This window comes from Ctenopharyngodon idella, chromosome 20 (assembly GCF_019924925.1).
Source record: "Ctenopharyngodon idella isolate HZGC_01 chromosome 20, HZGC01, whole genome shotgun sequence".
NCBI lineage: Eukaryota > Metazoa > Chordata > Actinopteri > Cypriniformes > Xenocyprididae > Ctenopharyngodon > Ctenopharyngodon idella.
The window spans coordinates 15,277,344-15,341,291 of NC_067239.1; the positions used below are offsets into that span (position 1 = coordinate 15,277,344).

Consider the following 63,948-nt stretch of genomic DNA (forward strand, 5'->3'; position numbering starts at 1 on the left):
GCCCCATGTCATTCAAGATGTTCATGTGTTTCTTTCTTCAGTCGAAAACAAATTAATGTTTTTGAGGAAAACATTCCAGGATTCTTCTACATATAGTGGACTTCAGTGGTGGAAGGTTTAAATTGCACTGAAACTGCAATTTGGACCTTCAACCTGGTGAACCCCACTGAAGTCCACTATATGAAGAAGAATCCTGGAATGTTTTCCTCAAAAATCTTCTTTAGATATTCTACTAACTATTGCTAAGTAACTTTGCAACGACATTTCAACTAGAGTATTAGTAGACTGTCTGCTAACACTTTGTTTTGATGCTCTCCAACAGATGTTTAACTGACTATAATGTCAACTTATTCTGCTAACCGTAACCCTACAGTCTACTAATGAGAGTTAGTTGACACGTAGTTGCAAATTAATGAGAGTTCGATGACATGTAGTTGCAAAGTTACTTATAGTAAGTGGAATGTGGACTAAATAAAAATGTGGAATAAAGCAGACAGTATCGAAGTATAACCAAAACTGTTATGTTAATATTCAAATGTATATTTATTTCTATTATTGATTTGTGCAAATGTTTTCCCTTAAAAATATTATTTAAACTTAATAATGTGTAACAATGCATTACTGAAATGTGTGCAACCCTTTTTGAGTTATCAGTGCCAAACCATTGGCTTTTCATTCTTGAAATGCTACTCTTATGTTATTTGTATGTAACATTAATTGAACGTCCATTAATCAATCATTCAAAACACAACATTTTCATGATTTGTTATGACAACATTTTTTCTTTTGTCAAATCAACTTAGATAATTAATGTGGTTCAGATAACATAATATTTTGAGTTTCTGTTGATTAAACCAATCACCTTTATTGTATTAACTCAAATTTTTTAATTTCAATAAACTTAAAATTTTAAGGCAACCAGGTAACTCTCTACAGCACAGCGTTGCCCTCAGGCAATGGAAAGTTTTCTTAAGCCCAATGTTTAGTAAATTTTTCTTTAAATGATTACAACCAATTAGAAAGGTTGGGAAAGTACCAAAGAACAGTTCAGTAAGGTGTGGGAGTCACTATCAAGCACCATTTAAAGGTGGTATGTCCTGTTTTGACATATGGTCACAGGAGCACATGGTGTGGGAGAAAGGCAAGATTATTTGCTTTAGTAATCTTATTTAAAATGACATGAACTGTACATAAAAAATATGTGTGTGTGTATGAAGGTGTAGAGAAGCCTTTTGTCAGGTTTTATGAAGTTTTTTTATTTTGCATGTTCAGAAATTCAGTTTTTCTTTTCGTTGCCGCAGGGCAAAGTTGTGCGATAAGGGGTACTTTTCAAGGATGTTTTGGACAATACCTCACATTGGCAATAATGTGTTATAAGAAGGGAAGATGCAGGGTTCCTGGGTGTACAGTAACACCCAAAGTGATGTGAAAAAATTGTAACATACACCTCTATTTCACAGCAGAGAAGAAGTGCTTTTTGAAGTTTTGTACGGAGTGAAATCTTATTACATGAAATACATTATGACATGACACACTACATGATACAGACATGTATCAAATTCAATATATCTATGTCTTTCAAGTGTTTTTCACTTTTTACTTAATGATTTATTGACATTTTTTTTTTTTTATTTGATTTTGATGATAATTTTATCAATAAAATGTTCCCAAATGAACCAAAAAATGATGTGGAATATTATTTTTTTTTCATGTGCCATCAACATGTGTGCAGTAGAGGGTTAAGTTAAACCAACAATTCTTTTTTACAATGCAGACAGAAATATGAAAAAAGCACAGAAACAGTGAGACCTTTAAAAGAAATTTAAAAGTCATTTACATTGTTTTCAACCTTTAACAGCAACCTTGGCTCAGCCAGTTGGTTGAGTTTGAGGCGGAGCTATATTGTATTGTGTTTGGCTAACTATATATCTTGTGTTTGGCTAACCAATGGCAGACAAGGACATGTTCTGGAAACCTGTTTTCCTGTAGGTCATTATTTTTGTAATGTGCTTGCTTACACTAATGAGACATAAATTACACTCACTCATTTAAAAAACGATAATAACTGTCTTATTAAAAAAAAAAAAAAATTGGATGAATATTTGAGGAATCTGTATCAAAACTGCAATCAGCTATAATGTAGAAAAATATGAAAAACATAAAATCAGTGTCTGCTGACACAATTTACACATACAAATAATTTTTCTGAATTTTAAATTGGTGTACGCAAATGCCGAAAAAAAGATGCCCACGCTGAATAGATCTCTTGCAGCACAGGCTGAGTTTCCAGATAAAGTGGCAAATCACGCTCTTTGGATCATCTTAACTTACCTTGTACATTATTTAATAGTGCCGTAACACCTGATTCTCAACAAGTTCTTTATTTAGTAGAACCTATGTGCGTCATCATCAAAGGATCTGTCAGGACAAAGAAGTGCAGAAACAGGCCAAATTTTAGCCAATATCTCCCTGTAATCTATGAAAACACTACCAAACAAAGATATTTCAAATGATCTGCCCCCACCCCCAGAAATCCCCTGATTGAAGCTTGTCCATAAACAAATTTTGTTGGTTAGATGTTTATATTTCAATTGTGCAGTGTCAAAAGATTAATCAAATTCATGGCTCATTTAACCTGTCCTAAATAGCATTTTAATATGGAAACTTGTGAATAAATTACCTTAAATGAGAGGGCTGAATATGATGAAGCATGGCAGCACTTGTACACAGTTTTTGTGCATGAAAGCTTTCCAAGTGGTCTCTGGAGTTCCAGAGAGCATTCCTGACTGAATCCTTTAATAACATGGCCTCTCAGCGCTCAGAAAACAACTTCCTTTTTACCCACGTCTTATTGGAAACACCATGAAGGTGGATGCCCTCAGCAGAAAACTAATAAAGAAAGAATTCCCATGGACTCAACTAAAAGAAAAGAAAATATTTTTTAAGTTCATCGGAGGGGCAATTCTTAAAAGACACAAAAACAACTTCTGATGTGTATAATTAACTATAACACAGATTCAAGGAGTCACTTTGCAAAGAAAATGCAAAATAGTATCTAAGTAAACAAACATTAGTTCACTGGGTTTCTTTATAATGAGAGTGGGAAAAAACTCAATAGTGAACAAGACTGAACACACTGTGGCAAACTTATTGTTTAGCTGAATCCATGTTAACGACGAAACAATTGTCATTCTGGGGCCTAGAATAAGACACAAAGACAGGAAATATAAACAGTTAGAATTTGAAAACTTTTTCATTTGAAAAAGTACAGCAGAGTATAAAATGATTTTGTAATTCAGCATGTTTTTTTTCCCCCCTTTTGTTTGCCTAGACATATTTGCTGAGACTATTTCTCTGGACTAATTATTTGTTTTAAAGGGGTCATGTCATAAGGAATCAAAATTTCGTTCCTGGTTTTTTAATGTAATTTGAAAACATACTGTAACTTCCAGAATTTGCTCCCCAGTCTAAAAATAATTTAGTGATTTAGTAAAACCAAGCTGCAAAAATCACCCAATCAGAACTTCTGCAGCTATATGATGTCAGACAGATATTTGAAATGAGTGAATTATTATTATTTTTTTTTTTTTATATAATACACTGCTTAAAAAAAAAAAATAAAGAAACACTTTGAAAACACATCAGATCTCAATGGGGAAAAATATCATGCTGGATATCTATGCTGATATGGACTGGGTAATGTGTTAGGAACAAAAGGATGCCACGTCGTTTGATGGAAATGAAAATTATCAACCCACAGAGGACTGAATTCAAAGACACCCCGAAAATCAAAGTGAAAAAATGATGCAGCAGGCTAGTCCATTTTGCTGAAATTTCATTGCAGCAACTCAAAATGGTACTCAGTAGTTTGTATGGCCCCCACGTGCTTGTATGCATGCCTGACAATGTCGGGGCATGCTCCTAATGAGACGATGGATGGTGTCCTGAAGTATTGAGGTGCAACCTGGCGGCGTTGGATGGACTGAAACATAATGTCCCAGAGGTGTTCTACTGGATTTAGGTCAGGCGAGCGTGGGGGGCCATTCATTGGTATCAGTTCCTTCATCCTCCAGGAACTGCCTGCATACTCTCGCCACATGAGGCCGGGCATTGTCGTGCACCAGGAGGAACCCAGGACCCACTGCACCAGTGTAGGGTCTGACAGTGGGTCCAATGATTTCATCCCGATACCTAATGGCAGTCAAGGTGCCACTGTCTAACCTGTAGAGGTCTGTGTGTCCCTCCATGGATATGCCTCCCCAGACCATCACTGACCCATCACAAAACCGGTCAACGTTTTCCACGGCTTCTCCAGACCCTTTCACATCTGTCACATGTGCTTAGGGTGAACCTGCTCTCATCTGTGAAAAGCACAGGGCACCAGTGGTGGACGTGCCAATTCTGGTGTTCAATTGCAAATGCCAATCGAGCTCCACGGTGCCGGGCAGTGAGCACAGGGCCCACTAGAGGACGTCAGGCCCACAGGCCACCCTCATGAAGTCTGTTTCTGATTGCTTGGTCAGAGACATTCACACCAGTGAATCATTTTTTATAATAATTTTTTAGGGCTCTGGCAGTGCTCATCCTGTTCCTCCTTTCACAAAGGAGCAGTTACCGGTCCTGCTGATGGGTTCAGGACCTTCTACGACCCTGTCCAGCTCTCCTAGAGTAACTGCCGTCTCCTGGAATCTCCTCCATGCTCTTGAGACTGTGCTGGGAGACACAGCAAACCTTCTGGCAATGGCACGTATTGATGTGCCATCCTGGAGGAGTTAGACTGCCTGTCCAACCTCTGTAGGGTCCAGGCATCGCCTCATGCTACCAGTAGTGACACTGACCTTAGCCATTCCTGTTTTGGGGGTCGTCTCATTGTTGCCCATCTAATGCACCTGTTGTTAATTTTATTAACACCAAAGCAGCTGAAACTGATTAACAACCCCCTCTGCTACTTAACTGACCAGATCAATATACCAGGAGTTTGACTTGATGCTATTCTCTGATTAAAAAGTGTTCCTTTAATTTTTTTGAGCAGTGCATTTTATATATATATATATATATATATATATATATATATATATTATTTTTTTTTTATCAGCCTGAATTGTTTTATGCATCTGTCACAATGTGACACATTTGTCATTGATGTATGGGGCAGTTAAAAGTAGCCTGTGCTTTTTAGCTTCTGTATGAAAGCTGAAATGAGAATGTGCTCTTCACATTTCACATATGAGCAATACATTTCTTAAAGGCATAGCAGAGTTTAATTCTAAGGGCCTGGAAAAGAGAGAAAAATAGTGTGACAGTATAAGTATTAAATGTATTTATAGTGAAAATGTATTTTTATGTAGTAACTTGATAAGACTCTGGAGAGAGGTACATTCAGTCAAGCTTAAATCTGAAAAAAAAAAAAAAAATGAATACATTACAAATTAAGCACATTACAAACACAAAAAGACTGACAAACTGAATGATGGTAATAACTAGAATGGCTTCAACAACTGAATTCAATTAGGTGAAGTACAATGAGACTAATGTGATTGAAAGGCTAAATGACAGAATACTGAAACTCATTGTATCTTATACATTCTGTAATCTTTTTGATGTCTTGTAAAACAACTCTACTAAATATTATATTGACAAGTTAAGAAAGGGTTCAGTCTGAAGAAAATAATGGAGCTTTCAGTTAACAAAGGACACATAGGGTCTGTAATTTTTCTTCATTTTCTGTGCTTGTGACATACTCACAAGTACAGAAAATGAAGCACAAACACAGTCTTTGGAAAACTCTGTTTTTACTGAGCTTTTGCTATGCATGCCCCATTAGAAAACAATGTAGAACCATACAGGTACTCTGACACTCGCCATTATCTACCCCTCCAGTTCGTCCCTATCCATTTGCACAGATCTTATAATAGTAGCCTGTCTTTGAGCTATGTGATATCTTGTGTAAACCTGCATGCAATTGATCATCACTTTGTTTTAAATAGCAGGAAATGTGGCACCTGTGTGGATTTAACAAGGTGTTAAAGACTCTGTTGATTTTGAGGGCATTCTTACAGCCAGTTCCTGTCAGCATGGTGATCATTTCCACTGACATGCCACAAAAAGATATACATCCTCATGCATGAATACAGTCTGACCTGTCTGAGAGTTTGCTTTGTTCTGATTAAATAAGTTTTGTAGTGAGACATAAAGCTTATAGTGGTGACCTGCATTCTATCAGCGTGTGGAACCATAGGAACCCTAAATCTCAGCGTATGCTTGGTGCTGTTTTTGTCCTGCATGATGGAGGTCATGATGGGCATACCCTTACCATGCCTCCACCCAGACACCATCTGTGCAAAGAATGGGAGCCCAGATGGGAGAAAATGTTTGTGTCCATCACACTGTAAGAACACATGCTGATGGCACATCTAAAGCATTTTTTTTTCTCTCCCCTCATTCATGCATCACAATCAGGGTTGTGCATCTGAGCAAGATAAATGTTGTGCAAGAGTAATTTGTCATACATTATGTTTATTTACACATGCTTCATGGATTGATTGATTTCTTTCTATTTATTGATCCCCGAGGGGAATTTCTGGCACTTGATAATTATGCGGCAAAGGCCTGGAATAAACTTAGAGAATGTTGTAATATTCCTTTAAACATCTGGTAGGTGATGTAAACATGATTACCCTTATATGTAGTGCTGATAGCCTCATCCCCCCTTTTGCTAAATGTAGTTTTTCCAGTGTTGTTGACTGAGGCACAGAATATTTAACTAGTGTAGTCTTGTACAAGTGACGCAAGTGTCAGCGGCTGGTCAAACACAAGACAGCAGAACAAAGGAAATGGACGAGGACAACAAAAATGAAACCTAATATGGTGTCCTTTGTGACCCCTCACACCTCTGTTGCATATTTAATGCGCAGATAGCTGATAGTCCCACACCCGGAATGTTCCGGGACCGAGTGCTTGTCTGTTACACTAAGATTCCAGTGTGCTGAGCATCCAGCCTTTTGTTTAGGATGGTGAAATATTCATGCAGGAGAGTAAAGGAGTGATTAGATGCTGAATGAGCACATATAAAGTGGGATCTTGAGGCTAAACCTTTTTTGTGTGTCTGGCTTATTCCTACAGCATATCGTTTGATTTCCGTAATGGTGCAGCTTGTTGTACGCAGTGCTCTGAAACAGTATACTTTTGTAACCAGTGGGTTCAATGCATCATTACAACACTAACGTTCAAAATCTGTCTGAGCTCTTGTGTAATGCTTTCTGTGCTATAATAGCCTTTCTACAACTAAACATGATTCACAAATATATGTGACCTGTGCTGGCAAAATGAGTCAGAATGCACACAGGCTAATTTCGAGCTTATAGGCAAAACAAGTGAAAAATATCAATTTTGGTCGAAATTGAGGTTTTCACAAAAATGAGTTCATTAAGCCCTTGTCTATAGATCCTAATGCTCTAAATAGCAATTAAACATCTAAAAGTATCTTTATTTGTACGTTTTCTGAATGGAGTACCTTTCCTTTGACCATGAAAAATGCAGTTTTTCTCTGCTCTTTTCTCGACTACTGGCGCTTCCCTCAGAACAAGTTTGGTATCGTTGTAAAGTGCAGCATTCCAACTTTGTGTATATTCATAGCGAATTCTCGATGGCATGAGTCCGAAACAATGAAATGTGATTTTCAAACTCATGCTGATGTACTGAGTTTGACTGACAGATCTGAAGCGTGCGCACAAAGACGCCTCAGACAACGCGCGGTCCCGATATACACATTTACACAGAATTACAGTATTTCAAAAAATCTGTCTTGGTGAGTATTCATGCAAACATTATCTGATATGTCTTAAGTGAACGTTTGATTAACTGTTGGGGAAAAACATATAATGTGTAACATTATATTAGATCTGTTTGGTACAGTAGGTTTTATTATGGCTGTCTGTTTCATTAATAGAGTACCTCAGGGATGACGTGTTTTTGTAGGCAAAACCCAGAAGCGAGTTAGCATTTTAGGACTTCTGGTTCCATCGCTCCGAAATCAATGGGTTTTTTGAATGGGTTTTTGCTAAATTGCCTGAAATAAGGTCTGTGGTTAACAAAGCCTCTAAATATTTTCACGTTTTGATCTATGACATAAAACACACCAGTAATAACCTGCTTGTGATTTTTTTTAAACCTTTATTGTGTCTTAAAAATGGCGGTTGCTAACAAATTGCTAAAATGGACTACTTCCTTTGGCGGGGACTTTAGACGTCATCATGACAAACAGGACATTTGGACAGCATTTCTCATGAAAAAAGTGGATAAGTATTCATACACAGCACAGATCATAATCAGCGAGCATGTTTGTAAATAAAGTTGTGTTCTAAATAAAGTTTGAGGAAGCTTGGTGGTGGTGACGTTGATCCGCGACCATGGTGTGCTGTAGTCCGTTTATAGCCTACTGTTAGCTTTTTATATCTGTCGACTTTATTTAGGCTTCAAAATGTATAAATGTTGTGTTAACTTGTAAAGATTATCATGATAGACAAAACATGTAAGTGTCACAACCCTTTGTTAAACACAGAGCTTATTTTTTGCAATTTTCCAAAAGTCTATGGGAAAAATGCATTGGCTTTCGATCGAGGGAACTTGTGCACTGCTAACTTCCAGGTTGGCCCATAAAACACGTCATCCCTGAGGTACTCTATGTTAATCAAAAAATAGTGGAATCATGGGAAAAAAGGTGAATATATATATATATTTTATTTATTTATTTTTTTCTATAGATATGGGTTTTGACTTGGTTTGTGCCAGATTTTGTGGTATTACCAGGGATTTAAAGGTTTGGTGGCTAGGTGATTTTGTTTTGGAACCATCAGAACTTGATTTTTCTCAAAATTGACTTTGCTGACTCTATCGACTTCAAACAGGTGTAGCTTAGTCACTTTGTGTCGGATTTAAACAAATTTTTAATAGAGAATGTAAGAACAACAAAAGCTCATTTTTGAAAATTTGCTCATTGTGACTTATTTTGCCAGCACAGGTCACATATGATAAAAATCATCATTCACCCACTCTAAAAATGTAAATGTAAAAAATAGGTAAATGAGCATGCACTCATTATATCAAATTTTCCAATCTTGGCCAATACCGATAAATTTAAAAATCTCTAATAATGACCAAAAACTGATATGATACTGATATACTGTGCATCCCAAAAACGAACATAATACAGCAAATAATGGAATTAATAGAACAGAATGAGAGTGACATTCCCTTAATACCACCTGCAACTGTCTTGTAAGTAAAAAAAAAAAAAAAAAAGGTGTGTTGTAACTAAAGCCTATTGGCTACCTTTCGATATATACCGTCCAATCGTCCTGCTTTCATAAAAAATAAATCAATATAAGCAATATCAAAGTCAAAGAGTCAAAGTTCATTCAAGGCTATGGTGTGAAGTCAGACAAAGGTGAAGTTATTGACATCACACCATCACTTCCTGCCTATCGTTCGGTTTATCTTTTGCTGAGATGAGTGTCATAAAGGAGCAGACTAATAGCCACATGTAGTCAGTTCTGTGGTTAAAAGTTCACTTCAGAATTCAAATTTCCTGATGATTTACTCAGCCCCATGTCATCCAAGATTTTTATGTCTTTCTTTCTTCAGTCGAAAAGAAATTAAGGTTTTTGAGTAAAACATTCCAGGATTTTTCTCCATATAGTGGACTTCAGTGGGGTACAACAGGTTGAAGGTCCAAACTGCAGTTTCAGTGCAGCTTCAAAGGGCTCACATGATCCCAGCTGAGGAATAAGGGTCTTATCTAGCGAAACGATCTGTCATTTTCTAAAAATATATAAAAATGTATATACTTTTTAACCACAAATGCTCATCTTCTACTGCTCTGTGATGTGCCACGCATTACGTAATCACGTTAGAAAGGTCACAAGTGACGTAGGCGGCTATACCGCGGTAGGGCAAAAAACATCGACTGGGATTGTGTAGAGCCTTTTGAAGCTGCATTTAAACTGCAATTTGGACCTTCAACCTGTTGTACCCCAGTGAAGACCACTATATGGAGAAAAATCCTGGAATGTTTTCCTTAAAAACCTTAATTTCTTTTCGACTGAAGAAAGAAAGACTTAAACATCTTGGATGACATGGGGGTGAGTAAATTATCAGGAAATTTGAATTCTGAAGTGAACTAATCCTGTAACCGAATTGAATTGTTACGAGCTCTGAGCAAGTATATTCTTAGAAGAGGAATAAGAGAATTTGTGTGTGTATGTCTGTTGTGTAAATGTGGACATGTATCCTTACCTCTGTTATTACCACACCACCGTGGTGGTGTTAGAGGAAGTTAACTGTATCAGAGATAAACCCAGCACACATTTCCCCACTCCACCTCATCTATCTCTCCATCCTTTTCACCTCTCTGCTGTGGTTTCTCAGCCAAGTATATATGTGTGTGTGTCATTGCTTAAAGTTGTTTGTGTGTGTGTGTGATTGTCACTGTGGTGTGTGGGTTGTGGTGTTGTCCTGGACTGGCTTCATGGTGGCTCTTGTGGTAGATATGCTCCTCAGTATATATACACACACATCCAACACACACACTTCCTCAGCAGCTGGGAGAAAACAGGAAGTGGTGTTTGCCCTACTATGGCCTCCCTGCTTGTGACACACACAATTAGAGAAACTTATGCATTAGGGAAGCACACGAGTAATCGTTGCAGTACTCATTCTCCACCAACTAGTCGACTACTAAAAAAACACTATTTGAACTTTGCAAATTGATTTGCTTGCCATACTGTTTCACCTAAATCGGCTGTGTTTTGTGATTGTCACTTCACTCTCTATTTTTACATCAGTGTAGACATACAGATTTCTAAGTTAGTGTACTAGACTATAAAATTACAGGAAATGCCCATCCCTTATTATTATGCACACCCTAAACTTTTACTTACTTGCACATAAAGTGTCTCTAGCGTCACCCTCAATCTACTGTGAGCTCCCTGTACGTTCAAACCACATTCATTTGCCTGAGGCTGTCCTTCATCATTAACTGCTCAAACACTGCCTGAGGCAACTCCTCCCTTTTCATACACCCTTAGACCTTCGCGTGAGCTTCTCCAGTGCAGTTAAACGGCTGGCAATCCACCACCCAAGGCAAAGTAGATAATAACACTCTGTAAATCTTATTAAAGCAGCAACTTATCAGGAAATATTTTTTGATTACCTGAGTGCACTGAGTACAAACCACATAGCGTACAGTACGTTGAAAACCAAGTTGATAGCTTGAATGCCAGAAATGAACAACTTGATTTTATTGATTGTCAAAGATCTAGATGAACCTAGGATTAAGATGTTCCCAGATCCCATGTTTCCTACCTTTTGGTTGAAGGTAGACTCCAACAATAATGTTATTTAGGCTCACATTACACCATATCTCATACCTGTATGTCAGCCTGCGCCTTCACACCCAAACAACAGCCAACAGAAGGAGACTCTTTATCTACATAAAGTCAGAGTCATATCTGGAATCATATAGAGGTTATCTGCTGTCCTGTCTGTTACAGTGTTCATTTCCTCTAAACATTTCATCAGCAGAGACCCAAGGAATGTGACAGAAAATAGGCAAAAAAATGGATAGAGAGAGAGAGAGAGAGAGAGAGAGAGAGAGAAAGAGAGAGAGAGAGAGAGAGACAGCGAGAGACATAATTTCATTATTATGTTATAATTTAATTTATGTCTTTAAGCTTTTTTGTGCTATTTTCATCTTCTGGGTTTAAATTTGTCTTTGTGTCAATGTCACAGGATGTGACGTTTTATTGTACCATAGTAGACTGGTGACTCATCATTGGTGTCTCATAATTATTCATGAGACTGCATGTCCTTATCCTACGAGAAGACACCTTGCTTAATTACCCAGGTGAAAAAAAGTACACTTCCATAATGTACTTAAAGTGCTCTATTTTTGTACACTAATTTTGTACTTAATATACTAAAAATTCTTTAGTACTTCTTAAGATAATGTTAAGAACATCTAAGTGTACTCAACTGAATATGAATATTTAGTTCACCAAAATTATGAGCTAAAATGTGCTTTTAACGTACTATCTCTGTATTTAAAAAAAAAAAAAATGTATTTAGTTACCACTTGTAGTACTCTATGGGTTCAAGTGTACTACAAGTGGTAACCAAATACATTTTTTGGTAACACTTTACATTAAGGTTCCCTTTGTAAAGGTTTTATAAAGGTGTTTGTTAATGAGTAATAAGTCATTTACAAATGTATAATAAATCATTAATAAGCAGTTATAACTGCATGAATAAAAAGGACAACTTTAACACAATACCGGCCAAACAGTGAGCCGTTTTTAACTCACATGTTATAAATGATTAATAAATGTATTTATTCACACTTATTTAACTCAAAACCAGATTCTTGATTTATTTCATGATGCAGCAAAACTTGACTATCATAATTAGAATGATGGGTGTTGTATTTGTGCTTTTCTTATTAATATCTCATGACTGCCACTTTTCTTACTATGTTGCTTACCAGAAGTGGACCACAGCGAACCATTTATTCATGAGTTATAAAAATTAAAAACCTTTGAAAGTGAACCTTAATGTAAAGTGAACACATGTGAACCATATATTCATGAGTTAAAAACATTAATAACCTGTGAAAGTGAACCTCAATGTAAAGTGGAAACCTGTGAACCATTTATTCATGAGTTATAAACATTAATAACCCGTGAAAGTAAACCTTAATGTAAAGTGAACACATGTGAACCATTTATTAATGAGTTATAAACATTAATAACCTGTGAAAGTGAATCTTTATGTAAAGTGAACACATGTGAATCATGTATTTATTAAATATTAATGTACACACAGTAACAGATAGTATTTTTTTCTGGTGAAATATTTTATTTTCGATGCATGTATCAGTAAACACAACTTTAAACTTGAAACAAAAAAAAACTGAAACTTTTTTTTTTTACAGCACAAAATTACTGAGCATGACTTCTCATGAAAAGTGGCTTATGCAAGTAAACTCACATTAAAAAATTCAGAGAAACAATCAAGTATTCCAAAAAAGAAAATAAGCATCACACCTATAAGCCAAACATAGTTGATAAATACAAGCTGAATAAAGGCACCTACATTTTATTTAACAGTTGTGTAAATCATTAAATCAATGACCGAATGCACCGTTACAGAACATTAGAATATTAATATGCAATCAATAATTATTTTTGATATCATGATAAAGCCCACCTTAACTTGAGTATTTGGCTTTGGCCATCCACACTTGCAGTACCTGCGCGGGAGCGGTTATTTGTTTAAGATAACTACAAACACAGCGATTACTTATATAATATAAACACTTGAAAAACATAGTCTGCGATTTCACCTCAGTTAGCTTACCCATCAAATCAGTAAACACAAATTTTCACTTCAAAGCATGTTGGAACAGTACTGGTAGTACTAACTGCGTGACTTCTGCTCATGAAAAGTGGCAAGGCTTTATTGGATGCTCACTAGCGCCAACTCTGTCACATGCCAGAACATGCATAGGGATGTAGCTCCCGCTTCTGTCGCGAGCAGGTAACTGTTTACTGTGTGGATGGCCAAATACTAAAGTTACAGTATCCTTTATCATGATATCAAGAATAATTATGAATTGCTTATTAATATTTCAACAATAAAATATGTCACCAGGAAAAAAAAAAATACTATCTTCTGTGTGTGCGTTAATAAATACATGATTCATGTGTGTTCACTTTACATTAAGGTTCACTTTCACAGGTTATTAATGTTTATAACTAATGGATAAATGGTTCTCTGATGTTCACTTTACATTAAGGTTCACTTTCACAGGTTATTAATGTTTATAACTCATTAATAAATGGTTCACATGTGTTCACTTTTCATTAAGATTCATTCTTACAGGTTAATAATGTTTATAACTCATTAATAAATGGTTCACATGTGTTCACTTTACATTAAGGTTCACTTTCGGGCGATGAATCGGTTCTCCAATTTGATCAAAGGAATAATTTACATTTTGTTAAGATGGCTCTGATAGCAGCAAAAAAAAGTATAGCTTTACACTGGAAATCAGAAAAACCACCCAGTCATGCTGTATGGCTTAGAGAAATTTTGTCCTATGTGCCTGTGGAAAAAAGTAATGTATAATCTGAAAAAAAAAAAAAAAAAAAAAAAATCGATGTTCGAAAAAATTTGGGGCAAATTTATTGAATATTGAAAATGCTGATGTGATAATGTAACCCTTCTTTAACATTTTTTTTTTTTTTTAAATGTATTTATATATTTATTTTATTATTATTATTATAATTTTTATCTTATACATCAGCTCAAGGCCTTGTAACAATTGTCCATGCAAGTGTTCTGTTTCTTGAGGGGTGGGACAGGGGTGAGAGGGTGTTTAGAAAAAATAGTTTACTTGTATACTGAACTGATTCTGTAAATTGTTCATGTGAAAATAATAAATATATTGATAAAAATATCTTCATAAACAAGTCATCTTGATAAACAAGCTGTGGATAGGCATCATAGTATCATGGGTAAGACAGAAACTTCGGGTAAGCAACATAAGAAAGGTGGCAGTCATGAGATATTAATAAGAAAACCACAAATATAACACCCTTCAGTCTAATTATGATAGTCAATTGTTGCTGCATCATGAAATAAACCAGGAATCTGGTTTTGAGTTAAATAAGTGTAAATAAATACATTTATTAATCATTTATAACACGTGAGTTAAAAACGGCTCACTATTTGGCAGGTATTGCATTAAAGTAGTCCTTTTTATTCATGCAGTTATTACTGCTTATTAATGATTTATAATGCATTTGTAAATGACTTATTACTCATTAACAAACACCTTTATAAACCCTCTACAAAGGGAACCTTAATGTAAAGTGTTACCCATTTTTTTAATGTTCATATTCATGGTGTCTCAAAATAGCACAGTTGAGTACACTTAGATGTTCTTAAGATTATCTTAAGAAGTACTAAAGAAGAATTTTTAGTATATTAAGTATAAAGTTAGTGTGTAAAAATAGAGCACTTGAAGTAGCCTACATTATGGAAGTGTACTTTTTTCACCTGCATGGTAGTCACGACAGCACGCTTTGATTTCCTATGACAGGTGAACGCAGCAACACCAGCAAGGATTTCATCTCACATACTGTATAAGAACCTCAAGAGCTGCTCAAAGCTGCCCAAATTGATGATTTAAAGCATGTAATCATCCATCCTGATAGCAAATATTTTTAACGAACATATATATATTTTCAACGATCCTGTGAATGCTCGAGAGCCACCCACGTAAATGGTCGAGCACCTACGGAAAAACACAAGATATTCTCTTTTCATTTTAACCAAACTGATTGCAACTTTCAGACACGACTTTCTTCTCGTGTTAATAGTTCATTTAATGCGGTTTCTATGGTGTTATTATAAAGACAAATTTCGAGATTTTGTTAGTAGGAATCTCTCTGTTCACAAGCGGAATCCCTTCTCGCACAAAACTGGTCGCGCGCTCTCTCTCGCTCAGATATTACATGTGCGTCATCAAACTTTGTCCTCCTGCATGTGTACTCGTAAATCTACAATTGTCTTCTCTCCTGGATTTAATGTTGCCAGAAGCGCAACATTATAGTTACACACACCGGCAGAAACGTTAATCGGTGCATATGCCAAGTTTGCCAACAAATGTAAATCAGTATTTACATATTATAATAGTAGTAGTAGTAGTAGTTATCTGTCTCACACGTGTCCTGCATTGTCCCGCAAAATCACATCTGCTGTCCTGCAACAGAGCAATAGCCAGGTGGTCACCCTAGTGCTCCATGTCAACCTTACTTGCTAGTTGTGACAACTAACCTATGCCACTCCCACACCATTGTAACGGTGGCGGCCCATCCAAAAAGGGGAAATAAAAAGCATTTTTCACAACAAATCACAATTTTCAACTCACAATAGACAGAGGGAAGAAAAAAACAATATGAGAAAATATAAAGTCAGTCCGTGTATGCTTGTTAACGGCAGTTTCAAGTGTCCATTTCACTCCACATAATCACACACACACACAAAAAACAAACAAACAAAAAACGGAGCGAAGCAAACAATTAAATAAACAACTTTCTCAAACGTTCCCAAGTTTGTCAAAAGACAATATGGCAATTGGGGCGATACACGAAAGTACAGACGTGAATGCATGACTTTGTGGGCTAGTGTGTGTGTTGTTGTGGTGGTGAGTGTGTGTGTGTGCGTGTGTTGTTTTGGGAATGACTTCAGGAGAGTTTGAGGGGTTCAGAGGACTTGCAGGGAGAAGAAATACCTAAGCACTCTTCTGCAGGGAAATGGCACATTGCTCTGTAGCCAGTGTTAGGAGTAAAGCGCTGCTTTGATCACACTCTCGTTAGCCCCGGCGGATACAGTGTGTGAGCCACGTCGTTACGAAAGAGCTGGAACTGGGTTTTCAGCACTCTTCAGCAGGGAAAACGTCACAGCATTGCTCTGCAGCCAGTATTAGGAGTAAAGCGCTTCTTCAATCACCACTTGTGTCAGCCACAGCAGATACAGCGTGCGAGCTACATCACGGAAGAGCTAGAACTGAGTCTTCAGCAGGTAAGTCGTCGCGATTCTCTCTTTCCTCCCTTGAACACCTCACTTCCTCTCTCCAAGTTTTACTTCCCTTTTATAACTTACCCCTAATTGTTTCCTACCAGATATGGGCATGGATGGCCGGAAGGTTCATGGAACTTTTGCACCGCTACACTCTCCCCCACTGGAAGAAACAACCCATGGTTGATGGAACAAACAGGATGTGTGTGTTTTTTATGTTTTAGAAACCCAAGAATTCTTCATCATCAGAGCTTTGCTGGAATAACTTTAGAAGTTTTCCCTTTTCCTGGGACTCCAACTCCTCCGATGTTGGGTAGCATGGTTTGAGGTAACATACATGTGCTGTGCGGACGTCCTCTCCTGTTTCCTCAAGTGCTATCTGATAATTCAGTGGGCCTAACTGCTTTAATACTCGGTAAGGACCTTTCCACTTTGTGGCCAGTTTCACACTAAAGTTGTGTTGAGCACTGGACTGAGGGAAATTCCTCAACCAAACACGGCTCTTTTCTTCAAATGAGGCATCTCGTCGGTTTTTATTATAACTTCTGAGCTGTCTTTTTTTGGACTTTTTTACAGCACTCATCTGCTTTCAATTTCAGCTGTGCAAGATGGTAAACAACATCATAGGATTGAGTGGATGGTGACAGGCTTTTACCCTGTAGTAACTTATCCATTGGGCCTTGCAGTTTTCTTCCCATTTGGAGTTCTGCTGGGGACATCCCAATGCTTTCCTGTACCGCTGAGTTCATTGCAAAACGGAGTTCAGGTAAAAACTGATCCCACCTCTTGTGGTTGTCATCCATGTACGAGGCAATCATGCATTTTAGGGTTCAGTTAACTCTCTCCGTCATATTTGTTTGGGGGTGATATGCAGTGGTAAATTTTTGAGTGATGTTCGGTTTTTCACATAGCTCTTTGAATATGGAGGAAACAAATTGGGTGCCACAGTCAGACAAGATGAAGTCTGGAACACCCCACCGGGTGAGTATTTCAGTCCTGAGAATCTTTGCTATGGTTGGTGCATTAGCATTGTGCATGGGGAAGAACTCAACCCAGCGAGAGAAATAATCGACAAAAACCAGAAGGTACTCGTGATGTTGTGCACTGCTTGGCAATGGTCCCATGATGTCGACACCCACCATCTTGTTGGGTTGTGATACAGTAATGGGTTGTAGCTTGCCAGCCGGTCTCTGGTTTTTCACTTTTCAGTGTTTGACATTTTGAACAGCACTTAACATATTGTTTGATGTCGGTCCACATCCCCAGCCAGAAAACAACATTTTGCTGACGCTTGTAGGTCTTATAGATACCTGCATGGCCGCTTAAAGGATGGGAATGGTAGTGTTGAAGGACAGCTGGTATGAAACTATTAGGCAGGTACACTCTGTAATGGACTTGGCCCTCTGACAGGTGGGTCTTATAATATAGTTGATCCTCCCTAACCTCATATTTGTCTTTCAAGTGGTGGTTGTTGTTCTCCGCCAATGTTTTAAACACCTTTATGATTTCAGGACCTTTGTGTTGTTCCTCCCAAATTGACACAGCAGAGACTGGAAACTCAACAGCCTCTTCCTGGCTGGAGTACAAGCTGCAACAAGGTAAGCTGTAAACCCTGGACAAAGCATCAGGTGCTTCATTTAGTTTGCCTTTTTGGTATTCAATGATGAAATCAAACCTTTGCAATTGTAGGGCCCATACGACTGCTAGGTACTCTTTTTCAGTAGCAGAATAGTTTGATTCAGCTTTGTTAAGGGTGCGGCTTGCGTATGCAATGACTTCCTCCAGTCCTTGGTTTTTCCGTTGTGCTAATACAGCACCGAGTCCAGTATCGCTGGCATCGGTATACACCATGAAAGGAAGTTGGAGATTTGGATGGTCAGAATAGGAGGTGATGTGAGATGGGCCTTCAATTTTTCAAAAGCTTCCTGGCATTGGGGTGACCAGCGAAAAGGATGTCCTTTCTTTTTCAGTGCATTGATGGGTTCCGCGACCTTGGAGAAATCAGGGACAAAGCGGTGATACCATTCCGCTAATCCAAGAAAACGCTGGACCTCTTTGATATTCCGTGGCACAGGATAGGATCTGATAGCCTCCACTTTGGATGAGTCTGCCGTGATACCATTGACACTAACAACATGTCCCAGAAATGTAAGTTCTTTAAGGCAGAACTTGCTCTTTTTAAGGTTTATGGTCAATCCTGCTTCCTGCAGTCTATGGAGAACAGTTTGGAGGTCCTTGAAGTGCTCAGCTACTGAGGGTGAATGTATGATAATATTGTCAATATAGACAAAGCAAATGTTTCCGCGTAGCTCTCCCAGTACTGTCTCCATTAAACGTTGGAATGTTGCAGGTGCATTTTTCAACCCAAACGGCATAACATTAAAGTGGAAGAGCCCTGATGGAGTGATGAATTCGGTCTTTGGTTTACTCTGGGGGTCCATGGCCACCTGCCAGTAGCCGCTGTTGAGGTCAATTGTTGAAAAGATGGCTGCTCCAGAGAGAGATTCAAGGATCTCAGTGATGTTGGAAAGTGGGTAAGCATCATTCTCTATGATGGCATTGAGCTTACGGTAGTCAACACAAAATCTAAGGCCATCTTTCTTCGGAACAAGGACGACAGGGGAGGCCCAGCCAGAGTGTGAAGGTTCCACAATTCCTGCATTCAACATTTCCACAAGTTGCTCCTGTACCACTGCTCATTTACCAGGGGACATGCGGTAAGGCCTCTGTTTAATGGGCACTTGATGCTGTGTGTAAATAGTGTGTTGAAGGACATCAGTACGACCTGGTTGAAGAGAACACACTTGGGGGGTTGAGGATTCTCCTCAGTGTATTTTTCTCAGCAGGGGGTAAGTGGGCTTTACTCACAGCACTGTCATTTAAAGTTTGTACATCTGTACTGACAAGTGGTGATAAGCGGCATACAGGTTGTGGCGGAGGAATCGAACTTAACAGTTAGAGGCTTTGATTAAAAATCTTTGCATGTGGTTCTGTCTTTTGCCGTTGAGGACTGATATCAGGGACACTTGCATTGCCTGGTTGAAATGGATGATCTTCTTGTGGTGTGGACTTAAATGAATATTTTTTGTCAATTACATTGATTTGCAGGCCACTGAAGAAGATGAAATCCAGTCCCAGAACTACAGCATAGGCAAGAGCTTTAGGGGAAAGGACAGCAACAGTTAAAGTGAAAATTTTGTTGTGAATGTGAATTTGTAACTGAAGCCATCCCAAGGGAACCTCTGCTTCGCCATTAGCCAAATACAATGGATTGAAAGACCAAGGTTGGAGGCTCTCTTGCGGAGAGAGCTTTTGCCACAGACTTTCATGGATCATGGTGTAGCTGGCCCCTGTGTCCACGATGGCCTTTCCAGACCAACCACCGATGCGTGGGAACCAACTGTTGTGGGATGACTGGAGGAGTAACAGGTTTTGGTGTAGAGGGTGGTTTCTTGGAAGTGGACAAGATTTTATTTGTTGTAGCAGTCACAGAATTATTCGTTGCTTGACTTCCAGACTTACGGGAATGAAATGACCGTGGACTGGTGAAAGGATGTTGCTGTTTTGCAGGTTGATTTGATGATGGGTTGGCGTTGGCATAAAGCTTGTCCGCTTTATGCCAACGCCAACCCAGGTGAGTGGGTTGGCGTTGGCAACCCACTCACCTGGGTTGCGTTGGTGAGTGGGTTGACTCATCCAGGTGAGTGATGTCCCTTACATCTCCAACATTGCATTTGGGGCTGAACAGTGGTTTTATTATTACTGATAGGTTTTTGAGTTACTTCCTGTGATGATTTTCTGCTCGTACACCTTTCATATTGCAGTTGCTGTTCATGGTCTTTCTCTATCTGATGTCACAGTTTTACCAGTTCTTCCACAGTGCTCACCAGACTACGCAGCTGACTGGCGAGGTAAGGTTTTATTTTTTTGAGAATCATTTTGACCATTTCATTTTCAGTTAGGGAAGGTTTTCATCTTCTGCAGAGAGCACGATATGTAAATGCGAAATCTCTGGTTTCTCTCTCTCCTTGATATCTTGTGTGGACACTTTCAGCCAGCTCGTCTTTGTAGTCTTCAGAGAGGAAAGCAGTCTCGAATTCATTCCATGTCGTTACTGAAGATCGGGCGACCTCCCACCAGTCACGTGCAGTGCCATGGAGTACGCTGCGGAAGGTTGCCAGGATGTCAGTCTCTGCAAGTGGGTGTAATGCCAAAAAGTCCTGACACCGTGTAAGGTACAGCAAAGGATCACCGTCATCAGACGGTCTTCCAAATGTGGGGAAGGTCAACTTTAAATGGTCACTTTTCCCAGCAAGATTAGGAGGACACATTTTCTAGTGGTGATGGGGGTGTGGTAAGTGTGGCAATAGGTGGTGGTTGTACCCCTTTACTTTGGTGATCAGCCATTTCCTTTTCTTGCTGCTTATCTTTTGCCATGTTTGTTTGAAGTTCATTTAATTGTGTTGCAAGCTTGTCAATCTGAGTGATGCATTGATTACACTCAGTGGAGAGCTGCTCATGATCTGTTTGAAGATTCTTATATGTATCTCTGATGTCTCTTTGAAGTTCAACCTGAAGTTGATCCACCATGAAACAGACTTCAGCAATCAAGGTAGACTCCACTTTTTGTAGTTCCTGGGAGATCATCACTTTCATGGCTTTGACTAGCTGATCTGAATCAGATGAATCTGCCTTAGTTGCAGTTAATGTGGTGAGAATTTGTTGTTGGTTGTCCTCCATTTTGGCAGTCAGGTCCCCAATTGTTTATCACTATGAGAAGTGGCTGTTTTTTGCCCTTGGGTGAGTTCACACACAGCTTTCTCCTGCTGTTTTATGAAGTCAAACAGGTTGTCCCAATTACCTTGTACTTGCGCATTAAGATGTTGAATTTCTTTTCCAGGAGCTGGGAGATAACCAGGCAGATCATGTTGAGCTCCTGAAGATGATGGGGAAGTGTCAGGGGAGGTGCATAATTGCATGGAATCTGATCCTACTTGCCAGGTGGGAACTTGGACCAATGGACTGCCATCTGGTGTCGGGGAGACAAAACGCACATAGGTTCCATGCGGGGCACTGCTGGACTGAGTGGGTGTTAAATAGAAGGTGGGAACATGTTGTGGGTAAAATCTTGGTTGCTGCTGCAATTGTTGATCAGGAGGCCAGACAGGGGTTGATATGTCTGGAGGTGGTTCGATTTCCACAAAAGTGGTTGGAGAGGGCGTAGAGGGGGGCGTAGAAGTGGCCATGTTTGTGTTGGGTGTATGTCAATGGAGTATGTAAAATGTTGGTGTATGTTGTGTGAATAATCAATAAATGAAATGGGTGGAATGGAATAAAAGAAAGAAAGAAAAAAAAAAAAAACAATGTACAGGAGTACAATTTCCACAGTTTCAACAGTTTCCACAATTTTTTGCAGCTCACTCAAAACACATCAAGTATTCAGTCATTAGATCACACATCAATTACCCAATTATCTTGGTACCTTCCACTAACAACTTCTAATCATTCAATTATTAATCAAATGTCAGCAACATTGTGTAGCAGATTCACACACACACACACACACACACACACACACACACACACACACACACACACACCTTTTAAATTTCTTTTTCTCAGTAGATAATACTCCAAAAGCACAACAAAACCTTTTAACACAATCTTAACCCCAAATAATTTACCATAAGGTTTTCACAAATTCACCAACACAACCAATTCAACAATTCACAAAAATAAAAGTTCAAGTCCCTGTTTGGGCACCACTCTGTAACGGTGGAGGCCCATCCAAAAATAATCTTTCAAATTTTTAATCAAATTATATTAAATTTGGGCACCAGATAGAATTCAACCTATCACCAGGTACAAAATATACCACCAGTTACATAAAATTAAGGAAAATATACCACTTTAAATCATGACATAAAACTGGATGCATATCAGTTGAATATATTTTCAAAATCAAACAATCAGGAAAAAATCTGCATTTTTCACAACAAATCACAATTTTCAACTCACAATAGAGAGAGGAAAAAAAAAAACAGTATGAGAAAATATAAAGTCAGTCCGTGAATGCTTGTTAACAGCAGTTTCAAGTGTCCATTTCACTCCACATAATCACACACACAAAAACAAACAAACAAACAAAAAACAGGGAGCAAAGCAAACAATTAAATAAACAACTTTCTCAAAGGTTCCCAAATTTGTCAAAAGACAATATGGCAATCGGACGATACACGAAAGTACAGACGTGAATGCGTGACTTTGTGGGCTAGTGTGTGTGTTGTTGTGGTGGTGAGTGTGTGTGTGCGCATGCGTGTTGTTTTGGGAATGACTTCAGGAGAGCTTGAGGGGTTCAGAGGACTTGCAGGGAGAAGAAATACCTGAGCACTCTTCTGCAGGGAAACGGCACATTGCTCTGTAGCCAGTGTTAGGAGTAAAGCGCTGCTTTGATCACACTCTCGTTAGCCCCGGCGGATACAGTGTGCGAGCCACGTTGTCACAGAAGAGCTGGAACAAAGTCTTCTGCAGGTAAGTTGTCGTGATTCTCTCTTTCCTCCCTTGAACACCTCAATTCCTATCTCTAAGTTTTTCTTCCCTTTTATAATTTATCCCTAATTGTTTCCTACCAGATATGGGCATGGACAGCCGGAAGGTTCACGGAACTTTCGCACCGCCACACCACACATGCGTCAAAGTAGCCGAGCAACTTTTCTCTATTTGCTGATATGACGAAACATGCATGGGTGAGTGACATATGTACGCAATTTCCTGTGAAAACCATGACAGGTCTAAAATATAAACACTCATAACAGGCTTACCATAGTGAATTAGGGTAAGACAAAAACACATTTTGGAAGAAGAACTGATGATATATTGATTATTTAAATAAATAAAAAAAAGTTACATAGTGTACCTTTAAAAATGCAGACACAAATTAATAATAATTCAGTCATTCAGTCTTAGCGATGAGTTTCAACCTAGAAAATGGTAAAATCTTCTGCAAATCTTTGTTTTGGATGCTACATATGCATTTTATGAGCATGAACTTCTTTTAATCTTCAAGTCACAATCGGCAGGTTAAAGGGATAGTTCACCCAAAAATGAAAATTATCCCATGATTTACTCACCCTAATGCCATCCTAGGTGTATATGACTATCTTCTTTCAAACGAACATAATCAGTGATATTTTTAAAAATATCCTTAGTCCTCCAAGGTGTATAATGGTTGTGAATGGGGGCCTGCATTTTGAAAAAAAAAAAAAAAAAAAAAACCCATCCATCCATAATAAAAGTAATCCATACGGCTCCAGCGGGTTAATAAAGGCCTTTTGAAGTGAAGCGATGCATTTTTGTAAGAAAAATATCCATATTTAAAACTTTATAAATTCAAATAACTAGCTTCCGGTGGACGACCGTACACATACTGCGCAAGTCGATTTGGGCGGAAGGGCAACCTTTAACCCAAGCGCAATGACGAATGCGGAAGCGCAGAGGAGAGAGCAAAACAAAACACCAAATTATAAGTCTAAAACTAGAAATTTTAAAGAGAAATGTCGGAGGATTTTGGTATAAGAGAAAAACGGTGTGAGTTTGTTGCCCAGCCCTATTTGTTTGAACTGCGAGAGGCGTCTAAGCTCACGATAGTCCTACGTCCTGCGTCATACATTGCGTCACGGGGTTACTCATTTTTTAAATATGGATATTTTTCTTACAAAAATCCATCGCTTCGCTTCAAAAGGCCTTTATTAACCCACTGGAGCCATATGGATTACTTTGATTATGGATCGATGCATTTTTTTTTTTTTTTTTTTTTTCAAAATGCAGGCCCCCATTCACAATCATTATAAACCTTGGAGGACTAAGGATATTTTTAAATATATTTCCAATTGTGTTCGCCCGAAAGAAGATAGTCATATACACCTAGGATGGCTTGGGGGTGAGTAAATCATGGGATAATTTTCATTTTTGGGTGAACTATCCCTTTAAGACACCTCCTCTTTCCCTCTCCACACTGCATTTCTTCATCTTTTTTCATATTTTTTCAACACTTCTTTCATAAACCTCTTCAACCCTGCCACCTTCCCTGTCCTGCTCTGAGCACATTGAACAGGTCAAACTGTCAGCAATGCCACAAAAACCACAGGAAGGTGATGCTCATTAGAGAAACAACTCTGACTAAAGTGCACACTAAAAGTAGGTTATAGCAACATACAAAGACACAAAGGATGTTTTTTTATTATTATTATTTCAATATATTTTTCTAGCTAGAGTCAAAAGTTTTAAAATTCCTCAAATTTTTAAAAATTATAGTGTGTATTTGTGTTATGGAGATAAAGGAACAGTAGACCACAGTTAGGGGGTGTAAATCAGGAGTGTCTTGGAAACGTTTTTGAAAACGGTCATTAGTTTTGCAATTCCTTTTAGTGGCAACAATGGAAATTACACACTTCAGGTTTAAGTAAATATTATCACTTCTTCAACATCTGGAGTTCACTGCAGGTGTTTCTTGTCTTGCAACAAAACTTGATTCCCTCTTTCACTTTTGGCTGGGCAGTGAGTGAAGTCCTCAGGTGCTGCTGACTCACTGTATGTATATTTGGTCATCTTCAATAGTGGGAAATCCTTTGCTTCTTATCAGATATTTGAACAATAAACTCTGACTGTGCTGGGAGATTCACATGCTCAGAGAGCTGCGAGTTGTCTTCAGGACAACATAGAGCAAAAGTACCAGCTAAGATCTTCCAAAATATACACAAAGCACTTCAACCAACTGTTAAGGACTTCAAATAAACAATTTAACTGAAGTACTCAATGAGAGTTCATGTCTGTGGCCTATTAGAAACAGATGTCCAGATCTGCAACAAAGCCAAAATCACAGTCCCTGTCTCTGACAACAGGGTTTTCACATATTTTACAGCCCATTGGGCATAATCATAAATGAGCATTTCTTCAGACAGTTGCATTTGCTGAAATATGCAGAAACTGTACGGTATGCTTCACCAGATGGCTGACAATATGGCCCAAAATCATGTGGTTCAAGTATTAGAGACATTTTGATAGTTTATTTCAAGAATATACTAAAATAGGACACACTGTTAATGGTATGATTTGACTTAATTTTACTGAAAATGACTTAGTAAAATATGATGACCCCCTCTTCCAAAAATATGAAGGCAGCATTTATAAGGCAGGCATATTCTGTATATTTTCAAGTATAAAGACCCATTTATACTGTTGATAATAAAAAAAATATAGCTATATAAACACTGAAGAGACATTTATACATAAAACTGTCAATTAATAAATAATCATGACTACAGAATAAAACAGTAATACTATTTTAAAAAGGAAATATTATTATTATTCACTTTTTATGTATATTTTTTGAACAAATTTTCCTTTACTTTTCCATGGACCCCTTGAAGCTTATTCGAAAACATCTGTATATTATTGTGGTCTATTTTCAACTGTAATTTTCATTTTTTCCGAACATTTCATTTTCAAAGTGATGCCTCACAGTGCTTTTCTTTTCTTTTCCAACAATATTGCTCCAGATGGCAAAAAATCTTGAAGCTAATAATCATAATCATTGCAAGATTCATGGTTTCAGTTATTTATTTACATACTGAAGTAACAAGAGCTACACACAGGATTTGCACATTTGTCTTCAAAATAAAAACTGTAAAATAAATATACAATAAAATACATTAAACAGTCTTTTCTGGGGCAAAACACCTTTCAATTATTTAAAAATGCATACGAGAACTGTAGTGACTATGCGGTCACAAATGGGATGGAATTCCTGGACCATCTGTGTCTATTTTCATGTGTTCCTCCTTTCATCGATAATGCAAACACTGAAAATACTGAAACGACAAGCAACGCTGAATATAATATAAATGCATTGAATATATAACCAACTGTACCTGCTGTGTGTCTGAAAACTGCACTTATGAATAAATGAATCAAGAGGCAAAATAATGACAGAAGATGATCATGTCAAAACAAACAAAACAAAAATATAACATACATACAAAAATATATGTAACACATGAGAGCACGTACCGTGATAACAAAACAAGAAGCAACATTTTGATTTACATTATATATATATATATATATATATATATATATATATATTATTTACATACAAGAAAAGAGCAAACAGTGATGGTATGTATGTAGCGGCTGAACATCGATTGCTTCAGCACTATAATTCAGACAATCTGAAGTTCATTAACTACAGTCGTTCTACTGGAGGAACCCATCAGTGCTCTGGCATTTTAACAGCAAATGACCTGCATTTACACATTCATACACTCTCACACAAAACACATTAGCGCAAATGGAAGCAAAAGCCAGTGCCCATCAGGAACAATGTCCTAGTGTGGCGAAAAGGAGGAGGGGGGGGGGGGGGGGGGGGGGGGGGGGGGCGGTGGAGATGGGATACGGCTGAGTTGGATCTCCCCGGCTGAGACTTTGTGGAAGTGAGACATCCGCCGGAGGAAGCAGCTGGACACAAAGAACAGAGGGAGACCTGGAAAATGAGCTACTGACTGAGTGCCCAGACTACTGATGTTTGCACAGCAATGAGTTCTGCGGTTGGTGTTGACTGAATAATTCAGTACGTAGCTCATATTTGAACAAATACTCTGCCCTTTTCCCTTTGGCGGTGGAATGAGAATATTGGCTCATCTAAGTAACAGAAAGCCGCTCTTTTTGTCCTCCATCTGAAAGCCACCTGTCTATTGGCAGATCCTTCATTGGCTACTCCTACAGAAAGCAAGAAGCCATTGGCACCCATTTCTACACAGCAGCAGCAGCTTTCTATTGGCTCAACCTTCAACAGCACGATTCTCATTGGCTAAAGAGCATAGAAAACATTTCAGGCACAACAGTTGGTGTGGTAAGTAGAAGTCAGAGTAACTGAGTCAAGTCTGTAGGAAATGATAACCCGCGATTTCCGCAAACACAAGAAGCAGAGCGACGATGCAATCTCAGAGCAGTCTCTCCTTGAAACTACCAGACCCCCACCTTACTTTTTATGCACAAAATTGGATGGAACAAAGAAGCTAGCAAAACATTTACAAATGTACAAAAGAGCACTACTCACTATGTCTTCCAGTTTCATGAAAGATAAAATGTGGAATCACTCCCATTTTTCTCTGGAATAAAGAACAGAACCGATGCTACAGAAGCTACTGATCTTTTACAGTCCACCATTATGGAACCACGTCATACATAAAACTACTCAAAGAAACATTTTCAAAGTGTTGAATCAAGATATATCTGCCATACAAATGAAAATAAACCAAATATTTTCCTTAAAACACACAGGAGAGGTGGAAGAAACTGTTTAAAGTGATCCCTAAAAGAAACACTGTCTAAAAGTTTGATACGTCAAGCTTGAATTACTGCTTGACTGGATCATTTCGCTGTCCCAAATTACATTTCCTGGAAAAGGAAAGGACAACACAAGCCAATAATATAATACTGCTATGGAACCAAAATATCGCTGAGTGTTTAAAGTAAACAATGAACTGTGATGAATTGCCTATTCGTGTCTCAACACCTTTCCTGACAGTGAACTGAAATGTGTCTTAATTTGGTCTATTTAAATGTAAAACGTCTTCCAGATTCAGCTGCCAACTGACGAAAATACTATCCCAAATACAACATGCATCAAGTAGCTTGTTTTTGGCTTGTGCAGCAGCATGATTATGCTGTCAAAATGCTTTTACAGTTTTTTACTGAGTTATTGCTGCTTATACATTTCATTTCCAAATAATGTTGCCTTTTATTTGTTTGATATTTGAATTTATGAGAGGAGTGACTCTGTTACTACTGACAGTCTGACATATGACTGAGTCATATTCAACACATAAGTTTTACAGTATCATAAAGGTGCGGCATAATGCATTTTCGGCTAAAAGGTCATCAAATTGTATGTCAAGATGTCAGAGATGTTTTGGGAAAGTCTTTGTGATCCTCATGATTTCATCTAGTCTCCGACTTGAAACAGCCTGTTTGACTCCTGTCACTTGTAAAGACTTGACTATTAGCAAAAGAAGCATTGCTGTGTTTATATATCCCATATAATAAAGCAAAGGGATTCTACAAAAAAAGGTTCAGTCCTCTTGCAGACTCACATTGAAGATATAGTACCATGGGATGATACCAGCATTGATTATTAGCTTTCTCAAAAGTTTGATGTCCCACAGTTCCAAAGAATACATGAAATGTTAATAGGAAAGCACACCATCACTGTCCTTTCTGGCAGGGGGGCTTATATACACAATCTGCGAGAAAGGTGAATGGAAAGAATACGACTGCTCTTCAATCCTAAAAGAGATTTTTGATCAGTGTTTTCCACCAAAGTCCTCATGCATGTCAGACAGCTACAGTGGAGCTAAGGCGAAGGGTCTCAGTAGATGAATGGTTTTTGCTGGGAATCAGATCTTCACACTGGAGGGTGACGTGGACCTATCCCTTCCAAGAAGACATCATTGTTGGACAACAGGGGCTGAGTGGCGGCACTGTGACTGCCCACTGAGTTTAGCCGCTGGACATGAGAACTGGATTCCTCATGAGGCCCCGGTGCAACAGGCAACCTGGAGCTGAAGTTTAAGTAAATCTGAAAAAGAGAAAAGAGATCATTTTAAAATCTACTTTAATACACGTGTCAAATTCTTAGAAATGTACTCTTTGTATTCACATTGGTTTAATATATGGATTTTTGTATAATTTAAATGACTGTAAAATGAAAACATCATGTGGTATAAAGTAAAAAAAGGAACATTTTCTTTACACTGAATATATGTGACTAATCATTTTCAAAAAAGCTTTTAAACATATTTTTCAAGTATCCAAATAAAAAAGTATACAAATGTCATGAATTATTAATTAATATCACTGTTTTTAGGGAGTCGCACAACATGACATTTCACAAACTGAACTAGCCTTGTCATTAAAAGATCAAATCTATGATATAATTTTTATATTATATCAGGACAATTGTATCTCTTACTTTTTCGACTTTTTGCTCCACCCTCCAAAAAATTAATTTAAAAAAACATGTTTATCATGTTTCAAATCATTGTATAAACTGCATTTTCAATATACTTTTTAAAAAATTAATAGATCCAAACAAAAAAAACTAGTATCATGCCATTTTGAGTGCTGAAAAGGAAAAAAATAAGAAAGACATACATGTTTGGTGCTGTCTGAGATTTGCTGTTCGATTTTCTCCACTATCTTGCTAAATGAGGGTCTCTTAAAGGGGTCGGCATCCCAGCACGAGTGCATGATCTCGTACCTGAAACAACAACACAAGTGGCGCTGGTTTTATTGGGAACATTGTTGTAATGTATAAATGGTAAATGCTGCCAGTGTCTTGTAAGATTTTATTTCTGCAGAAAGATATTTTCACTAAATACAGCTCAGACTTACATTTCACCTGGGGCAAACTCTGGTGACTCCATTCGGTATCCTTCCTTGATCATCTTATAGAATTTAGAGTCCACAGGCATTCCCGGGTAAGGACTACTCCCTATAGAAGCACATTATCAATATTTGGATTAAAAGCAGTATACCATGCCAAGTGAAAATAATTATGAGATCATTTTAACTTACCGAGGGAGAAAATCTCCCACAGCAGGATGCCATAAGACCAGACATCACTCTCAAAGGTGTACACACACTCAAAGATGCTCTCGGGGGACATCCACTTCACTGGAAGACGGGCCTGTGCAAAGAATATCCTCATTACATACATTCCTTCCTTAACAACATAGGTAGAGCATGAAAGCACGCAGTACAACACACATTACTTGAAGGATTCAGTCTGTGACTACCATAGAAATTAACAATTTACAATCAGAAGCCATGTTTGGAAGCCTCAATCATACAGTTTTGCTCTAGTTAGCAAACTGTCGACTGACATTACCTGACTTGGTTGCAGAATAAATATACAAAAAGAATACTGACTCAAAGACTATCAACACTATTGTCTAAGTTTGTTTGACTGTTTGTTGCTTTGGGCTTCTTTTAGACCATGAAACCAGGTTGCAAATTTTGGAATATAAGTCAGCTGTCTTAAAGTTGCTGGCTTGTTTTGCCCCGACCTCTTGCCAATGTAAAACATTTGGGTAATTTATGTCTAGTACATGTCTCAACATGGATAAAAGCTCTTGTATTTTAAACTGATCATTGTCATTTTTCTTTAGGTGGGTTTTCTTCACAGAAAGCTCTTGAGATAAAGCACATCCAACACCCACAGTATACACTTAAAAAGCGGGTTTGACACAATGTTGACTGACAGCCTTTTGCATCAATACAAAGAAAAAGCTTCCAATTGTAAGAAAGTGTCTTATTTATGGATTACACATTCCTTTTTCGCAGCTTTTCATGATTGTGTATAGTTAAGTTCTGGCTCCTAAATGTCAAGTGTCATGTAAGAAAACTATGATCTGTGCTTGCTTATTCACTTAATCCGATAACTACTATAGAGTGTGACAAGCAAAACCTAGTGGGAAAATCTACAAATGAAATAAGGTTAAGGCTAAAGTTGTTTATATGTCACATGTAACGACAGTTAATACTTACATTGCCCTTAACAACATAGTTTGAGTCAGTAGTGATGTCTCGGGCTAGTCCAAAGTCACAGATCTTGGCCACTCGACCTTGGGTGAGGAGAATGTTTCTGGCTGCTAGGTCTCTGTGAATACACTGCACAAACACACATACAATAAACACACATGAACAAATACTGGTCATCATACACACTAATATATGAAAGCAGAGGCAGTATAAGGGGTGGAGACGGTCCACTCAGAAAAATGAATGGGAGAAACTGGCCTGTTTAAATGAACGTCTTGCTTTTTAGCGTGATTTGAGCAAAAGTAGCTAATACAACTGTGGTCAGATTTTATTGCTAATTTGAAAACTGTTAAGGAAACTCAAGTGGTTTTTCTGAATTCTGCCTTTTGTAATTCAAGTAGGTAGAAGCTGTACTCGTATGCCTGTTATCGGCATAGAATTTAGTGGCCTGGAGGCACTACCAAAATGACCAGGCCAGGAATGTCAGGTATTTACAATAACAATGCCAATATTTAAAACCCCATTAGCAAAAAAGTGTTGAACATTCCATATTCTAAGTTAGTGTAGAGGTGCTGAAATGAAGCCACTGAAAGAAAACTCACATGCCCACTTAACAGCTTGACTAATTTAGTGTCCTTCCACTAAACTGAATACAGGACCTGCTGACCAGGTGAGGAAATGTGATATTTCTCGGCATGGTCCTCTGTGAATGAGTGTGTGCATGTGCTTGACAACATGTGTGCATTTGTGTGTGACCTTGTGTAACCCAATCCTTGACTGGGCAGAGGTAATGGAATGTGAGCTAGTGGCATTGTAGAGGAAGGGAGAGAAGATCTGCAGTATGGGATTACTGCAAACACTCGGAATATAAAACTCAGTATCCGTCAGAGAGACTGAATGCAAACAGATTTAAAAAAACACTTACGTTCTTGGATGCCAGAAAATCCATCCCTTTGGCTACTTGGTAGGAGAAGCTGAGAAGATCCTCAGTGTCCAGAGTCAAGCCATCTTCCTGCAGAATCTCACTGACGGCATCTGAATCGCTGTATGAATCACCTAAAGGGGTGAAAAATTCTGTTAAGAATAGACAAGAAGGTACAAGATACGATGAGAAAAAAAGAGATGAGTCACGACAATAAGTTAAGAAAAGAGAAGGCATAAGACACAAAGAGCTGAGACAAGATGAGAAAAGAAGGTACAAGATGAAATGAGATGAGAACAGACAAGACTAGAAGACAAGGCACAAGACAAAAGATGGAATAAGACAAGAAAAGGGACAAGAGGAGAAGGCACGAGACGAAGATGTGAGACGAAGAGATGAGAACAGATGCACAAGACAAAGAGATGAGATGACATGAGAAGAGACGAGACTAGAGAAGAGAAGAGAACAGAAAAGAAGGGACATAAGATGAGACAAAAAAAAGAGATGAGATGAGATGAGACAGAAAAGACGAAGAATATAAGAAAAGTGATAGAAGGTGTGATGAAACAAGAAGAGATGAGATGAGAAGAGCTAAGGTAAGAGAACAGATGAGAAGAGATGAGAAGAAGATAACAGACAAAAAAAGAGAAAGGATGGAGAATATATGAGACAAGAAGGGACAAGACAAGATGAGACAAAAGGTGATGAGATCAGAGAGACAAAAAGAAAAAGAAAAAGCACAAGAAGAGAAGGCATAGGACAAGACAAAATAAGAAGACATGAAATGAGACAAGAAGAGATGAGATGATAAGAAAAGAAACAAGAAGAGATGAGAAGAAACAAGACAATGATCCAACCTTTATTAAGTGATCTTCTGTTTTCTGAGGACAGAATTCCCAATACAGAGGGCTTCATGGTCATGTACCCATTCCTGCTCTCACTGTGATCAAACATGAACTCTTTTTAGTGAACCCAGAACCACTTCATACTATCATAACTAACAACCAGTTGCATTGATCCTACTCACTTTGGTTCTGGCTGCAGCATGATGTTTCTATAGTAAGAGTCTTCTCCTAGCGTAGAGAAGTAGAAGGATTCTCTCCTTCTGCGCAGGAAGTTCAACAGGTCACCAAAACAGCAGTACTCCGTTATAACTAGTGTTGGACCTGTGCAACAGACCAGTTCAGTAATGATGAACAACACAATACACACATACACATAAAAAAACTTGTAAAAATAATATCTAGCCTTAAGCTCTCACCTCCAATAGTGCAGGCACCTAGCAGGTTGACAATGTTAATATGGTTGCCAAGATAACTAAGCACCTTCAGCTCAGACATCAGAGCTTCTTTCTCAGTGGCATGAGCACTAGCTGTGGGGCAAACGACCAAGACAAATAAAAGCATAAATAAAACAACAAAAACATCACAATTTCTTTAATGTAATACATCAGAATACACAAACAATGAATGTTCCCCCAGTGCTAGTACATGGTTCCCCTTTGGTTACTGTTTTGGGAACCAATTTCTAATGTTCTAGGAACATTCTTTTTAAGTTTTATTGTTTAAAACCATAAATCAACAATCCAGAATGTTCTGGGAACCAAAAATTGTGGGTTACTGGAAATGTTTAACCTCTTTTCTTCTAATCATGCATGTCTGTGTACCTTCTGGTGTTTCATTACGCATTGTCATATTTGCTTAAATAAACACGCTGGTTAAACATGCCTTGGTGTTACTGTGCTACACATATTTCACAAGATTATGAACATGCTCTCTGTTGCTTTTTACTCACGTTTGAGCATCTTCACAGCTACGGTCATCACAGTGTCTGCTTTGGACATTCCATAAGCAGTGGCCTCCACCACCTTTCCAAATGCTCCAGATCCTAGAGTTTTTCCTGGGGATGCAGGGAAGCAAAACTGATTCAGAAAATTGATACAAAGTGAACGGATCAGTTTACTATTTCCTTATAAAGTTGTTTACAATCAATGGATCAGCCTGGAAACTGGTCCAAAACAAGTTTTCAGCTGGAACATTAACTTGTTTTTGAATCAAGTAGGTGTGGCTTTTGGGGAAGTGTGATATGCTAGATCCTGTTGGATCCTGTTTGTTGACGGATACGGCTATTCCTTCATGGGGAAGATATGACACTATGTCACAAGGCGCTAGCTATCAGTGTCAATAAACCATGCACAGTCAATGAAAAGAAGTAAAATTCAAAAGGCTTTTATGCTTTTTGGTGCATTAAATCTTAAGATTTCCAAACGCAAAGTTCAAACAAAAGTAATATTACCATGTAGAAAGATTATTTGGGATATGATTTACGAGGTCCAACAAGTCAAAGCAGACCGATTCAGGAACTTCACTCACCAAAACGCAGCTTATCTCTGGGAAACTCCCACTGGTGGTCGTATGGAAGCTGGGTGGGGTCAATGTACACATAGCTATTTCCATGAATACCCTCTATGACCTTCCACTGTATTTGGTATTTAGGTTTCTGTACGAGACAGAAATGAGTGAGGGAGAGAGAGAGAAAGAAAGAGGGATGAGGGAAGAAATAAGGAATGAGCGACGTTGCCAGACAAGCATAAACATCCTTTTTCGTTAGATCCAGTTACTGCAAGTGTAATGAGGTGCTCTGATAGACAAAAGTAAACAGAGGCCACTAATAAAAGTTTAGTATAAATGCACATAAATTATTCACAAATGTGAACAGTAATTTTATGTGTGTGCGTGTGTGTACACATATAGCCGATTGCTCCCCTGTGCAACAGTGCGAAACTGCACGGTGAAACATCAGGTCTTATGACATGCTAAGTAAATAATTTCCTTGAGTGTGTATTGTTTCACAGTTTCCCTGAAGTGTGGGAGGGCAGCCAGGTGTGACTGGTAAATTGCGTTGAATTTGAGAATCATGCTTAATATCAAATAACCAAACACAAATTACGCTAGAATAACAATAGGCTACAATATTTATAATACTATAATAAGGTGAGAAGTAAACAGTTCAATTTTGTCTCATTAATTAAACACCTCAATGAGTCAAGCATGTATTTCATGTGTTCGAAGACAAGCTATGTAATGAATGACATTTTACCTGCATGTATTTGTAGGACAGCACGATCAGGATGAGAACAAGAATAACAGCCGCAGCAACAAAACCAATGAGCAACGGTGTGAAGAGTTCATGAGGAACAGTGTTCTCTGTGAAGATTAAAACAACATACAGCGGCCATCAGAAACATGCAAGGTGCCATATGTACTCCATCAACAGCAAACCAGAAATGTGTTTCTTTTAACAAGGGATATTTAAAGGGATAGTTCACCCAAAAATGAAAATTTGATGTTTATCTGCTTACCCCCAAGTCCAAGATGTAGGTGACTTTGTTTCTTCAGTAGAACACAAATGATGATTTTTAACAACCGTTGCGGTCTGTCAGTCGTATAATGCTTGTCAATGGTAACAGAGTCAAAAAAACATGCACAGACAAATCTAAATTAAACCCTGCGGCTCGTGACGACACATTGATGTCCTAAGACACAAAACGATTGGTTTGTGCGAGAAACCGATCAGTATTTATATCATTTTTCACCTATAAAACATCACTATGTCCAACTGCCTTGCGCATCCAGTTGGTGAGGTCAGAAAACGCGTTCTGATGATGGAAGTGATGTCTCGCGCTTATACTTCAATGAGTGCGAGACATCACTTCTGTTGTCAGAGCGCGTTCAGACCTCACCAACCGGATTGACAAGCATTATACGACTGACAGACTACAACGTTTGGAGTTAAAAATCATCATTTGTGTTCTACTGAAGAAATAAAGTCACCTACATCTTGGATGCCCTGGGGGTAAGCAGATAAACATCAAATTTTCATTTTTGGGTGAACTATCCCTTCAAAATTCTGGCTGATATGAATAAGCCGATGATCATTTTTCATGTTATGGCCAATAAACAAATGTCAGACATTGTAAATCAACAATGCTTTGATAAAAAAAAAGAATATTAAAACATACTAGAAACAATGAAATATTGTACAATACTGATAATCAATATATTGTGCATCCCTACTTTTAACTCATAATGGATATAATTTGGTGTATTAATCACATTAATAATTTAACTTAATGTAATTAAATGTATTAAATGTAATTTTGTTATTTTATATATAACTGAATGTGTTTTTTTGTGATTTTCATTGCAATAACACCTTGAGATTAACTGATTTAATTTAATTTAATCGTGTTCCGCCTGTAAACTGTCCAGTTGGGAATCACTGCTCTAGACAATGTGTTTGTGTAAATAAGGCAATCTTTTACAGGCATTGACGGATAATCAATACACATGGCTCATCCCTGAGGATCATTTCTGTTAGCACAAAAAACCACAGTAGATCTGATGCTTGTCTTGGGACTTGAGCCAGAGTATCAATGGAAATAAAACACTATTATTGCACTAAGTATAGGCATTGAAACAAAACCACAGTTTTTACCCTGTTGGAATACCTATAAAACAATACATTAACATTAAAGAACCATCAATAATAATGAATAAGTGCCTCACATTGGAATTATGTCCTAAGGCCTTGCATTTAATGAGGTGTGAATAATACTCACTAATTAACTGAGGTAAAACTCTTTACTGGTGATTTTTGTGACCCACTTTTTTCACATTTTGAAACTGTAGCTGTGTTTTTTTATGTAATGTGTGTGTATGTGTTCATGTGTGTTGTGTTATTGTTTTTCTGCGCTGTTCTGAGTGGTGTAGTAAGCTCTTAAGCTATAAGAAGCTTTCTCTCCATTTCAAGTCAAAGAATGCAGACTCTGCAGGATGTAATCCCTTGTAAACCTGCCACTGGCTTTCACAGTCCTCTTCTGCTCCCTCTCTCTGTCTCTCTCTCACCCTCCATCCTTCCCCATCCATCCATCTATCATCCCACTGCATCCAAGCATACCATCAAGCCTTCCCGCAAACCACCGAACACCATAACAAAACACACTTTTTTTTGCATCTCGCTCAGCTGAGGTTGAACAGCTTTAACAGTCCAGCCTAAGGCTCATTGTCCCACTGGTTTTCCTGGATCTACTGCAGCCTAAACCTTGAGAGTCTAAACTAGTTCTTACACATCACCTAACAGGCTTTCCTGAGGCAGCTAGACTCAATTCATGCTCTCAAACCTCAAAACCTCCCGTCCAACTCCTGATGGACTCTACAAAAAGGTCAACGTTCAACTAGAGTTTTTTTTACTTCTGGCTAATTCAGTTGAGAAAATGCAAAAACAGGCAATGTAGTCAACAACTTTCACCAAAAAAAGGATAAAAATAAATAGATATAAACTAAACTGGATGTGGATGACCTTTTGTTAACCATTCTGTCTTTAACAATAATACCAGCACAAACTGGGGTGGAAAAACTTGGTGTTTTGCAACAAACCAAAACATAACCCCCCCCAAACCCTTGAGATAATCTCGAACAGTTGGTAATGCTAGGTTTACAAAAGAAACAAGATTAAGGATAAAACTCAGCACCTCTGTCTGTTTATATAATAGCCTGCATATCTCTTATCCAAAAAGTCTGCCTACACAGGTTGTGCTGGAGCAGGAGTGGTGACCTGCAAGTTGGCAGCTGGTTTAAATTTCCTTAAAAAGATGCAGCCAACAGACAATGCACAGCTGGAGTGAACGTGAGGAGATGTGCGTTTCCTTTCATTTGGTTGTTTAACCATTCCTGGGAAACCAGAAGCACCTGGGTCGAGGTCTCTGAGTCTCATTCCACTTCCTGGTTTTTATGAGATGTGTAAGTATGATGTGTAAGTAAGATGAATACTAAACATTGGGACACTGATGACTAAAAGGATTAGTTCACTTTCAAATGAAAATTACATCAAGCTTTACTCACCCTCAAGCCATCCTAGGTGTATATGACTTCCTTCTTTCTGATGAACACAATCAGAGAAATATTAATAAATATCCTGATGCATCCGAGCTTTATAATTGCAGTGAGCGGGATCAACAAGTATGAGTTGAAGAAAGTGTCTCCACATGGCTCCGGGGGTTAATAAAGGCCTTTTGAAGCGGATTGATGCGGTTGTGTAAAAAAAAATAAAAAAATCCATATTTAACAAGTTATGAAGTAAAATATCTAGCTTCCGCCAGACCGCCTTCCGTATTCAAATTACAAAAAAACAGAACTGGCGTTGCGTTAGTTAAGCTTTTTCCGTAAGTTGAATAGGGAAGGCGTAGGATGTAGCGTGATTTTTTTTGAACTGTGAGAATTTTACACTTTCTTCGTAAGTGGAATACAGAAGGCAGTCTGGCGGAAGCTAAACTTGTTAAATATGGATTTTTTTTTTTTTTTTACACAAACGCATCGCTTCGCTTCAGAAAGCCTTTATTAACCCCCCCGGAGCCATGTAGAATGTGTTTATGAAAGATGGATGTGGATGGATGCACTTTCTTGAGCTCATACTCGTTGATCACACTGCCATTATAAAGCTTGGATGTGTCAGGATATTTATTAATATTTCTCTGATTGTGTTTATCAGAAAGAAGAAAGTCATATACACCTAGGATGGCTCGAGGGAACCGAGACACACCCTCAGAGTCAACGATGGAAGAAAACCCCAAAACAAACAAGTCAACAAAATTAACAGAATATTTTCTACTAGCACACCAAAGCAAAGACACACACCCTGACCTGTGACAAATAAGCACAACCTATATAGGCCACACTGGGACAGTATTGATTTAATGGACATGTATGTGATATGCAAAGGTCCAACAAAGAAGCAGTGTCTGAATTCATAAAACCAAATCTCAGATATATTCTGGTAAAAAAACACCTCCTGTGTGACTTACTCTCAGAAGTTGCATAAAGTCAGCCAACCAGATTATACCCTGCAGATCATGAAAGTGCTTTCCAGTTTTGTGAGCAGTATGGATCAGAGGGTCAGAAAACAGACTGTAGGCAGTTCGTGGGCGGAGTCGTCTGAGGCTGAGACTTAGTAATTACTAACTTGAGTCTTCAGTCATTGTCTGAAGGGGTTTGTGTGTGTGTGTGTGAATGATTTGGGAAGTTATTTGCTCACCGCTGATAGAGAAAAGAGTGTACACGATTTCCCCATTGGCAGATGCCACACATTCAAGGGTGGCGTAATTGTTCTTGGTTATGTTCAGACGGCTCTCCACTGCGCCTTTCCCAAAGGGAGGATTTGTCATGGTTACAGTGACAACATCCTCCTCTTCCTGAGTGGCATTCAGCAAATTAGAGCACCTGAGGAGGCATGCAACACACTTGTCAATTCTTGATCTTGCACTTCTCAACAACATGTAATTACTGTGTAGAACTGATTTATGTACAACTACATTTTTTATAAATATGTGACCCTGGACCACAAAACCAGTCATAAGTCGCATGGGTATATTTGTTGCAAAAGCCAACAATACATTGTATGGGTCAAAATTATTGATTTTTCTTTTATGCCAAAAATCATTAGGATATTAAGTAAAGATGTTCCATGAAGATATTTTGTAAACTTTCTACCATAAATATATCAAAAATGTTTATTGTGAGTGGATATGCGTTGCTAAGGACTTCATTTGGACAACTTTAAAGGCGATTTTCTTAATATTTAGATTTTTTTGCACCCTCAGATTCAAAATTTTCAAATGGTTGCATCTCGGCCAAATATTGTCCTATCCTAACAAACCATACATCAATGGAAAGATTACTTATTCAGCTTTCAGCTGATGTATAAATCTCAATTTTAGAAAATTGACCCTTCTGGCTGGTTTTCTGGTCCAGGGTCGCATATTATGAATTAATTTTTATATATTTTAGTATTCATTTTCAGTTAACTTTTTTGTTCGTTTGTCATTTTTATTAGTTTTTGTTTATATTTAACTATTACTTTAAGTTTATTTTAATTCAGTTTTAGTTTTTATGTCCAGTTAGTAATTTTAATGCTTCAACTTATTTCAGTTAGTTGCAGAATTTCTCATTTTTGTTTTGAGTTTTTCATGTAATATTTATATTTTATTTAATTCAACTTTATTTCAATTAACAAAAATGTTATTTTAGTTTTCATTAACAATAATAACCCTGCTTTAAAGTCAAATTATTTGGCCATTGCAACCCATTTTGAGGAAAGATTATGAAGCCTAACATTTTTTCTTTTGAATAAAATGCACAAATGAATTGTTCACAATAAGACAAGGAGCATGTGGGGTCAATTTTCATTTCATGTAGATCTTAAGATCAAATGTTAAGAACCATTGCACATGAAAGCACATAACTTTTTTAAGTTCTAAGGATAATAATAAGCATCTCTCACTGCATTCAGGGTCAATGACAGATTTTTACTGATGTGTGTTCTTGTTTAAGAAAGCAAAATAACAAGCTGTGAATTGACAGACCTCAAGGGTCTCTCTCAAAATTAAATATGAGTGCTACTGAGTTGAATTCAAAGGTAGCTTTTAATATAAAGGCAGAACAACTAGTTTACATTTCTTATTCTGTCTCTTTATTGTTGAGTGATATCGTTAATTACTTTGTTTATCATGGTGGAAACTTCTCATCAGTGGAATGCCTGTTTGCTGAGAAAACCACCAAACCGGTGACAGACAAAGTGAGCAACACACAAACAAGATCAAAGGACAAATTGCCCTGCATGTTTATATGCTCAAATTGAAGCAGGTCATGTTATCCTGATCGGATTTGATCACCATGAGGAATTGATTGGATAAGCTTTTGACTAAGTCTGTGCTAAGGTGTTCTGACAACACTGTTATTATCCAAGAATAAACAGCCCCACGGGAGCGGCTTGTTCCCATCTTGTTGGGCGTTGTCACATGACTGATAGCAACCAATCGCTTTTGTGATGTCACAATCATGACAGAGTCAAATTGCTTATCCCCATGAATAATAGGCTAAAGCTTTGTTGTCCAATCATCAAACATCAAGTTAGCACTAAGTGGCTAATCCATGCTGCGTCACAATGTACCCTCTAATATGTTAACACTGCTCAAGGGAGGTACAGCTAATTTTTGAAAGCAACTTTTGGAGCCCATTGTACAGTACGTACCTTTCCAAGTTTGTGGGTGTATTCGAAACTAACAAAACTGTAGAAAGACACGTACCTTGAATGGGGTTGGTCACAGTAATACCACTTGATCTGAGGAGTAGGGTAACCCTCTGCCACACAGCGCACCTGTCCATCAGTCGGCCCCTCATAGGACACAATCTGTGGTTTACCTTATAGTCAAAGATTGATTCAGGGTCAGTTTTACAATTCTGGTTAGTGGGATGGATGTTTGTACAGCTGTCTATTATTCTAAAATGTAGATTAAGTGACCTAAAATGCCAGATATTAAATATTTTGCAGCTTAAAATGTGGGCCAAATGGAAGACCTGTTTGAGGAAAATGATATCTGTTTATAATGAGTGATCAATAATTCTAATAGAAAAGAAAATGATTGATAATAAATGATAGGGATAAATGTCTTATTTATGATAAATGCCAGTCATTTCATATCTGTCTTTATACCGCCTCTACTATTGTTAGTGGGCTTTAGTGGGCTTTGGCCAGGGTCTTACATAGACAATTAAGTTCTTTTATCCAGCACAATGCTCAAGAAATATGACTGATTACTACTGAACAAGAATACACACAAAAAGTCATAATCACACACTTTCTATACTATTTTCTGGCAAGTGGATATGCAAATATTTGCCATTTGCATGAAATGTTTTCACTCACTTATGACATGGACTTCGAACGTTTGATGGACAGTTGTGTCTCGGTTTGAGCATGAAAAGGTGTAAACGCCACTTTCTGACACCTTGAGACGCACTAGTTTCAGCTCGCTCGTGTAACTGTTAAATAAAGAGAAAAAAACATGAATTACCTTAAGTATCTTTTAGTTCATTGAATTAATGGAATAAAATATGGAGTATGCACAAAATGTGGGATGCACTGATAATAAAATTCTGGTCGATATTGATGAGCCAATAATTATTTTCATGTTATGGCTGATAACCTATAAACCTAAGAAAAAACAAAAACCAATCACTTTAAATGCCAAAAGTAAATTTAGGCTTCACAACAAATTATGCAATTTAAATTATGTGTGTTTTTAAAAATTAATTTAAGTAGGGATGCACCGATATGAAAATTTTGGCCGATACCGATAACCGATAATTCTTTATATTTGAAAGCCGATAACCGATATATTGGCCAATAAATCTAAATCAAAATTTTTATATAATTTTTGAGAGCCTGATTACAAAAACAAGTAAAAACAAGTCTCACCATTAAAAGCCATGTCCCAAGCACACAATTATAATGTTCTCGTTATAATTTTATGTAGCCTATATGACAGACTTGAGCTGTACGTTGCACTTGACTGTATTTTCCTTTTTGAAGTGATTTCAATCATATTTCAAGCAATTCAAAACCATCATGGCAAACAGTGCATATCTGAAGTGTCTCAGCTGAAGGAAATAATCCATTATTTATCGGCTTTAATTTATCGGCCTGATAACGATAACATAAAAATGTAGCATATATCGGCCGATACCGATATGGTGGCTGATATATCGTGCATCCCTAATTTTAAGTGAGCGTTACATGATGGCAAAGATGATCTAAATATAAAAACAGGGTAAATGAGCAACACAATTAAATAATATACAATATTGACGAATATTACCAATAATAATATTAAAAAATAACTAATATTGTCTAGATAACTGATATGGTAGCAATATGATATGCATCCCTAGCAATTGCTACATATGAAAAACAATAATTGTTAGCAGTAATAAAATCATACCTATTCCCATGTGACCGGCTGGTAATGACATGATCAGTAGTATTGGTTAGTTTTACAACACCGTAGCTCCAGGAAAACGTACGAGGCTTTGGGTAAGCGTCCATTACCACATGCAGGGACAGACTTTCTCCAGCGCGCACTCTCTTAGTGCTGTTATTCACACTTGTTATGTTAATAAAGCCTTTATCTACATACACAAACACATAAAACATAATTTTATTCTTTGAAACAGCATAGCTATTGAGACTTAATAAAAAGTCTCATGATTGTTTGGTAATAATTTATTTTAGTGTCCTTGTTACATACTGTGTTACATGTATACTTACTGTAACTAAAATGCAACTAACCTAAACCAAACAATAACCATATAGTAAGTACATGTTGTTAATTAATATTACTCAATACTTAAATGTATAGTTACACTGTAATAAAAAACACACCTTAAAATAAAGTGTAACTGATAGTTTTTTAAATTGAAAAGGGTATTTGAAACAACAGAGACCTACCATAGATGTCGACCCAGACCCGCTCTGTACTGGTCCCTCTTTCATTCATGGCCTCACAGTTGTAACTCCCTGCATCCTGCACTGTCACAGACCCCAGGCTGAGGATGGCGGTCCTCACGTGAGAAATAGGCTCAGTCAGGAGACGTGAGGTCAGCTGAACTGACGGTTGCTTGGCACATGCAGAAAGAAAACAGACACAAAGCTGATTGGGCAACTCTGGAGAGATGAGGCATAAACCCTGTCTTTGGTTAAGTGCTTGTGGTTGTCTATATGTGTAGGTGTGGCTGTTTTTATAATCTTTATATGAAACAAAGTATGTTATTCATATCTCCAATTTCAGTCACTGATACCAGTTTAATCTCAATGCGTAAACAGAAGATATGTTTCTATCTATCTATCTGCATCCTGTTTGCTACCTCAATTCATATCCAAATCAAAATTCAGAACTTAAACAGGAATTTAAATGCCATTCTCAATTCACTTCTGAATGACACTCAACCCTGCTGGCAACCATATTCTGCTGCTTTGTAAACATGATCACAGAGAACTTTGAGGTGCACCTTCAACCACACAAGATCCAGTTTGCCTCTGGGCATAACATCAAGTACAAACATCATTTAAAGTCTCATCCTCAGTCTACAAACACTAATTGATCATGGGTACATATTACCACATTAAGGTAAACTGGGACATGCACCCATACCTACTGTATGTTTTTCTATAAGTACGCTTTTGTAAACAGGTTTTACTTGATTGAAATGGTTGCTGTGTTCAATAAAGCCTGAAGTATGTAGAGTATATATGTGTGTTGTGATCATGAAGAGTGTCATGGTGTGCTCAGGTGAGAGCTGGTTAGTTTGTGTCTTACCACTCCACGTGGAGCCTTCCAATTGATTTTGATGTCGCTGTTGACATTTGAGGTGGAGCAGGATAGGGAGAGTTTTTCCCCCCGGGTGAGCAGCACTCTTTGAGGCTGACCCAGTGTGATCAGAGGAGGCGCGTCTGGAACTAAAAGCAAAGAAGTATGATGCATTGTATCAAAGCAGCAAGAACGTGTGGGAAAGGAAGAACAAGCTACAGTGGGGTAACATAGACATGCACATGTCTGGTGTCAGTGTGTTTCCTCTTGTTATATTTATTAGGGCTGGCAATCAATGATTTTTTTAATCAAACGAATTAAATCATATGGCGATTAATTAATCAATAAATATTGAAATGCCCCTAAAATAAAAACATTACAAAAATAGTCTATAAACGACCATTCAAAAGTTTGGGGTTGGTCAGATTTTGTAATGTTTCTGAAAGAGGTCTCTTATGCTCATCAATGCTGCATTTATTTGATCAGAAACAGTAATATTATAAAATGTTATTACAATTTAAAACTTTCAGTGTCTTTAGTATCACATGATCCTTCAGAAAGCATTCTAATATGCTGATTTGGTGATCAAGAAACATTTCTTATTATTATCAATGTTGAAAACATAATTTTTTTTTCAGGATTCTTTGGTGAATAAATAGAAAGTTCAAAAGAACAGTATTTATTAGAAATAGAAATATTCTGTAACACTGTAAATGTCGTTACAGTCACTTCTGATCAATTTAATGCATCCTTGCTGAATAAAAGTACAATATTAATTTCTCTTTCCAAACTTTGAACGGTAATGTGTGTACCCCATCTGCTTTGAACGCATGAACTTATCCTGTGTGAATGCCTCCTTGCTCATTCTCTGCTGCCCATTCTTAGGAAGATGGCACTTCAAGCTTGAATTAATTTGCATTAAAAACATTTTTAAAGAAAATTATGCTAAATTGACAGCCCTAATATTTATAAATGTCTCTCTTTTTTTCCTCACCGAGGCGGACATTGAGTTGATATTGTCCGGATTTAACCGTGGTGCCTTCTAGAGTCCCGACACAGACGTAACATCCCTCAAAGTCCTTCCTAACATCATCCAACATCATGCCCGTCTCAATACTGGATGAATATCGCAGGCTGTTGGGGAGCGGCTGTCCGTCGCATTTCTGCAGGTGCAACTCTGTCATACTTGGGTCTGTAGCCAAGCATGGGATCATGGCCGTGTCTCCTTCTCCCGCAACAATGTCAAACACGATGCTCCTCCTGAAGGGATTTTCAGGATCTGCTGAGAGGAATGCTAAATCAAAAACCAATGAAACACAACCAAGGGGGCTTAGATCATGACATTACAGCTCAGAGAAAGAGAAAGAGTGTCACAAAAAGAGTGAAAGTGAAAACTACCCTCCATCATACCTAATAAACAAATACAAATAACCCACATCTGCAGTGTTAACATTTGTAAAATGTAAATCTGCCCACTGCCAAAACTGCCAGGAATCAATATGAAGATTTCACTATATGGGATTATAAGAACATGCATTAAATAACACATGACATTGATGTATATATTAAAGGCCATGCAGCCAACAGGTGAATACAGACAGCTGGGTATTTAGGGCACCTAAAGTGTGTTTTTGGCACAATATGGAACCACAGAGGAAGATGAGAGGTGTGTGTTCATAGAAAGAGAGGGAGAGTGAGAGTGAAAGACAAAAATGAAGCATGAAAAGTGTTAGAAAGTACTACAAGATTATGCAAACACATGTAACATTGCAAACAGTCTGTCTATACAGTACCTCTATTACTATACAGTATCTAATCATACTATTGCCAACAGGCTTGTACAAACATAAAATATACAGTAGCTGCACTCACATAAAGATATAACAGACAAGATAGACTCTAAGACACATAAAGGAGGGTTCAAGAATTCTTTAAATACTGCCCTACAGACATGTCACTCAGCCCAGACAATTTATTACAACCAATTAAAATACTCCTAAATGCAAAAGGCTGACTTACCTTTTACATACACATAGATGGAGCTCTTTTCACCAGACTCCTCACGGCATGAATATTTGCCCATGTGTTGAGGGCCTGCTTTGCTCACTTTAAGAACTGTTAGTTGACCCTGCCTTTGTTCCTCCTTTAGGGTTCGCATGGGACGGTCTTCTCGCAGCCAGTGCACTGAACTGTTGCTCTGACAGCGCAAGCTGAAGTCGCTGTTCTGTGGTACTGTGAGCCAGGGTCCGTCTGGGGTGATAGTGGGCCTGGACCTGCCTGAGAGGAAACGAGAATGTGAACATAAATGAAGAAGAAAAGATAAAGAAGTTCTGATAAACTTACAAGAGGATAGATTATTTATAAAGTTAACATGACTTAGGTTATTTAACATAACAAGTAAAGAGTCAGTGTACACAGCTGGTACCTCTGCAGACTTCATTATATTTTGTCAAATGCATTTGACTCGCCAGTATAAAAAACAACAACGCTGATATACAAAATATACCAAGCACATACACATTTATACACACATACAAATCAAATCCCTCTCAAGTTGCATAAATGACAGTTAAGAGTGTGAAATAGACAGTTTCACAACTTAACAAATCCAAAAAAGTATGTCTTCCGAGTTCCTCTCATACTAATTTCTCTGGAAATGGCAATTTGACTTTAGACAATTTTACAGAAGCTCTTAAAAAGTCTACATGGGTGGGGGAATCCTTAGTTGTGTTAGATTTTTGGATAGTATAGCTTCATTCTCCATTCAAAGTGCTACATTGCCTTATACAGCGAGCTACAAGGCTTAAAAGCAACAGATTAGTGTTTTAAACTAACAAAAGAATCGTTATCCTCCCCCTTATGACTGGGAGAATAGTGAAGAAGTGAAGAAAAAAGTAAAGAATGAAAAAGACGAAAATACTCAAACCGAAAAATTCTATGTAGCACGACAGTAAAACTATAAATGATAGTTTTATCTAATATATACCAGTACATTGAAAAAGTAATGGTGTAGGATTTACATTGAAACAATTACATTTTAAAATAAAAAGACTAAAATAGTATTTTCTTGTAAAAACACTCCAATAATCTTTTTTTAGTGTTCAATTTCTAAAATGAAACAATAAAAATAAAAATATATATTTAATAATAAAAGTGTGAGCAGAGACCATGCACATAGATATATGGTGAATGTGATTTCACCAAGTACATGTTCCTGGATCAACATCTTTGTTGATCCTGGAACAACATTCCAATCAACCAATCAGATTTGAGGGACAGGTTTACAGTTTATGTGAAGTCTCGGCTTAAGGAGCAAGAGTAAGCAGTGAGCAAGGGCAAAAGTGCAAGTAAACATCTCTTTGGCAGGTAAAAGATCGCATGGATACTTAAAGATTATGTAGTAATAATAATGTGTACTCTTGGTTCCTGGTAACTGGTAAATACTGTGTTTAAAGCTGTCATTGCTTTCTGCAGTTTTGATGGATCTAGGCAATCACAATGGCCCTTAATTTAATGCTGAGAGGTGGAACAACTTAAATGTGAAGGAAAATGTTATGTTTTGTTCAAAACGTGTTCAATAAAACAAATATGACATTTTTGCATCTACTTGTTTTTTCCCCCTGTTTATAAGAACCTTTCTTTAGTTTCTGAGAATGTGAGGGACAAGGGGGTTGGGGGCATGCAATGGCTTCCATGGTTGCTTCAGGCTAAAATGAGATAACATGATAAAACGTAAACTGTGGTTTAGCCTGATGAGTAGTTTGCTTAAATGCAAACTGTCACTGTATACCAAGAAAAAAGCATCTGCAAAGTCAGGTGTTCTTCCAGAGAAAAACAGAACCGTTCATGTTGATTTATTTTCTCCAGTGATCCGAACACTGTCAACATCAAAAGGACAAATAAGAATCACTGCATGAAAGCCTACAGAAAAAAACAAAACAAAAAGACAATAACGAGACTAACGCTGGTCACGCATACACATAGCACCTCACAGTTTCTCTGGTAAATATTTAAACCATGCAGAGAGAGCTTAATTACGCCATTACGACAACATTGAACAAAGCTGATGTAAAGGTAAAGGAGCTAATGATGCTTGATAAAGATTGTTTGGGCCTAGTTGCAACGGATCCCCATTCAGCCTTTCCCCCCCAAATGTTTGTTTTTCTCCATATTCCAATTTTCCAAACCTCGCTATTTCTGACTCTCTCTGAAAAATATGTATTTTGTAACTTGCGATTCCGTCGTCAGCCACAAGGGGCACCCACCCGAAAACAGCACCACCTCCCCTCATACACCCACCAGAATGCTGACCTCTGGGCGAGATTACTATATTTCAAACAATGTATATCAGAGCACTCTACTGTTAACTAGCCTATGGATATTTCCATGTAAACGATTTTCTCATGGCTGTTATGTGAAAGCCTGTAGCGCTATGTGTTTGAAGGAACCCGATGCAAAAATTCACTTGAGCGCTGAAGCCCTCTGGCGTTACAAAGCTGATCTTCAGACTCATGCCAAAACCACACCAAAACCGCATGTGTTCAGTATTGTCCACGCTCACTTTAAACCTGGTCATTTGAATTGTTTCATAATAAGGCTTGGACAACATAACCGGGTTTCTCCCTTGTCTCCAAACACAATAACACATTGTGGTGGAATTTAAATGATTGAAAACCAAAGATTTTTCCACCCAAAAAAGGAAAGCTATGTTCCTTTTTGGAAACTTAAATTTATCAAATAAAAAGAACATTATTATAGCAATTGAAAACTGTAGGACAAGTGTCATCTTTGTTTCGAAGCACGAGTTATACAAGGATAAAAGTCTGAACACATGATGCGCAATGGTCAGTTAACAGATGCAGTCCAGCTAATGACTCGCCCCTCATCTTTCAGAACATCCAGAGCTTATCTGAGCACTACAAAAGACCATCTGATACGTCCATGAGGTGCCAGCAAACGCAGGCAAAAAAGTCAAGTTGCAGCATGCAAAACAACTTCTCTGGCTTTTAGGAAATGGCATGGAATTACCCATAATTTACATATAACAGATGATAGGAGAAGAGTAACATTAACTGCAAATGAAAACCCATACTGACGCACCTTTTAAGAACTGTAGTACCTGTTCCAACAGAGTTTAACCTTACAGAACCATTTCAATACCACATCAAAGTACTTGGGGCTCAATAAGTTGAGCGCGCAAGCCTGCTTTTGGCGACACAGTCAAGAATACGTCTTAAACATTTCTTTCATAGACGCGTGACGAGAATCTCTAATTAAGCGCTTCAAAAACACACGACTTGTTTTACTGATCCTAACGTAAAGTGCTCGAGCTGCTCACTGTTGCTATGGCTACCTCCTCTGATGAACGCGATTTGTTTGCCGCTTTTTAATGAAAAGTTTCTTAACAATATATGTATAACTGAACATGTTTAATATTCTGTATGACCCGCAAATTATTTTTCGAAACCTTTTGGTGGGGGGGTTCAATCCTTGCTTAGGAGAGTCAACCCCCCACGTTGTTCATACCATGCCATTATATCTGAACTATATAAAGTTAATAATGTCAAAGTGCGATTTTTTTAGCGTCTACAACTCTTTCCTTCTCGTCTCTCACTAATTATACCTGAAACAAGCTTCGTATTCCTACACTTGACGCGGAGACAGGCACGCGCGAGCTTGATGATAAATAATTGAGAGCAGCGCGCGAGGATCGGCTTTACTTTACATTCTCACCTGCAGCTCTCCGGTCAGTATCTTGTTTCAATGATCCTGTAACCGCTTAAATTGCTGGTATAGAGACTCCACACGGTAAGTGAATAGGATATGATTCACTGGGATTATCAGTGGAAATTCTCGTGTTTAATTTTCTGTGAACTGGAGAAGTAAAGGAGTTCTGCACTGACAGAACGTGGACCGAGGTGCGAAAGCTCCTTATGTGTAGAGTGATATTCATTATGAGGGAAAATAAGAGAGCACACATGGGGTCGTCTAGTGATAACAGCCAAAATTTTGATTCTATAAAGAGCCTACATGAACCTAGAGGAGTTATAAAAAAAAAAAAAGAAAAAGCAACAGGTCCATACATTATTCTCTGAAGGTAGCCTAATCTGTTTTGTTTCGAGTAAGAATAATTCAACAAGGCTGCCTCACCGACTCGCCTCTAAAGGTGTATACAGCAAGTGCAATGTAGGCTACATCCCTACTCTTCAACTTTCTGGAATCTTTCCTCTAAACTTGGAAAACAAAGTGAGACCATAAAGGACCAATAAATGATAAAAGTCGTCCTACCTGGTTGGACGATTAACTGCAACAAAACGGTAAACAGAACGCAGTGATATTCCATTGTTATAATTCCATCTATCTCATGTGTGTTGGTAGTCTTGGAGCTCGATAATACCGCGGAACGGTCGCCAGCTGAGCGATCACCCCGCCTTAAAGGGCCAGCGTTGTTTTCTACCTTGTACTCTGCGCGCGGGTCATGCGGAACGACGAGCGAACGTGGGCGGGGACAGGGAGGTAACATCAACAGTAATAGCACTAGTCATACCTGAGACACACAAAAGAGGTTACTAGTGCCACAGTGTGACACGTGGCTTGTCAGAAGAAACTCTAAATTGCCCATAACAAACTATGATAACTGTGAAAAGGGGTTATCTAAGTGATTTATCAGTGTCCTTCAGATTCAATAAAAAGGTCCTCTGCTTCTGTTAAGGCTGATTTGGCATAGATTCACAACACAAACGAAAACATTTAAATTGTTACAGTCCTGCATGGAATGTTATTAGAGCAGAAAAATCCCAGTTGTCTTTTTCCAGTTAAAAAAAAGGATTGCTTATCAATTGTTTTACAAAAATAATGACACATTATCTTATCTCAGGCAAGCAATATTATTTACAGCATGAGGTGATAGGTGAGGTTGTATGTCTGTTGTACAATCTTTTTCATAAAACACATTGATTTATTTCACTGTTATCACTAAATGTGACAAACAAATTGTGGTATTATTAGTTTTGGAACCAGCAAGATGAGTCTCATCTGTGCAGTACTCTCTTGCTACTTTAATTTGGATGAGAATGAAGAGAAATGAAGAAATGAGAGTCAATTGAATGAGTATTCTTATGCTTTTATTATTGATTATCTTGTTTTAGATGCTCTATTAAAGACAACACTGAGTCTCACTATTCTTGTCATTCTAACTTAACCCAAGACATTGTGATCGCTGTGACACCCCTGACCTCCCGTTCAACCCATTTACCCCTATTTCTCGATGACTCTGTAGCTAGGAGTTTTAACAAAAATATTTTGTTTTTGCTGTATTCCCACTCTTCCATATATCTTGTGATTTGTCATCATTCCAACCTCTGAGATAAACACATTCGTTGTTTTCTTTTAAAATCAATATTGAATCTGAAATTAAACTGCTCAAGTTCAACAAGGCAAATAAACCTTTAGGGAAGTAAAATGTATTGACTTTGAATGATTCTTGAATTTTACTGACAATGACGCCAACAACAGAACAAAACACAAAAACAAAAGTAAAAAAAAAATGTAATTAATTTATGACTAGCAATAGGGAAATAATCTAGTAACACTTCCACATTCTGTGTCAGCAAAGACTCAATAAACTTGCTACATAATTACACTATACTTAAATGCCATTGTAATGTAAAATATTTCCATAGTTGGTTGATTTAAGACATTGCAATGGCATTTCCTATTGCACATTAGAAAAACAATCAATACAGCACGTTTCAATTTTCATTATGAACCACCCAAGTTAAGGTATAACAACCCCAGGCTATTTACATGTGGGTATAGTTACTCCGTACTAAACCACAGTCACCATGCTTTATCGAAACCAAAATATTTACCTCTCTTCCTCTTAAAAAAAATGATATGAATCCAAGGATACGTGATACTATTGTAAATAGCTGTCTCACTGATCTTCCCCTCCTTTCCCCTACATTTCAAACTGATATTCACTATTTTTAGTTAGTGCATTTGGAAAATGGTGTCAGTCTCAGAATATTAATTTATGCTCTCTTTTCTGAACACATACTCCTCTGCCGTCCTTTCATTTTTCTTTCACAGGTTCTTTTTCAGAATAATACATTTGATGCTGTTCTATATTGTAAAAAAGAAAGAAACATAAAATTCTGTTTAATTCTAATATCAAATTATTTAAATTTTGCTAGTCATTTTAAGCTAAATCTTGGTGAGCAGTAGAGTAGAAACGTTAAACTTGAAAAATGAGCCAAGAAATATCTCTGCATTTTCTTCCTGTTCATCCTTTATGTTTCACATGCAGTCATTTCATTTTGCTCCAAGTTTTCAGGAAAATAAGGTAATGTTTCATTTAAGGTGTAATGCTGTGTCAAATGAAGCTAACATTAAAGGGTTAGTTCACGCAAAAATGAAAATTCTGTCATTAATTACTCATGTCGTTCCACACCCATAAAGGCTGATTTATACTTCTGCATCGAGTGTACACCGTAGCTACGCCGTAGGCTGTTTGTACCACGCGTAGCCTACGACGTAGCCTGACGCACCTCTTAAAAAATGTAACAATGTGTCAATTCTACGCGGACCGCAAGCGCTGTGACTGGTCTGCTAGAACCCCTCCCACGGGTCAAAAAACTGGTGCGGAGCAATCGCAGAAGAGCAAGCGTTTTCAACTTCCACGGGAATGAAAAATGCTCTGTTTCAGGGGACATGCAGTCAAACTGCAACAAAATCGTTACCTATTTGCTGCTTCTCTGCCGTTTCTATTTGTAAGCTTCTCTGACAATGTACATGACAAGCTGCTTCTTCTTCGACTTTTGCCTTGATACTCAACATGACCGCGGACACTGCCTACTAGTGGTCTGCATGCACATGAACGCGGACAACGACGTAGAAGTATAAATGAAAACAGACGCATAGCCTACGGCGCAGAGGCTCCGGCGTAAGTCCGACGCGGAAGTATAAATCAGCCTTAAGACCTGATTGATGTGATTGAAGACGTGATTGAAGTGGTTCAAACTTAATTCTGTCAGGAGGACCACTATCGTCAAATATGATTGATAATTGCATAGAGTTTGTATTGGCGGTATGGTTCTGTTCTGGGCAAGAACTTCCTGTGCATCCATGCAGCCTAGCATGGATAAGAGCAGGGAGAGCAGCAATAACCCCCCCTAGGGTAAACAGAATAGAACCAACATATGCAGATATCATTAATGTCAATAATTTAACACATATTTCAAGAATTAGTCTGATTCAGGGGAATCAGAAGGCCAAATCCTGACTGACGAGAGGAGGAGCTGGGGATGGAGGAGGGTAATTGGCTCCTGAGAAATGCGATAGCTACTGATAATACGGAGGAGCTTATATATGGATGCTGTGATAGGCGTTGTATTCCTATAGGTAGACGCGAGTCACCTGTGAGCCAGCTGATGCGAGCTTGACTGACGTGACCTGCCAGAACTGATGCTAACGCTGGGTTTTTATGAAGCGATGAGAATACTTTTTGTGTGCAAAAACAAAACAAAAATAACAACTTTATTCAACAATATCTTCTGTGTCATTCTCATACGCTGTTTACGTTCAGCACTTCCAGCTTCTACGTCAGAACGCCGACTCATTATTGGCCGGCTCCTGCATTAGCATCACACGAATGCGTCGTGCTGCTCATGTGAACAGCGCTGGCCAATACTGAGCCAGCGTTCTGACGTAGAACCTGGAAGCGCACAAAAAGTATTCTCGTCGCTCCGTACAATTAAGGTTGAACCACTGCAGTCACGTCAACTTTTTTAACAATGTCTTTAGTACCTTTCTGGACCTTGAAATTGGTGGTTAATGGAGGAGTCAGAGAGCTCTCAGATTTCATCAAAAATATCTTAATTTGTGCTCAGAAGATGAACGAAGCTCCTACGGGTTTGGAACGACATGAGGGTGAGTAATAAATGACAGAATTTTCATTTTTGGGTGAACTAACCCTTTAAGCAAAGCAGTCATTTCGGAGAATTCACATGGTTATCCCCAGTTTGCTGTTACTTGTTTTAAAGGTTTATTTGAAGGGTATCTAAACTAAAACTGCACCATAAAAAAGTGGGTTAGATGCTGCAGGCTTTATTAATACAACATATCTTTCAGGATCTGCTGGCGTCCAAGAGGCCCATGGCTTGTGCCTGGTCATGCTTGTCAAACCTCATGAGATGACTTTAAGCTCCTGGGCTCCCTGATTCATCTAATTCCCATGAACACAGCGACTGTATTTGCTTATGACTGCTACTATAAGACAAAGCCTGACAGAAAAAACGAGTCCGGGGGTTGAGGGGTGATTAAGGTAAACATGTGATAGGAGTATGAATTTGCCTGTAGTTATATTTGCCCATAGAATGTTATCATTTATTGTGAAATGCTTTGCATCTGAACTGATGTCTGTTAGCTTTAAGGAACACAAAATGAGATATTAAAATGTCCAAGCTGCTCTTTTCCATTTAACAAAAGTAGACCGCAAGGCAAAAAAAGCATCACAAAAATGTAAAAAGCGGTCCATACAACTTGTAAGTACTTATAAGTATTTTGAAATCATAAGAACTCGGAATTGACAGGCGTCATTGTATGGAAAAGAGCAGGTTGCACATTATACTATAAATATAATGCAGTTTTGCACATTTTGAAACACATGAGGGTGAATATATGATTACAGAATTTTCATTTTTGGATGAAATATCTATTTAAAACATTTTCTCACTTCAGTTCCACTTGTTTTGTTGTTTTAGTTCTAATTTGCAAGCACCACTTTCATCAAAGCAGTAAAGATGTTTAATAGAAGCTCTAGAATGTTCTTCAAATCATTGCCTCAAAGGAAACCATTGATCAGCTTCATCTCAGCTGAGAGAGAAAATAAAACAACAACTCTGATCTGCAGCTTTAGGTTTACTCTCAGGTTATCTATCTTAAAATTTTGTTAAAGTGCACACATCAGTTTGAAAGAAACTAACATAGCCTACAGCAAGGTTAAAGAGCACCTGTTTCAAAAGTCAGATGAGTCTCTGTATTTGTTGCAAACACAATTTTTTTTGACCTGCAAGATATATTATGTGAGAAGTCGGCGAAGAGGTGCAGTTAAAAAGTGCATACAGTATTTATCTTCCTCTCCATCTCTCTCAGCTATTTTAAGGTTTTATTAGTTCTACAAGTATGATTTTAATGTCAAACTACTCGTAATTGATTATCAACAATACTAGACAAATATTATGGGCATAAAAAAATTAGTTCTACGGAGCCCCTAAAAGGACATCTGCAGAAAAACAACACTTGAGACTTTCGCGTGGGAACGAGATTAAGTTAAGTATAGAAATAAATAAAGTTTTACTTACTTGTGATAAACTCCTGCGTAGAGTGCAGGTGGAAAATCTTTTTCATGAGCGCTGGAAACTCTATATTAGGCCTACACAAAACGGAAACGCCACCACGTGAGCACGAGCAAGTTTTTCATACGCACATATGTTTCTCTTGCACGCGCAAATGTTTTCTCGTGCATGCGAAAGTCCCATGTTTTTTTCCCCCTGTATGTCACTTTAGTTGCTATGTAAAATTCTGATTGGACAAGCCGCGTTCGAAGCCGTTGTAAAACCTCTTCCCGGTGTACATTCATATTAAAGGGTTAGTTGGGACACTGTACAAATTGTGAATAAAAAAGGAATGCAATGATGTGGAAGTTTCAAATTTCAATATTTTATTCAGAATACAACATAGATGACATATCAAATGTTTAAACTGAGAAAATGTATCATTTTAAGGGAAAAATAAGTTGATTTTAAATTTCATGGCATCAACACATCTCAAAAAAGTTGGGACAAGGCCATGTTTACCACTGTGTGGCATCCCCTCTTCTTTTTATAACAGTCTGCAAACGTCTGGGGACTGAGGAGACAAGTTGCTCAAGTTTAGGAATAGGAATGTTGTCCCATTCTTGTCTAATACAGGCTTCTAGTTGCTCTTAGTTGTCTTAGGTCTTCTTTGTCACATCTTCCTCTTTATGATGCGCCAAATGTTTTCTATGGGTGAAAGATCTGGACTGCAGGCTGGCCATTTCAGTACCCGGATCTTTCTTCTACGCAGCCATGATGTTGCAATTGATGCAATATGTGGTCTGGCATTGTCATGTTAGAAAATGCAAGGTCTTCCCTGAAAGAGACGACGTCTGGATGGGAACATATGTTGTTCTAGAACTTGGGTATACCTTTCAGCATTGATGGTGCCTTTCCAGATGTGTAAGCTGCCCATGCCACACGCACTCATGCAACCCCATACCATCAGAGATGCAGGCTTCTGAACTGAGCGCTGATAACAACTTGGGTTGTCCTTGTCCTCTTTAGTCCGGATGACATGGCGTCCCAGTTTTCCAAAAAGAACTTCAAATTTTGATTCGTCTGACCACAGAACAGTTTTCCACTTTGCCACAGTCCATTTTAAATGAGCCTTGGCCCAGAGAAAACGCCTGCGCTTCTGGATCATGTTTAGATATGTCTTCTTTTTTGACCTATAGAGTTTTAGCCAGCAACGGCGAATGGCACGGTGAATTGTGTTCACCGACAATGTTTTCTGGAAGTATTCCTGAGCCCATGTTGTGATTTCCATTACAGTAGCATTCCTGTATGTGATGCAGTGCCGTCTAAGGGCCCGAAGATCAAGGGCATCCAGTATGGTTTTCCGGCCTTGACCCTTACACACAGAGATTGTTCCAGATTCTCTGAGTCTTTGGATGATATTATGCACTGTAAATGATGATAACTTCAAACTCTTTGCAATTTTTCTCTGAGAAACTTTCTGATATTGCTCCACTATTTTTCGCCGCAGCATTGGGGGAATTGGTGATCCTCTGCCCATCTTGACTTCTGAGAGACACTGCCACTCTGAGAGGCTCTTTTTATACCCAATCATGTTGCTAATTGACCTAATAAGTTGCAAATTGGTCCTCCAGCTGTTCTTTATATGTACATTTAACTTTTCCCGCCTCTTATTGCTACCTGTCCCAACTTTTTTGGAATGTGTAGCTCTCATGAAATCCAAAATGAGCCAATATTTGGCATGACATTTCAAAATGTCTCACTTTCAACATTTGATATGTTATCTATATTCTGTTGTGAATAAAATATAAGTTTATGAGATTTGTAAATTATTGCATTCTTTTTTTATTCACAATTTGTACAGTGTCCCAACTTTTTTGAAATCGGGTTTGTACAATCTCTGAATTTTTTGAAGCGTCAAAGTGGTAGTTGCGTGGACTGTCAATGGCGGGACAGAAATATCTCCAATTTCATTACAATATCTTCATTTGTGTTTCGAGGACAATATAATATAATATATTTTATAGCCTATACAGTATGTATTCATAATTCAACATAGTAATTTGAACATTGCTGCATTTAATAAAAGAGTGGTGAAGGTATGACGTCAGAAACCGGAAGACTAATTCACCGCTGGTTCCTTTGAGATTTTCCTATGGGGTTTTTCAATTTATGTGTAAAATAAAGCCTGTGGTGAACATAACTTGATACTTTGATGTTTTGTTTTTAGACTTGACAAAGTGGACTTGGACCCAACATAGTTCCCACCATTCAATTCACTCAAGTCTGTGCGTTATGTGATTTTATCTTTTACTTGCAGTAGAATCGTTGCAACACACACAACCTCTTGTGGCTTATTACTGTTAACACACAAATGGATGACAAACCTACATTCTCAATAAATTAATAAAGTACAGTGTGCTAAAGAATTATTTGTTTTTATAATATTAATTCCAGCTGTATGTATATTAATAACCATATTTAATTAAATGATAACCATCCACCTCTAATCACATAGCTCCAACAGCCTAGGCCTCTCTCTCACGCATAGCCAATAAATGGGGTCAGGCGGTTAGCCTCAAGTGGAACATGATCTTCATCTAAATTAAATCAGATCACTTCAAACTATTAACCTCCTCAGAAAGTCCCATAAATATTCACTCATAACACCACTCATTGATCCACCACCCAAACTCTCCTCCAATCACTTACAATAATCAGACATTCAAAGTACAGCATGCACGGCCCAGGGGAGGTGTTTCTTCTGTGTAGGTAATAGTGATCTGCAGGCCTTCAAGTGCACTTGCATACATTGCGGATAATGTTTCATTATAAACGGCGCCATCCTATATGATCCATTTAAGACAACATTTAAGTGGCATCACAAGTGAGTGCAATAAAAAATTTAATAGACAGCTTCCCTGTACGATGTTACCAAATTTAAAACTGACGTTGTTCAGCACCCTGCATGCAAGCAACAATTCCCCATGTCTTTTCTTTCCGCCTCATACTTTCACACACCCCAGCAGTCTCGGACAGAGGCCCCTCTGTATGTGTTTACGGAGCCACCCCACACCATGCGTGTCCTCAGGCAAAGTACAGAAAAAAAAACTATTTTTATGTGAGCTAATAGCTCTGTATCAAATGACACATGACTATGAAACAGATGTATGTGTGAACTCAAGTAAGAAGAGTGTGTGTTGCCTCTTTGTGCTATCTTGCCAGTCGATAGATTGTAGATAAGATCACATTCATATATCCCTCATACTGTATATAAATACATTCCATAACCCACCCATTGACTGTGCTTTGACAAAGCTTTGTTTTATTATTATTATTAAAGGACAGTGAAGATCTTAAAGGAAACTGGGAGGAGAAAAAGAGACAATGGGATTGGGAAATGATCACCGAGGCTAGATTTGAACCCAGATCTTCGTGAGCATGACAGCCCTCTATATACTTCCGGTCAACATTTTGGACGTATTTTTGAAAGAAGTCTTTTATGCTTACCAAGGCTGCTGCATTTATTTGATCAAAAATATAGTAAAAAATGTAATGCTGTAAAATATTATTTTTTACAATTGAAATAACTGTTTTGAATATATTCTGAGAGCAAATCTGAATTTTCAGCAGCCATTACTCCAGTCTTCAGTGTCACATGATCCTTCAGAAATCATTCTGATATGCTAATTTGGTGCTCAGTTATCAATTATTTAATTTGACCAAACTTTTGAATAGTAGTGTATCAAATTTTCCACAACAATATTAAGCAGAACAACTGTTTTCAACATTGATAATAATAAGAAATGTTTCCTGAGCACCAAATCAGCATATTAGAATGATTTCTGAAGGATTATGTGACACTGAAGACTGGAGTAATGATGCTGAAATTTCAGCTTTGACATCAAAAGAATAATTGGTAACACTTTACAATAAGGTTCATTAGCTAACATTAAGAAACTACATTAGTTAACATGAACTAATAATGAGCTGCACTTCTAAAGTATTTATTAATCTTTGTTAATATTAATTTCAACATTTACTAATACATTATTAAAATCAAGAGTTGTATTTGTTAACATTAGTTAATGCACTGTGAACTAACTTGAACAAACTATGAACTGCTATTTTTATTAATGTTAACAAAGATTAACAAATTCAAATACAGTAATTCATGGCTCATGGTTAGTTCATGTTAGATAATACATTAACTTAACAAATTAACCTTAGTGTAAAGTGTTAGCGAATAATTACATTTTAATATATTAATATATTTCACAATATTGCTTTTATTGTATTTTGATCAAACAAATGCAGACTTCGTGAGCATAAGGGTCTTCTTTCAAAAACATTAAAACATTTTAATTATTTCCAACTTTTGACCGGTAGTGTATAAGCACCCATTTTTGACCAGAACAGACTTCCAGAGCTTGTTTAGGGTTTAGGCTGTTGGGTCAGGGCTTCTCTTTTAGCCCAGCACATGTGATACAGTGACGATTTTCCCTTGGGCAAGCCTCCTGTCTGCTCCTGTCCACGAGGCAGACGGCATGAAGACTCCTCTTTGTTCACACCCTCTGTCCAAATGGGGGTTAAGATATTTCTTAATACTCTATCTGTGTCAACTTTTAACAAGATTTAGCAGACCACTGTACGGGAACACTCTAGAGTGTAAAACAGTGTGAATAGCCATGACTCTATATACACATTTTATTTTCAAATTTTCTTAAGGACATTTAGCATTAGCCTGGTTAATTTTCCTAGCAATTTCAATAACAACAATAATGAAATAATTAATACTATTATAAAAAAAATACAATACAAAATAAGCCGAACACAATGGAATGCAATGGTATATTTCTCTTTCTGTAAAAATGCATCAATTTCATGTATTTATTTTTGCCTATTTTAAAAAGATTACACACCATGTTACACTGTATAATATACAACTGTATAAAACTCACAAGTGTTCTGACTGATCAGTCACTGCAAAAAGTTACTCTATAAAAAACCTATACCAAAATCTATTTAAAATACATTCATTTCATACTAAGTATACTTCAAATCCATTAACATATTTATTGACAAATCACTTAAAACTTACTCATATAAAATTATAATTAAGCTTTATTTGGAGTATTTCTTTATTGCACAATGCACAATGTGTTTTAATATCACTATTAATAAGGATTGTATGATCTCTGTGTAATATCAATCTTTAAATGCAAGATATTTAAAGTGCACCCAAAGTATACTTGCAATAGTTTCACTTCAGCACAATCAAATATTCTTAAGTAAATCTTTAGTTGGACCTCAGCACTACTTCCACACTATTTAAGTGCATTAAATACAAAATTAGTTGTTCTAATTTAGCAGACTTTAAGTATAACATGTATACCAACAGTACAGGGTATTTTTATTAAGCACATAAATATGTAAATGTATTTGTAGTATACAAAAAATGTATTTCATTTTTTTCACGAAGGTATTTTCTTTTTCAATATGTGAGTCTTGCAGTACATCTATGCATTCCAGTATATCTAAACATTCTTCTTCAAGAAACATTTACTAACCGTTAACATGTACCCCAAAACTTGTATTTCCTTTGAATTAAGTTTATTTTTCTCACCCCACTTGCAGATTTTTATTCCTGTTTTATGAATTGTATGAAATTTTGATACATGTTTCAGAAAACAACATGATATCTTATGCAATTTTGCTTCTCAAGTAAATGTTTCTTGATTTAAGAAAAGATATTTGTACTGGAAACAAAAAATAGTGAGCAAGAAACTTCCTTTTTGCAGATTAATGGGTTTTTTGGTGAACACCTCTCTGTGTAAAGACAGAAATTTTACAGTTTCCAGTTACTGTTTTTAATGGCTAATCTAATCAGGAACTGACAACTGTTTACAGTAAGAATACTATACAGTACTTGTATGCTGTGGTTTATTTCAAATGTTTATGTTAGATCAGAGACACAATAACAGAGACATTGCCATGATTACTCAATTGAATGATTGGTCAATGTAGCATAATTTGTTTGGTGCACTTCCTCCAATTTTACATCTTTTGCTAGCTTGTGTGATACAGTTCTGTGTTTATTTTGGTAGTTGTAAAGCTGTCACCATGTCCCTGATGAGGGCAGTTAACATGTCAGGCTGGCTGTGAGAGAGAGGAAGTTTAGTTTCACATGCACTTACATATGTATTGGAAGAGGTGTCAATAGCATTCAATATAGTTCCATAATTAGGTTGCTTGTTTTGGAGTCAGATTCACAACCTTCGAGTGTAAACACAGACGGTTGGTTGGCCATATGAAATATCACTAAAGAACAAGAAGTCTGACTCAGGAAGTGGTCTGAGATGTTATTTTCTTTTCCAGAGGTGCGACAACCTGTTGCAGAAAGCATAGTATTACATGATGTATAAATCTCAATTAAATCTGTATAAATCTCAATTAAAAATTAAAATTAAAATTGACCCTTATGACTGGTTTTGTGGTCCAGGGACACATTTGTTAATGCATTAGATATCATGAACAACGATTTTTACAGCATTTATTAATCTAGGTTAATGTTCCTTTATGCATTTAAATTTGTTAAATTTTATTTTATAAGACTTGTTAAAAATACATTAGTGTGCATTAAAATTACCATTCATTTATTGTTAGTTTATTATATCTAATGCATTAACTAATCAATGTTAACAAACTTAACCTTATTGTAAAGTGTTACTGAGGAGTATTTAGTGGTAAGTCAGTCTTGTCTGAATGCCACACTTAGCCTAAAAAAAGAGATGAATTTTGTATTTTTATAGTCTGCAGTTAAACAGAATCTAACCTCTATACACAGTTTTGAGGGCTGCATTAACAACCAGATCTGAATGGGCGGCGGTGGTGTGGTGGTTTTATCATAAGCTCAACTTTGATGAATGATGCCATTATACGTTGTCTCAAACAATAAGGGAGGCTAAATGTGAAAAGAGCTGCTGGGGGTCGATCGGTTAAGAGCTTCCAGCTCATCAGTGCATCGATTTACCATCCTCACTCACAGTTGTATTTAAATGAATATCAGCAGGGGTGTTGATGACAGTCTTTCATGATTGCTCGTGCATCATATCATGATGACAGAACAGTGAGAACTGTATCTTCAAATCCCCCCCATAAGCTTTGTGTTTTTCAGTCACCAAAGAACTGTCGAAAGAGCTTACACACACACATATACATACAGTACAGACAAAATGCAAAAGAGGAACTACTACATTTTATTGGAGTTAAACATTTACTCAAACCCTATACTCACACCCACATAAGATCTTGTCACAAACAGGTTTCCAACTCTAACCCCCCTGACAAACAGCTAAACCCTGTCCGAAATCATTTTTTAGTATACATGTTTTTTTTATTTTGGTATTCTTCACCTTCATGTTTAGGAATATTGTGTATTTAGACATGCTACTCATTTTCCATACTATATTTCACACACTAAACAGTTGGGAAGCAGGCATAATTGCTGGATGCTAATGTTGCTGGAACACATGAACAGAATAATGTGCTGAAAGAGCATCAAAGCCACAGTGTAACCGTTTTCAGGCAAATCAGCCTACTAATAGCTTACTTATAGTTTTCTTTGAACAACTTATTAAGCTGCTATAGGAGGAAAGTAATTTTTTTTTTTTTAAATACACCATTAAAGCCATTTAGCTTTAAAATAATTAGACTTCTGTGGTACTCCACTTTCAGATTACAATGGAACAGATGGACAGAGCTCATGTTTATTCAATAAATTAAAGAGAAGAAAATGGATTTTCCTTAAAATCCGGACTTTTAGCCATGCTGTCACAGCAGTTCTGCGGATTCCATGCCTCTCACTGAGGATTAGGGGGAAAACACACCAAAAACAATGGAAAAACTGTTAATCAGATAATCGTTAATAAAAACCAAAGCCACTATGTGAGCTGTGGAATCAATCACTTTCACACCAGTCAATAAAAATTACATGACATAAATGAACGATACTGTATTGCCAGAAATTTTCACACATAATGGCTGATGAGCTCGGTAATTTTCAACACCCTCAATGATTCATGCATTTAGCTCCAAGCACAGATTTAAACATAGAACTGTGTGATAGCACAATTCTTGCTTCCTTTGATTGTGTTTCCTTTCCAATGTGACTAAACTCTCCTATTTTCACAATTGCCATTCCTGTCAGTTCCCAAACATGGGGACGCAGAAAACAATTTCTCTGTTGT

The 63,948-nt window shown here is 37.6% G+C and overlaps 1 protein-coding gene across 2 annotated transcripts; it reads right to left on the reverse strand.

The window, feature by feature from the left end:
* Positions 1-26,238: 26,238 nt before the first annotated feature.
* On the reverse strand, positions 26,239-50,817 carry kita (KIT proto-oncogene, receptor tyrosine kinase a). 2 transcript variants are annotated; one of them, XM_051875721.1, is made up of 21 exons: positions 50,652-50,817; positions 46,383-46,640; positions 45,358-45,642; positions 44,373-44,512; positions 43,505-43,673; positions 42,999-43,185; positions 41,924-42,039; positions 41,304-41,418; positions 39,254-39,438; positions 35,261-35,367; positions 34,534-34,660; positions 33,956-34,060; positions 33,423-33,533; positions 33,189-33,327; positions 33,019-33,101; positions 32,165-32,295; positions 31,246-31,368; positions 30,274-30,385; positions 30,091-30,190; positions 29,851-29,956; positions 26,239-29,275 (listed from the first exon to the last, which is right to left on the reverse strand). In XM_051875721.1, exons 1-21 carry the CDS (start codon positions 50,704-50,706, stop codon positions 29,102-29,104), a joined length of 2,928 nt encoding a protein of 975 aa, XP_051731681.1. In that variant the 5' UTR covers positions 50,707-50,817; the 3' UTR covers positions 26,239-29,101. The 2 variants fall into 2 exon arrangements, with proteins under 2 accessions (XP_051731681.1, XP_051731680.1); XM_051875720.1 differs by having other exon boundaries at positions 45,358-45,657.
* Positions 50,818-63,948: the final 13,131 nt, after the last annotated feature.

Excerpts from the sequence above, each read along its gene's own strand:
- kita (XM_051875720.1), bottom strand. The coding sequence starts at position 50,706 with ATGGAATATCACTGCGTTCTGTTTACCGTTTTGTTGCAGTTAATCGTC. Across the intron at positions 35,368-39,253 it reads CACTCTTTTCTCTATCAGCG|AGAACACTGTTCCTCATGAA; the intron begins GTGAGCAAATAA and ends TAATCTTCACAG. Across the intron at positions 34,061-34,533 it reads CAGAGATAAGCTGCGTTTTG|GAAAAACTCTAGGATCTGGA; the intron begins GTGAGTGAAGTT and ends CTGCATCCCCAG.